At 38.6% G+C, this 72089-nt stretch overlaps 1 protein-coding gene across 1 annotated transcript; it reads right to left on the bottom strand.

Moving 5' to 3' along the window:
• Nucleotides 1–15976: 15976 nt before the first annotated feature.
• Nucleotides 15977–68703, bottom strand: KIF14 (kinesin family member 14; the record flags this gene model as incomplete). The annotated part of the gene is made up of 30 exons (XM_080824806.1): nucleotides 68384–68703; nucleotides 65024–66286; nucleotides 62764–63018; nucleotides 62038–62125; nucleotides 60587–60685; nucleotides 59084–59136; nucleotides 58035–58065; nucleotides 57488–57595; nucleotides 56430–56546; nucleotides 55841–55956; nucleotides 54253–54425; nucleotides 52959–53106; nucleotides 52631–52694; nucleotides 50220–50404; nucleotides 46261–46363; nucleotides 45163–45323; nucleotides 42069–42216; nucleotides 41414–41566; nucleotides 39710–39836; nucleotides 36516–36609; nucleotides 35790–35922; nucleotides 33849–33946; nucleotides 28477–28571; nucleotides 26549–26773; nucleotides 26189–26373; nucleotides 22248–22406; nucleotides 21393–21515; nucleotides 17786–17860; nucleotides 16715–16853; nucleotides 15977–16356 (listed from the first exon to the last, which is right to left on the bottom strand). Exons 2-30 carry the CDS (start codon nucleotides 66172–66174, stop codon nucleotides 15977–15979), a joined length of 4986 nt encoding a protein of 1661 aa, XP_080680932.1. The 5' UTR covers nucleotides 66175–66286; nucleotides 68384–68703.
• Between the last annotated feature and the right edge of the window lie 3386 nt (nucleotides 68704–72089).

The raw sequence follows: 72089 nt of genomic DNA, 5'->3' as shown, positions 1-72089 counted from the left end.
CCATAAAAAAGAATGAGGACTTCCCATTTGCAACACCGTGAATGGACTGTTGGTTCCCCAATGTTGGGTCCCCCAATAACGGGTCCGTGATTAAAGGAGTGAGACTGATACAAAGCAAAGTTCAAGCAAAGCTTTATTTCATGCCAAGCATCGAGAATCAAACTGACCGGCCAGGGCCACACCTCTTACAGAGAGTGCGACCCCTCCCTGCCTCACAGACTAACTTTTATAGAGCAAAGGCCTTGTGGTTGAGCCTGGCCACACACAGGTGGCCAATGAGATTGCAATACACAGAGAGAGCTGCACAGTCATGCTAGGTCACACACGGGTGGTCAATTGAACTACAATTCACCCCATAGTAGCTATTTGAACTAGCCTATCACCTTAGTCAGAATGGGCGCCCAAAAGGTACCCCAAGGGCAGGGCCCATACTCCGTGGTAGCTAGGAGACAGTATGCGCTCCCACTGATTGAATGTCTCCACCTGACCTGACCCACCCTTGTATTTGGGCTTTGTTACCTGGGACTGGTTTCCCAGACTTGCTTTTAAGTAAGTTCCCCTGGGGTGGGGGGCAGGGTCAATTTAAGTTTTACTGCAGAAAACAACAAAATGGCAGTTCAACCAGGGTGGGGCCGCTCTGGCTGAATATACGCTTACAGGACCTAAAAGATATTATGCTGAGTGAAATAAGTCAGACAGCGAAAGACAAATTCCATATGATTTTACTTACATATGAAATCTAAAAAACAAACCAAATGAACAAATGAAACAAAACAGAAACAGACTCTTAAATACAGAGAACAAAATGGTGGTTCCCAGAAGGGAGGCTGGTGGGGCAAATGGGTGAATGAGGTGAAAGAGATTAAGAGGTACAAACTTCCAGTTATAAAATATATAAACCACGGGGATGTAAAGCATGGCATAGTGAATACAGCCAATAATACTATAATAAATTGTGTAACGACAGATGGTAGCTACACTTACCATGTTAAGCATTTCATAATGTATAGAATTGTTGAATCAGTATATCGTACACCTGAGACCAATATAATATTGTATGTCAACTATCCTACAGTTAAAAATATATTTGAATGAATGTAAAACATAGATATATATTATTCAAAAAATTTTGCGAATTTGTATCTGTGTCCTGCCCTCATTAAATAGAAAACCCTTGGAAGAATGACTGTTTCCTAATTTTCACTGCAAATGCCAAATGGATGTGCTAATGTCCTGGTCTTGTGCCATTTTCCATTTGGCCTGCAGTGCCGATGCCAGCCCTCGGCCAGTGAGGATGAGAACAGAGACAGCATTAAGAGCCCCTGCACAGGGCCTGGCAGGCCCACCAGAGGGAAGGAGCCCCCACACAAACAGCCCACGATGCTGTCTCAGCTGCGTGAAAGGACAGAACACAGGCTCTGTTTGCTGTGACCGGAATCAAGTATGAAAGACATCTCAGTTGGAACAAAATGCTCATTGCCTTTGAGACAAGGAGTAATTTTTAAAATCTTTCTGTGCCGATTCACAGACCTGTACCCCTGGGGCTAATAATACATTATATGTTAACAAAAAATTAAAAATTTAAAAAAAATCTTTCTAAAAATTGATGCTAGGTGTAAAAGTAAACCTTTTCTACTTTAAAAAGGGGCTGGGCTTGTGAGTTCTAGAAGGCACTGTGTGGTCGCTGGCTTGTTGACGTCTTCACAGAGGCAATACGTGCCCTTCGGCGAGAAACTCTGCACTTGTCTTCTTTGCCCGAAGGTGTCGTCATTGAGGCAATGAGCAGCCCACTCCTCCGGTGGTCCCCTGGAACCCAAGATTCTCTAAATGCTTTGCTCCTCTGCTGCTAATTGGAAAGTGACTTCTGCGGCTTTTTGGTGCAGTCGCATTAAAACATCATAATGAAAATAAGTACCATTTATTGAAAGGGACTGAGTTAGTGATTCTCATCTTTGCCTGCACAAGAGAAAATATCTAGGAAGCATTAAAATGTATTTACGGACCAGTTCGCCTCACACCAATTAAAACAAAGTCTGGGAGCCAGGGGTCAGGTATTGATATTTTTAAAGCCCTCCCCAGGTGATGCTTATGTGCAGCCAGGTTTGAGGTTCTTTTCTCCTGATGACCAAGAGCAAAATGACTAGACCCAGATACTTGTACTCATCCCATCTTCAGCATTTACCAGCTGTGTGATCTTGGGCAAGTCACTCAACCTTCCTGTGGTTCACTTTTCTCAACTTTAAAATAGAGATAATAAGGGCACCTGGGTGGCTCAGTCGGTTAAGCGTCTACCTTCCGCTCAGGTCATGATCCGAGGCGGTAGGATTGAGCCCTGCATCTGGCTCCCTGCTCAGCGGGGAGTCTGCTTCTCCCTCTACCCCTACCCCCTGCTCCTGATATCTTTCTCTCTCAAATAAATAAATAAAATCTTAAAAAGAGAGAGAGAGAGAGGTAATAAAAGTACCTAACTCATAAAGCTGTTGTGAGGGTTAAGTGAAATAATGGATAAGTATCAAATAAGTATTGCCTATCATTGTTTTTATATTTAATAAAGTAGTAGACAAGTCTTGAGAGTCACCAGAAAATTTTGTCCATGTCTAGTCAGAAGCTGTCAGGTATGTCCATGGGACAGAACAACACCTTTTATTTCCTGAACAACAAAGATAGGTATGTGTTCCCCGATTTGGGTCCTAATCGATTTGAACCCCATATTGGCATCTGGTCATCGTACCTGTTGTACCCCAACTCCTCTGCCTAATCACTATAGTTTTTCTTATCACCAAAGTGATAAGAAACAACAACGGTTGTTGTTAACAACGTCTGCATTGCAACCTCGGCTTTGTTATCTAAACATCAGGTCAAGGGCAAGACCTCTGAGAATCCAGCTCCAACCAACGAAAACAGATGGCAACTGAACCTTGCAGCGGCCACACTCACCTCATATTTATTTACCTGGCAGGCAGCAGAACTAGCCCGTTTTGCTTTATGTGCAAAACTTTCCTCCCAGGCCAGTTTTCTCGTGCCCCTGACGACATATCGCAAAATGAAATAATAGTATCAAGAACAGTAATTTATTCCCAAAATAGATCTTCCAAGAGCTACAGATATCTACCATGTCGACCTCTCTTAGCCTGGACCTCAGCTGTCACCCACATTAAATTACTTTCTAAATCAGAGGTAAAGTTTATGTCATAAAATACCATTCATAGCTGCATCTATCCAACCTGAAATCTGCATTAGTCTCCTGACCTGAACTTCTAGGTACCCACAATTCACAGATCGACCAGCTTGGCTCTATCAATATGCCTCACCCCATGCTGGATTACACTAATAGATTCCTGGAGCTGGGGCTCGCTGTGCTGATGGATACGAGCAATCCGTTAAGAAGTCCCCCGCTCACTTGGGTGATGTATCGTTGAAACAGTCGTCCGGGAGAAGTGTGCTGGTGATGGATGGCCCCGACAAGGGCACCAACTGGGAGAGAACAAGTTCAAAGTGGGTTTGGTTTAGCTTGCGGAGGCATAGAGGAGAGCCGTTTGGATGCCACCGGGCCATGTTCTGGCTGGCCCTACAAGGGCTCCCGTTTATAGGAAGGTAAGCGGCTGCACGCCCAGCTAAAGAGCCAGTTCTTGGCTACGTTGGTCTCAAAACTATTTGTTTGTTTGCCATTAAAATTAATCTCTCTAGAGGCTTGAATGAACACAAGGGCAGATAGGTGTTACTTTTCCTTTTGGGGTAGATACTTTGTAATATAATGGTTAAAGGAAATTGCATGAGGACCTTCCTTCTATGAATTTTTTATAAAATTTTGAGCCATCTGGGAAACAGTAGATGTGTGCCCCTAAAAGACATTTTCAAGAATGCTCATGTCAACTTCACTGTAGTAACAGAAAACAGAATAAAGCAAAGGTACATCAACTAGACACGGCATGATGTGGCGGAAGAGAGTGTCGCTTGACCATGGACACAATCTCCCCGGCAGACAGCAGCTGCATTTTCATAGCTTATGACTCTATGGCGGCTGATCCAGGCTGGGCTCTGAGAGACAGGAGGGGAGGCCTCCTTCACGTGTCCCTAATTCTCCTCCTAGGACCAGCCTGCACGTGCTGGTCCCATGGCAATAGCTGAGATACAAGAGCTAACAAGCCCAGTCTTCAAAGCATTTTTTCAAGACAGTTTGCATCACTTCTGCTAAGATCTTCTTAGGCAAAGCGAGTCATGTGGCCAAAGCCACAGCAGGGACTTACGCCTGGCTCACCGGCAAGTCTCTGGCAAACAACGTGACTGACGTATATGGATACAGGGAGGGTGGGCAATATGCAAATTGTCCACAGGTGGATAAACAAATTGTAATATAGTAATTGCCATACAAGGAAACACTATGTAGCAATGGTGAATGACCTACACACATCATGAATCTCGCAAAGAGAACACTGAGCAAAAGAAGTTAGACCCCAAAAATAATTCCCAGATACAATCCTACTTACACAAAAGCTCAAAAACAGGCACAGCTAATCATGCTGTTAGAAGTCCGCGTGGAGGTCACCTGTTGGGGCCAATGACTAGGAGCGGGCGTGGGGAGGGCTTCTGAGCATTGGTACCCTTGTTTCCTTATCTCTGTAGCAGCTATCTTGATGCATTCGCTTGGTGAAAATTCTTGCAGGACATAGGATTTGTGCATTTTAAGTATGTGTTTCACGTCACTTGAAAAGCTCATTTAAAGAAAACTGAGCATGCTAGGTAGTATGGCATGCCTAGGGCAGATTAAAAAAAAAAAAAGACATTTAGGAATAAGAAGACACTTAAAACATGAATGCCTTCCAGTTCATGATTTCATGATGCCACACAGAATGACAAGACAGCTCTTCAGAGAAGCAAAGCAAGAAAGGGACTTCCCATAGGGAGCTGGTGTGCTCCTGCCCATGTACAGTCTTAAAAACTGCTTGCTGGCTAATTATGGACTCAGGTGAAACCAGGGAGGTTCTGAGTCCGGGAGCGGCATTTGCATTTGTACAGTAGTGCACTAATTAGCAGAGGCTCAAAATCTCAAACAGAGCTGGGTTCTAATATGGACTCCACCCACCCATTTCCTAACCCTAGAGCCCTAGAATGACTCACCACCCCAAGCGCCCCCCACCAAGCCTCCGTCTCTTCAGCTAGGTTTGTAAGGATAAGAGTATCACCACCTTCATGGAATTGATAATTAAACTCACAGTTGCATGAACTCTACATAGTTGGAGAATTGCCCCCATAGGAAGTGCTCACAAAGGGGGATCTTGGCATTATCCATCTTTTCTCCGACCCATTCATCCAGACATACAGACAGACAGACATCCCTCTAACCTCCCATCCTCCCACCTACACACCTGTTCACCCACCCTTTTCCCCCCATTTATCACCCAACCCTACCCCCCCACCACCAAGATTCACCAAAAAGTGTGATATTAGGAGTTTATAAACCTGTATTTGAGGCCTAATTCTAATTATTTCTCCTTGTGTGATCTTGGCCAAAGAGTGTAAATTTTCTAAATTTTTTGTTTGTTCTTCCATAAAATAGGAGAAAGCGTTTATTCTTATGTTAGTAAGCTACTGTAAGAACGAAATGATTTATTAAACTCCCCTCGGGCAACATATCTAGGTATTGGAGTGACAACATCTACACAAAAAAGGGAAAGATATACCACAGTATGAAAATATAGAAGATTATAAACCAGCACCCTCTCCCACTTCAGGCTCATATTTTCAACTTTCTACTGGATATTGTACATTGAGTGTGCCAAGATCCCTCAAGCCAACAGATCAACAACTGAGCTGATTGTGTCTCCTGTTATGGGTTGAATTGGGTCCTCCCTCTTCACCCAACCACCCCCACCAAATTCAGATATTGACGTCCTAACCTCCAGAACCTCAGAATGCGACCTTATTTGGAGATAGAGTCTCTGCAGAGGTAATCAAATTAAAATGAGATCAAGGCCGACTGAAATCCAGGATGACAACTAGCCTTATAAAAGAGAGCGGTCTGGATACAGACAGGCTCAGAGGGGAAAACCATAGGATGAGACAAGCCATTCTCTTCTCAGTGCCTCAGGGTCGGGCCTGCCACAGCACCCCATTCAATTAATATTTGAGTGAGAGATTTTCATGGAGGAGGTAGAATTCCAGGGATGGCTAGGACTCGATGAGGTGACAGAAAGAGAAAGGGTATGTTTCATGTCAGCCAGAACTTGGGGCCGGAAGGCACAAGGTTCACCTGGGAGACACTGAGTAGTTCAGAGTTTGGAAGGGTATCGTTGTAGGAGGAGGAAAGTACCAAGCTCTGTATTTCAGTATCAACCTGTGAACAGAAGCAAACATTGAAAGTTCTTGAGTGGAAGGAGATGAGAAAATAAATCCAGAGATTTTTTTTAATTTTTTTTAAGATTTTATTTATTTATTTGATAGACAAAGATCACAAGTAGGCAGAGAGACAAGCAGAGAGAGAGGAGGAAGCAGGCTCCCCGCTGAGCAGAGAGCCCGATGTGGGGCTCGATCCCAGGACCCTGGGATCACCACCCAAGCCAAAGGCAGAGGCTTTAACCCACTGAGCCACCCAGGCGCCCCTAAATCCAGAGATTTAAGAAGACTATCTTGGTAATGGCAGGCAGGGGAGGAGGGAACTGGAGAATATAAAAATAAGGTCAGTCACTGGTAACCTTTGGGCACAAGCTAAGAGAGACCTAGAATTTTATCAGTGGGAATGGAAAGAAAGGGGCAGGGGCACTTGGCTGGCTTAGTCAGTAGAGCATGCGACTTTTGATGCCAGGTTGTGAGCTCAAGCTCCACACTGGGCACGGAGACTACTTAATTAAAAAAAATTTTTTTTTAATTTTAAAAGAAAGAAAGGGGCAGATGAGACACTTTGTTGAGAAAGAGTCAGTAGAATGGTATCGAGTTGGGTGATGGGAGACATGGGGAGACAGTGAAGACTACGATTCAGGGACTGTGAGACAGTGATAAGCAGAAGGTCAGGTGCAAAGGAAGTTTGTGGAAGAAAAAAATGTGTTTGAGGAGACAGGTGGGGATGAAAAGTTGGAATGTGGGAGCCTGTTGGGCTGAGACATATGGAAAACCCACAAAGGAAAGTGCTTGAGATCCAGAAGGAAAGGTGTGGAGGCAGGAGAGAGAAAGAGAGAGAGAGAGAAGCCAAGCCCTGAACTTTGGGGACCACAAGAGAAAGAGTGACAGAGTCCACATGGGGCAGAAGCAGGAAGGGACTGGAACAGTGTTCAGGGAATGGAAGCCACCGGGGCCTTCTTGGTGGGCGGCAGGGGAGGGGAAAGCATTGAATGCTGAAGAAAGATCAAGGAGCATCAGAAGGCACAGAGCTTACTCGCTTTTCTTGAAAAGACCTTACTAAAAGCACCACCCTGTGAACAACTGAAACTGCTCGCAGATTTGCATGTGGGTTATTCAGAGCTTGGGTTGCTCTGCTGCAAATTTCCCTTGGTGTCTAGTACATTTCGTTTTACTTCAGGCGGAATTTCCCCAAATCTAAGCTGTGTGGATGAGACCCGAGTGCTTAAGCTCTTGACAAGTTTCATGTCCCATATTCCAGACCTAAGCGAACTCGGTGACGAGGATGCGTTCTTTCCACTTCTCCATCCCCTAGCCTGATGCTAACTGGGGATGTGATGTCCTAAGTGCTTAGGGAGGATACAGAAACCGAGGGAAATGAAGAGACAGAGATCTCTACATCTGCAAAAACTTCAAACTAGTACTCAACTCTCGTGTTATTTTAGAATGCTGCAGAAGTATACCTTGCCCTGGAAAATGTAACTGGTGTAGCAGTAATGGAGTAGGGGTCAGACCTGGACAGGAGCACGAACGGCCCTCCGCAGCAGCAGCCATAGCTGCAAGGAAAACAGGCTTTGGTGATCAGCAAGCCAGAATTCCAGTCCTCGTGCCGCCTCCAGCTGTGTGATCTTGTCCTGGTTCCTGAACATCTCTGAACCTTCAATTTGTTATCTGTGAAGTGGCGGCAATAACAGTCTATTAATTGTTGTTGTGAACATGAACTAAGGTCATGCTTGTGCAGCACCGAGGGCAATGTCTGTGCTCACCGAGGTTAGACGGCAAGTTCACAGGAGGTGTTAGCTGTGATTCTGTTTGTCCGAATCCGATCGATGGCCAGGGGGTCCACATCTAACATGCTGGTCCAGGAACTTCGAAGAAGAGGAAACAGTGACTGTTGCACACTGCAGACAAAGCCAGACAATCTGTCGCTGTGAGGAGGCAACAGCCATGAGCCTAACAGTTCATCCCCGTCGTGGCGGTGGGAATTGTGTAGATAACACATAAGTTTTGAAGATTTTATTTATTTATTTATTTAAGAGAGAGAAAGAGAGACAGAGGGAAGGGCAGAGGCAGAGGGACAGAGAATCCCAAGCCGACTCCCTGCTCAGTGTGGAGCCCGATGTGACATCACGACCCTGAGATCATGATCTGAGCCGAAATCAAGAGACAGACGCTTAACCTACTGAGTTCCCCCGCTTGCTGAAACCCGTGTGCCACTGAAGGCACACAGTCTAGCAATTCAACGGAACTCACAGTGGCCCCCCGAGGGTGTGGGATTGTCTCTGGGGGTGCTGAGGAAGCCGAGGCACAGGGAGGCTGTGACTGGCCGGGAGTCACACGCGAAGGGCAGGGCAGGAACTCAAGCCCGGATCTGGCAAGCCTGAAGTTCCCTGTGCTCGCTGCTCGCAGCTCTCTCCCCAGCCCTGTCCCTGGGGGTTTTATGACTGGGGTGTTTTTTTTACCCTTCGCCTCTTTTCTGGGTTTCCTCCAAGCTGTTTGGGCAGCCCGGGCCCTAGCACTGTGTTCTGCTCCAACTTCTTGTGGGTTTTTTTTTTAGCTTCTCCCCAAACTTGTATGGTCACTATTTTTTTTTTTTTTTTTTAAGATTTTATGTATTTGACAGACAGAGATCATAAGTAGGCAGAGAGGCAGGCGGGGGAGGGGGTGCAAGCCAGCTCCCTGCTGAGCAGAGAGCCCATGCGGGGCCCGATCCCAGGACCCTGAGATCATGAACTGAGCTGAAGGCAGAGACTTAATCCACTGAGCCACTCAGGCGCCCCGTATGTTCACCTTTTAAAGAGTGAAGACAGGGACTGCTGGGTGGCTCAGTTGCTTAAGCATTTGATTTCTGCTCAGGTCATGATCTCGGGGTCATGAAATCGAGCCCTGCGATGGGCTCTGCACTCAGTGCAGGGTCTGCTTGTCCCTCTCCCTCTGCTCCTCACCCTTCTCTCTCTCAAATAAACTATTTTAAAAAATAAAGAGTGAAGACAAGGAAGTACTAAAAGAATGTTAAATGCTTAAATCTATGAAAAGTGACTTATGTTAAGTTCAAATTTACCTAAATTATCACCTAGAATCCTCTCAGGATGGCATAGCGACATCTCATATTGATCATAAGCACGTGCCAGAGTTTGATTTCAGAGTTGCTGCCTGGGCACCTGGGTGGCTCCGTCGTTAGGCATCTGCTTTGGGCTCAGGTCATGATCCCAGAGCCCTGGGATCGAGTCTCACATTGGCATGGTGGGGGGTAGGGGAGGAGGTCCCTGCTCAGCAGGGAGTCTACGTCTCCCTCTACCCCCTGCTTGTGATCTCTCTCTCTCTCAAATAAATAAAATCTTAAAAAGAAAAAAAAAAAAAAACACCAAAGTTGTTGCCAGGAAAGAGGCCTTTGTGTGCAAGTCAGTTCCAAGAGACCTTTTTGGTGAAGAGATTTTATAGGAAAGAGAATAAAGAATCACTGGATTAAAAAAAAAAAGAAAGTCTAGTTAAAAAGTATTTGGTTAGTCAGTCAGCTGGGTGAGTAACCCTGGCTTCCCAGAAGTTCTTATCTCATTTTGTTCTCGCAGAACATTCCTTAAGCATTTTATCAGGAATGCTAATTCCTTCCCGGAAAGAGGTTGTGAATTACGTCACAGAAAAAAGCCATGCCCTGGACAGGGTTTGAGATAGTTTTCTTCTTCCATCCTTCAGTGACTTCACGGTGCACGTCCACCAACATGTGTCCTCGATGATGTGCTGGGGAGGAGGCTTGGTTTCAGAGAAGTAGGGAAAAAATATGAACTCAAGTCTAGGAGCTCGCAGAAGTCTTTCTTCCTTTTCTGTTCTTGAGTAGTAAATAGGTGAGGTTTCTCTAAGAGCCCTAAGGGTTTGCCGGCTGGGGAGGTGGCCTGGAAGTTCCAGAGGGTATGCTCTGGATGCTCACGGGAGCAAGCCAGGGGGCCTAGGAGTGGCGGAGAAAGAAGGGGATATGCGCAGAAAGGAGTAGAAGACATCGCAGGGCTCCTGGGGAGCCTGGATCCTGCTGATCCAGGAGGCCTAATGGAGACATTGACAGAAATGACTTAAAATCTGGAAGGAAAAAACGCAAGAAGAGCCCCTCCCAATCCTAAAAGTAGAGCTTGAGCAAAGTCCCACACTGAAATACAGAAAAACATGGGATCCATGTGGGCAAACGATCACACTGGAAAGAGGTCCCGTGTCCAGCAACAGGTGAAGGGCTCAACCCTTCGGGGTGAGGACATGGAATGCTCGCTGCTCTGAGCAGTAGTGAGGGCCGGAGTGCTGACGCACACACTGGTCGCGAGGACCCGCAAAACGTTGAGTGAAAGAAACCAGACACATGCTAATACGCTGTATGATTGGGTTTATATGAAGTCTAAGGACAGGGAAAACTAATCCGTTGGGATAGAAATCAGCTTCTCCTTTCTCAAATGATAATAACGGTACCTACCTGATGGAGTCATGGCTGCGGGGGTGAACGGACAACACAGCTACAGGCCTTAGCCTGGAAAACCTGGTGTATGAGGACTCAAGGAAAGTCAGCCATGATTACCCATCAATTTCACCCACCTGAGCAGTTTTAACCACCAGGCATGAGCGGATGCTCCCAGATTGACATTTCCTTCTCCTGAGCACTCTCTCTCTCTTTTTTTTAAAGGTTTTATTTATTTCAGAGAGAGAAAGTGAGAGAGAGCACAAGCAGGGGGAGAGAAACAGAGGGAGAGGGAGAAACAGACTCCCCTGCTGAGCAGGGAGCTCAACGTGGGACTCGATTACAGAACCCTGGCATCGTGACCCGAACCCAAAGCAGATGCTTGACTGACTAAGCTACCCAGGCGCCCCTCTCTTGAACACTCTTATACTCAGCTTGTGTACCTGGTGGTACTGTAGCCACCTTAAATTGAAATGTATCTAAAAAATTATCCCAGGGGCACCTGGGTGGTTCAGTGCGTTAAGTCTCTGCCTTCAGCTCAGGTCATGATCTCAGGGTCCTGGGATCGAGCCCCGCATCTGGCTCTCTGCTGAGCAGGGAGCCTGCTTCCCCCTCTCTCTGCCTGCCTCTCTGTCTACTTGTGATCTCTCTCTGTCTGTCAAATAAATAAATAAAATCTTTTAATAAATAAATAAATAAATAATTACCCCATTCCCCACACTCCTTAAATCCAGCTCTTCCTGTGTTCGTCATCATTGTTGGATATGTCACCATCCACTATGTCACCTAGCATGTCTTAAGCTCATGTGTACTTTCTACTTCTGGTAAGGAAGCTGCCCGGGCAGGGGGGAGTGATTGGCAGAGCCTCTAGAACCTGCATCTTCAACAGCTACACTATTCAGCCGTCCTTAGGGAGAGCAAGGAGACTTCAGAGGGGGGGGGTCACTGGGCACAGAATCCAAGGAACACTAGTATTTAAAAGACTAGGTAGAGGATGAGAAACACGTGGAGTTGAAAAAAATGAAAAACCAATGAGGGAGGTAGAAGAAGCCAGAATTTTCTGTTATGGGGGACACAGGAGGAAAGAATGTAATTATTTAATTATTTATTTTAGATTTTTATTTATTTATTTGGAGGAGAGGGACAAAGGGAGAGAGAGAATCTCAAGCAGACTCCATTCTAACCATGGAGCCTGAGGCAAGATAGGATCTCACAACCCTGAGATCATGACCTGAGCGGAAGCCAAGAGTCCAACACTTAACCAACTGAGCCACCCAGGCACCCCTGCTCCGGGGAGAATTTCTAAAGAGAGGAAGCAATCAAGTAAGAAGACTGAAAAATTGGATTTTGCAGTTGGAAGATTGCCAACAACCTTATTGAGAGCAGTTTCAGGAGAGTCATGGGGCAGGGGGTGTGGGGGCAGGGCACAGCCAGTGATGGAGCTGCTGGAAGAGAAGGAAAGTCAACGGAGACTTCACAGTACAGCATCCAAAACGGGATGGGGTGGGAGGCCTTGAAAGCCAGAAGAGCAGAAGGGCCATAAGAAGTGATATCCGTTTCCCAAATGTCAGAGATTCCCCATCTTTGTAGTGGATAGCTCAACCTGTTCATCTTGAAAATGAGGGTCCCTGAAAGGTAAATGCTTGATGATGTAGACAAATTCAGATGTTTACACCAAAATGAGCCAGAGAAACAAAAGCATGATGCCTTCTCAGAAAAGACTGTGGATGTCCTCTTAAACTCTTAAAAATCTATGAGCCTCTGAACTCCTGGCCATTTGGCAATGGGAAATGGGAAGAGCCATGTGCTTAATCAAAATGGTGTCCTCCTCAATTCTCTCTTGAGTCAATCAGTGACGCTCTGGCAGTTCTCATGGGGTTCAACTCCAGGGTGGTCAGAGGTCTTCTGCACTGAGAAGGTACAGTGTTATGAACAACTGGGGATCCAACAAATTGGGTCTTTCCCAAGTCCAGGATTTGAGGCAATCTAAGCTTTTTTTTTTTTTTTTTTTTTTCCATGTTTCTAGGTCATTGCACTAGAAGTATGTCTGGCATTAAATAAATAATTATTGGAATAAGAAGAATGAACCTAGCTATCAGATGTTATTAAGCTAAATGCCCATGTTCCACATCTAAAAAGCCCATAAGCCAATAATGGTTAAATAAGAAAGATGAAAAAATTCAGTCTTGATTATATCATGCTGTGACTGTAACTTGCTAAATCCAGAGCACAAGCTTCCCTGATGAATCATGCACAAGAAGCTGAACAGATCAAACTTCTTTTAACCCCAAGAAACTGACACCTTCCCCCTCCTCTGTGATAAATGAACTTTTACTTTCCATATTTAGATAAAACCTCAAAATCGTTACTGGCAAATAGTTTGGCACTGCAAATTTAGAAATGCTAATTAGTTAACTAAATAATATTTTGCCAAAAATCTCAGAGGGACCTCATGAAGGACACTCCTACATCACACCGAACCTTCCTTAAGGCAGGTGGGATACCGTTTACTTCCTTTTATTATCGTGGAACCTGAGGGTAGCAGATATATCTTCAAGTATGCCGTGTTTGCAGGGTTGCAATACAACTTGTCTTCTGGCGGACTGTCATTCACAGCGCAGGCTTACACCACGTGTGACCCTCTACATATGACGATGAGGGTTTAGTTGCCAGTAATGGGAAAGGACAGACACTAACATTTACTAACAATGCACTACTTGGCCAGGACCTAGTCCTACATTTTCCCCATTTAATGCCCCAATTAATACCCATGAGATGGGTATTACTTTTCTTTCTGCAGATGAGGAAATGGGGAGGAAGACAGCAAGCAAGTTGTCTACAGCCGCTCTTTCCACTACAGCACGTGCGGATAAAGCTATCCCAGACAACTAGCTGCAAAGAGGCAGAGCAATGTTGAACGAAAAAATCTAAGTAGTTGCCATAATAATATTATTATTGTTTAGTATTACCTAATGATTTGTTTGGTTTGCAATACCAGCATAACTGTTATTATAGTTTTATATATCTATATATAAAACAATTATAGTTATACGTAACTATGATGAACACAACATAGTTATGTGTAACTATGATGTAACCAGTATAACTATTATCAAAGCAGAGCTATTATGGCAATTTTGAGTCAGAAATAAAATAATGAAGAAAACCAATAAAACAGGGGCGCCTGGGTGGCTCAGTGGGTTAAGCCTCTGCCTTCGGCTCAGGTCATGATCTCAGGGTCCTGGGATCGCGCCCCGCATCGGGCTCTCTGCTCAGTGGGGAGCCTGCTTCCCCCGCCCCCCTCTGCCTCTCTGCCTACTTGTGATCTCTCTCTGTCAAATAAATAAATAAAAGCTTTTAATAAAAAAAAAAAGAAAAAAGAAAATCAATAAAACAAAAAAACCCTGAGACCAAGAGAGAATTCTGAAGCCAGTAACATTTATTAAAGGAATTCTGTTTATAACATTTCTCATCAGTGCACATGATTCTAAGAGCAAATATATTTTCATCATTTGTTTGAATACTATATAACAATTTACTTAAAAGTATAAATATATATATATACAAAATTTTACAAAGACACTAATAATAGGTTTTTGACCAATGAAGTCATGAATTTCAAAAACAGGAAGTAAAGACTAAGTACCAAACATTAACATGTTTAAACTCTTTAAACTACTTTAAATTACTGTATTGATACTTTAGAAAGTTCCTCAAAGAAGTACAACCTGCAGGCAAAGTTCTCCTATGTACGTTGACACTTCATGAAACTTGATAGCAAAAGTGCCACTTGGCAGAGCATTGACTATTAAAAATACGTTTGAACTTCAGAAAGAATACAAGCTCAAATGCCAGAAAGAAGAGAAAAAAAAAAAAAGAAAATTAAAGCAAATTTGCTGCACTGCACCATTTTAAAGCACCTGGCAATACAGCACATGGTTTATTAACATTGTTCTGGCTGCAGTAACCAGTAGTATTTACAATCTCTTCTCAAAAAGGAAATTACTGAACTTACTCATGGTACTAATATCCAATTTTCACTTCTCAGGCTAAAGTGATATCTGCAAGTAAAAAGGGCACATGAAAGGATCAGTTTATTTAAAAGAATTATTCTCCAGGAACTGCTCAGTATCGCTCAAGCAGAATCATTAAGTATCTTTCCAGATTCCACATATGCTTGTGGTCAAAATGTCAAACTATTTCCTTAATGAAGGGTCCCAAAAGGAGAATATTATCTTTATTACCTGATTGCAAATCAACTGTGAGATATAATAAGGATCTTTAACCTTTACCAAATCATGTACAAACTCTTTCATTACACCTTTAACAAAACAAGCATTATCAAGAAAAGGTCCAGCCTCTGATTTCTTAACCCCATTCAAAAGATGATTCTGGCACTATTTAATTGGTTTTAAACTATATTCATACAGCTCCCATTATGGAACATAGATAATATAGTGAACTAGTATACCAGCAAGCCATTTTATTAATATATATTCAAGTAACTATTTCTATTTGGAAAGAAAAGGAAACTGCCCTTGAACACACTATTCAAAAAGGCAATCAGTTAACCTTTCAAGAAAACAGTTTTAGATCTAACAATGCAAGTTAAGCTGCCTTAGTAAAACCTACATTGGCAATTTCACCATAAACCTCATTGTAGCTATTTGCAGAGGAGAGAAGGCACAGGCATAAAGGTAACTAATTATTCATATGTTTCCACTCATGAGAAAATAACTTAATAGTAACTATAATAACCATTTACAAACAAGCTGAAGAACTAACCAGAGATAGTATATCAATGTGAAAAATAAACATTTAAAATAGTGTATCAATGTGAAAAATAAACATTTAAAATAGTATATCAATGTGAAAAATAAACATTTAAAATTCAAGGCAGTGAGAAACTGGAGAAATGACCATTCACTTGTTTTCGAACGCCTAATTTCATTATCTTGCCACCGTGTTCCAATACGGTGAATGCCTATTTAAAATTATCTGCCAAGAAACTCCTGAATGCACATTCTGAAATCAGGATTCCATAATGCTTATACTCTCCATTCCCAATGGAAGGCCGTCAAACAGATGTGGACTTCTTTGAAACATTTATGCTGACTTCCTGCTTTTTATATTCTCCTACATAAGGAAAATTGCCTGCTCAGTGTTCTCTCTTTCATGGATGGTCATAAAGTGCCTACATATCAGAATTCACACCCACTGAATCCTACCGGGTGTGCTGTCCTCTGAGGTCACTGCTGGGGATGAGCCATGGAGTTCAAAGACACGCTTTGGTACACCTTTATTCCTAACGGAGTCGGTCCTGCTTGATTTAGATCGCTGTCCTTCTTCTCTGGTATTTTGGTTAAAAGTTTCCCAGGGATTCAACAAATCAGCTCTTTCCTCTGATTCAAAACATAAGAGGAGTGACTTGGCTAGAGATTCTAGTCCCCCATGGCCAACTCGAGGTAGTCTCTTCTCACAGTTGTCAAGAGAAGTACAGCGCATGCTCAAATCATCATGAAAATCCTTGGCCAAGTTGCAAAGACTTTCAACGCAATTCTTGAGAAGATTTTTGTCAGTGTGGCATCCTACGCAAGGAGAAGAAAAAGTTCATTAACCTTTTCATTTTTCATGAGGTATTTATTACTCTTATATGACTCTACATATCTTTTAGGTCAAAGTAATCCTGTCAAGATAAATCTAAATGACTTAAGATTACTCAGCTTATCTGCTAATTAAACACCTGGGTTTTTAGGATCTAATTATTTAGGCAAAGTACTTACATACATTAAGTGAGAATATGACCACACAAGTTTCTATAATTAGTGTCAAAGAAGTAGCATTAATTAGACTTTAGTTAATGAATTAGACTAGAAATGAAAAGATGTCTGAGAGTTCTTAAACTATAAAATTTTGATTAATTACAAATCTGTCTGGAGTATATACCTCTCAGTGCAGAAATAATAATTTGAATAGTTTGCTCCAAGCAATGTTTTAACTTCAGGAATTCCTGTGCAAGATTAACCATCTTCTTCAAATCTTGGTATCCAGGACTTTCTTGTTGTAGTTCAGTTCTGAAACTTTTCTGTAAATAAAGTTAATATTTTTAAAGATACATAATAGGCCACATGACAGTAAGGCTTAGTCAATATAATTTTAATCACCAGAGTCTTATCTTAAGGGAAGAGAATGAGTTTACTTTCCTCACCAGTGCTTAGTTCTGTTTCCACAAGCAAGACTAACATACAATATTAGTAATTACTGTTTTTAAAAGAAATAAGAAGTTTAAATTAATTTTATTTTTTAAATTAAAAGAATTTTTTTTAACTAAGCTTTGTGCACAATATGGGCTTGAACTCACAACCCTGAGCTCAAGAGTTGCATTCCTTTCTAACTGAGCCAGCCAGGTGCCCCAAGAATTTTAAATTAATTTTAAATCAAAGTAAAATCATCATATTACATGGGAATGAAATAAAACAACAGTACCCTTTATTATCCAATATCATAAAAGATAAATTTAATTTTTTAGAGTTCAACTTTATATATCTCCCATTTATTTTTATTTAAATAAAAATTTTCAAGCCATAGCTATTTCTCTCCTATTTGACACATTGATTATATACTTAATTTATATTTTGTTATTTACTTGTGATTTGAAAATAATTTGTCTAATTCACCTATATTTTAAAATCTTCAAGCATATTGATTATTAAACACAATTTTTTAGCCAGTGACTATCCCTGGAAAAGCTGATAGTTACTAAACTAGTAGCAGTAAGAAATAGATAAAATACTATTAATCAATTTCTATACATTATCTTATCTCTTTCTTAAACAAATAAGTTGTGACGTCCAAGAGGAAGTAGCTAGAAAACTATGACACATGCTGCAACTAACCAGGCACAAAGGAATGATCCGACTAAGGATGAAAACTGAAATAAACATATCATATCTATACTTCAGCCTAACGAAATGCTAAAATACACCAAACCAAAGTAAACATTAAAGCTTCTCTTACTGTTTTCCACTCAGCAAACATGTTTTCAAGACATCCAATCAATCCCATGGCTTTACCTTTCATCTTTTTGGTAACCTATATGGAATATGAACATATTTTACTATATAAATAATTATTTAGAGGTTTAAAAATCCTAGAACTCTATGGGATGAGACAGGCAAGAATTTTAGTCTAAGAAATCAAAAGACTTGAGTTCTATTATTGGGACTGCAATTAAACAGCTGGCGTACCTAAATCACGTAGACAGAATTTCTTTCAAAATAAATTGCATGTTGATTTTATATTAACTATAGATACACTCTGATGTTTGTGATAATAACAGCATTTTGTTTTACATTTAAATATTTATAGGAATGAACTTTTCAAGCCTTCCCCTGAAGAGGGTGACGTAACTAATTTATCAAGCAGATATTATGCTCAAAGAACTACATATACATTTTCACAGAGATACAGTTGACATATAACGCTGTATTAGTTTAAAACTGTACAACATAATGATTTCATATACTGCAAAACCACCGCCACAAGAAGTTTAGTTAGCATCCATTACCTCACAGTTACAATTTTTTCTCTTGCAATGAGAACTTTTAAGTTCTACTCTCTTAGCAACTTTGAAATATACGACATAGTAGGTTATCATCAACTACTGTCAGTATTTGCCTTCCTATATCTGAGTGATTTCCCTTACATGTTTTATTATCTGCTTCTCAATTATAATTCTATGCTGCATATGCAACTGTCTTCATTTACAAATAAGAAAACAGATTCCAAGCTCCTAAGACTCAGAACCAGGGTGTGAAGCCCAGTCTCAGTTTGAAGCCTTTGCTTTTGTACTGCTCAATGCTGCCCCCCTGAGGTACCTTTTCACTTAATTTCTGCAGGGGACGGTGTGAGAAGAATTTAATTGGCTTCACCCACACAGCTCTTCCCAAGGTCTAACTTAAAGTTTTTTATGTGGTTTAAAAAAAAAAAAAAAAAAGGAGGCATACACAAATTCTTTTTTCCCTGGCTCCAGCTTCACAGTTATAAATCCAATGCCTTATGTTTGAACCCATTTTCCAGTTCTTCGGATTCTTTGTTTTCCTTCCAGAGGTTCTTGAGTTTTAACTTAAGAGAATATGACGAGCTAAAATCCCACCATGACTATACAGCGGGGGCATAGGGACTATGAGAGAAAGAAAATAAGAGGAAGGGAGGGAAGGGCGCCTGCGTGGCTCAGTGGGTTGGGCTTCTGCCTTGGCACAGGTCATGATCTCAGTGTCCTGGGATCGAGCCCCGCAACGGGCTCCGCGCTTGGCGGGGAGCCTGCTTCCCCCTCTCTATCTCTGCCTGCCTCTCTGCCTACTTGTGATCTCTGTCTGTCAAATAAATAAATAAAATCTTAAAAAAAAAAAAAAAGAGGAAGGGAGAGAGATGTTTGCCTGAAAATGCTGATAATATGAATTGTATGCAAAATGGGCCGGACCCTTTTGCTATGCTTTTCCTGCAAACCGCAGCCAAGCTGACGTCTGCGCCCCCACTACTACTCCAAGCACATTCACGTGCGCTATTTCGCTTCTACTTTTCATTAACTGACTCTAGGCCCTTTGCACTTACTGCCGGTGGAAACTGTACCTTGCAAACAAGGACAGAGAAAGTGTTTTGGGGATAAACGGTGCTGGTGCTGCGGCGGGGCACGCCCAAGCTGGAGATGTGGGCAGTACGAGTCCACTGTCTTCAAAGTTGCATTACAGAGCTGAAACCAGCCTCATGTCTCCTAGGACTAGACCCATGTATTTTGATATAGCGACAAAATGAGATCCTTTTGAATGTGTTTGTATTTTAAGGGCAAAATAACACAAAATGGGAAAGGCAAACATATGGTGAGAACAAGCCCGAGCGAGCTGAGACAGCTAAGACCTGCCGGGCCCTGGGTTTAGCACTTCTCTGTCCACTGTTCAGATTGGCACAAAATCCTCAGAACAATCTTAGGGAGTTCGTATGCTCATCCTCACTTTTTTTTTTTATTTTTTTTTATTTTTTTAGATTTTATTTATTTATTTGACAGACAGAGATCACAAGTAGGCAGAGAGGCAGGCAGAGAGAGAGGGAGAAGCAGGCTCCCTGCTAAGCAGAGAGCCCAATGCAGGGCTCAATCCCATCCTGAGCCAAAGGCAGAGGCTTTAACCCATTGAGCCACCCAGGCGCCCCTCATCCTCACTTTTCAAATGCAACAGGAGAGGCCCAGGTGAGCAGCTCAAGGCTACACAGGAAGCAGGAGAGCAATTTAATGTTCAGTGTTTCTTCCAGTTCTGAGCCGGTTTGGGCAGAGATGATAGCCCTTTAGAACCCATGTAGCCTTTTAGTCTGAGGAGCATTGGAGAGCCCCTCTAGCTTATATGGAAAATTTCTCTCCTGATAAGGAAGCTAGACTGCATTCATGAAAAGGTTTTTCTAAAAGGAAAAAAAAAAAAATCTAACTTACTCGATGCCTTCCTGGAAATGAGTCACAGGGGTGGACACTAAGGGTCCTCTACCTGATTGTCTTTCCTAGATCAAACAGTATGTATGTAAATGAGTACTGTCCTTGTGGGGGTGAGCTCAGCAAACACAACATCCCCAGGCAGCTCCATCCCAGCAGATGGACTCCAGAAAAAGAAAGGGAATGGGCAGAGGTGGTTTTAACAAGAAGTTGTTACAAGATTCTAGAACTGACAGGACTCCGAGATTTTACTGCTGTAAAGGTTAGAACTTATCTCCTGAGTCCCCACATCACTAATAATAACTCCCAATAACGAAAATTAACGTGCGTGAACAATGATTTACAAACCTTAGTTTTGTAGCCTGCGGAGTTTCAGAGTCCCGTAGGTAGAATATAAAACCCTGGCTCGGACGACTGGACGAGGTCCTCCAGCTCCGTAAAACACATGGGAACCCAAGTAATTCCTCCCTTGCAAAGTGGGGAGGTTCACCCCTATTCTAAGTAGAACACCTAGTCCCATACTTGCACTGGGAAATTATTTAGTAAATAAATGACTCACAATCTAGAACATAAGTATTATTACAGTCAACAGGTGAAGATACAGAGTCAGAGTGTGGACTTGATAAATGATTGCTGAAAACTGAGAGATCGGTTTTAAACAGTGCCACCTCTAAGACAGCTACTGGGTTCATGCTTAATGTCAGTTAGCTAGAGGAGGTGCCGGGGAAGCATATTTTTGGAAGTCACTCAAATCTTCATTGATTCTGTATCTTGATATGAAATAACAGATATGAATGCCTTTGGCAAAATATTTAGTTTAAAATATGGCATCAGTAAGTGGTAGTTTCTATTCTTAGGTGGAAAAGTAGAGACCTAAACAAAGATCAGGAAGAAACAGACCAGCAGAAAGTGAACACTAGATGTCACTGCCAGACTCCGTTCTGCTCTGGAGTTCATCCACAGACGGTTCACTGACAATAACTGACATAATGATCACATCAGCCTTTTCAATTAAAAAAAAAAATTCAACACTAATTAAAATACATAAATTTATAAGAATCCAATTTAGTTGAATTAAACTATTTTCTAAAAATCAACTTTATTGGCCATCTGGTACTATATAGAATGTTCTTTTATTCCTCTTACCTCATTTTGGGTACACTGACTTAAGAGTTCATGCTGAAGTTCTTTTGCTTTTTCTAGTCCAGAATCTAATAGAATCTTCATTCCTAAGCCTACACCATCACAAAGAGCATCCATGAAATCCTCCTAGAAAAAGTTTTTAAGCATTAAGTAGAAAATTCGGTGTTTTTTTAAAATTATAAAATAATTATTTTAGGACTACAGTAAATTCCTAGTTTATTAAATTCAACTAAAGCTGGGATAAAAACAGTCTGTAAGAAAATCTATCATTTAATATTCCACATATAATATGTAATAAATTTAGCAAATCTGTAATTTAACATTCCACATATAACAGTTAATAAGGAATATCTGTCTGAGGGAGGTGGGTAGAGCATGGGTTAGATGGGTGATGGGTATTAAGTGATGAACCACTGAGTTCTACTCCAGAAACCAATACTGCACTATATGTTAACTAAGTAAAATTTAAGTTAAAAAAAAAAAAAAAGTCATCTTAGAACTGTGTTGCTAGAACACAGTAACATTCTAATATAACACTGTTCTTAATGGCATGAATACTTAGAGCAAGCAAATACAAATTTTCTAGAATTATGGAGTTCTGTATGTGTTGATTGGCTGTGCAAACCCTCCAGAGTAAGTACACATCATCAAAGCAAAGATCCAAAAGGCAAAGTGAGGATTCCAGAATTATCCAGTACATTTAACCAATTTAGATTGAAACAGCTTTAAATATTGCCAAACTATTAAAAGTATGACCTATTTTAAAATAAAAACAACTTATCCTGTTTAGTTGATACTATTATCAGAAGACTACTGTTCCTCAGATGAAGTCTTCCAAAACTAATATTACCAAATTACCTGAACACTGGCAGCCTTATTGCTACTATTTTCCAGAAAATGCAGCTTGCTCCCTTTAAGAACTGCTAACTGTCCCACATACTTTACAGCTTGTTGTACAATTTGGATTATTTTTGTTTGAGCCTCTTTTACCACTGATGAGATATCTGAACAACATCCCTATAAAACAAAAACGGATCAGTATATCAGATACATGAGATTATAAACAGAGGTAAAGAAAAGACAAGAAAAGCAATTTGAAGAAAATAAATTCTGCATTCATTCATATTGTGACTATGCTTCATAAAAGTCTCACTCAGAATCAAAAAACATGCAACCCTATAGCTACTAACGATGATAAAATCATTTGTATACAGCCTCCACGCCCAAAGACCCTACATGCTAATAGGAGAGAGAAGACAAGTATGCAGTTAACTAAATAGAAGACAGAAGTGATGAGTGAGTGCTCCCCGCACCAGAAAAGGGAACAAAATGTGGCTCTTTTTTGCCTTTGAACTTTTCCTCTCCCATCAGCGATCTGACAGATGGTTAATAAAGATACTTTCTCTTATCAGGGGAGAAGGAAGAGGAGAGGGAAGCGAAAGGGGGAAAAACAACCCTTCAAACAAAAGGCTTCTACACCTGAGTACACATGCCCAAGAGGAATGAAGCGTGCCTCCCCTGCCCTGCACCGAGATTTATTTTCTTTCTTTCTTTCTTTCTTTCTTTCTTTCTTTCTTTCTTTCTTTTTTTAAGATTCTATTTATTTATTTCATAGAGAGAGACAAAGCGAGAGAGGGAACACAAACAGGGGGAGTGGGAGAGGGAGAAGCTGGATTCCCACTGAGTAGGGAGCCGGATGCCGGGCTCGATCCCAGGACCCTGGGATCATGACTTGAGCAGTAGGCAGTCACTTAACAGCTGAGGCACCCAGGCGCCCCTGAGATTTTCTTTCTTTTACCTGCCAACTACAGAGATTCTTCAGAATACTCCTCTTGGCTTGCTTTCTAGGCCATGCTTATAATACTGCTACAAGGTAAGAATTCTCAAACCACACTTAGGTAGGAAGTGTAGTCACTAAATTCAGTTTTGCCAATTTAACATAAGTCTTTCCTGAGCTTGGTCTAATCTCCCCTTCAGGTCACCTGTTCTCTCCATCCTTGATTCTTTACATAAAACCTTTCCCATAGGGCTATAGGTCACAACTCCTAAGTTAAGTTCAAAGTGTTCTTCCTAGAGAATGAAAAGAAGGAAAGAAACTACACACCAGTTACTCTAACAGACACTTTCTTATAACACCCATCCATCTGATCCTCATAGCAACCTTGTCAGATAGGCACTGTTATTTTTATTTTCCCAAAGAGGAAATGGGGAGCTTAAAAAGTTAAGCAATTTGCCAAAGGACATAGAACTAATTTAGCATGGGTTCAAACACTGGGTTTCCAAATGCCAATGATGAGTTTTGGGGTTTTTTCCTGTTCCTGAACTGCCTCTGAAATCTAAGAGCCAACTAAGTATATCTCACACTCTCTTCCCACCACAACCGCTCAACTAGCTTCCTTCTCCAGGCTCAAGCACAAGTCGGACTCTCAGGCTTTGGCTCCCCAATGTTGCTCTCTGGCCAGCCTTCATCATCATGGCTCTGTGCTATCAGAACACTTCCTTCATCTATTACTTCACCCATACCGGTTTGAGGCCCACCTCTCTGTCCTAGGGTCATTCTGTTTCCTCACTGCTTATATCCAAAGTGATCCTTCATCCAGTGTGAATTTATAGTTAATGCAATAATAAGTATCCAACTGAGCATATTTCATATGAGGAGTCCTTGTGGAAAAAAAAGACACCTAAGCCGCTCTAACTGCCCAAAGCTTACTGCCCAGTGAGGTGTGTGGGCTTATAGAGATGTTATACTAAAAGGCATAACAGGGGTGCCTGGGTGGCTCAGTGGGTTAAAGCCTCTGCCTTCGGCTCAGGTCATGATCCCAGGGTCCTGGGATCGAGCCCTGCATCAGGTTCTCTGCTCAGCAGGGAGCCTGCTTCCTCCTCTTTCTCTCTCTGCCTCTCTGTCTACTTGTGATCTCTGTCTGTCAAATAAATAAATAAAATCTTTAAAAAAAAAAAGGCATAACAGGTGAAGTATAAGGTTATCTGAAAAACAAATAAGAGAAATGCCTAACTGAGTTGTGGGGAGACCCAGAAAGACCTCCTAGGGAAGAATAATGGGCAATTAAAAATAAACCTTTGGGGTGCCTGGGTGGCTCAGTTGGTTAAGTGACTGCCTTCAGCTCAGGTCATGATCCTGGAGTCCCGGGATCAAGTCCCACATTGGTCTCCCAGCTCCATGGGGAGTGTGCTTCTCCCTCTGACCTTCTCCCCTCTCACACTCTCTCTCACTCTCTCTCAAATAAATAAATAAAATCTTAAAAAAAAAATTAAAAAATAAACGTTTGATTTCAATTTGACCAGTGAGATTACTCAATCAAACAAACACTTCCAAATCCCATCAAGTAAATAACCCACTTGGAAGTATTTGATACAACTAACTTCTACCACAATAATAGAATGTGGAAAGTCTCTTGGTGGGCACAATAACGTAAGCTTTGTTCAACATTCTAGAACATTTTGTTATGAATCTAAGTCACCCATTTAAAAAACTGAAACCTATCCCTTTTGATATTTTCATATCTGTTCCCCTCATATATTCAAGGAATTCTTTTTTTTTTTTTAAGATTTTATTTATTTAGAGAGAAAGAGCACATGCATATATGCACAAGCAGGGGAAGGGCAGGGGGAGGGAGAGAGAGAGAGAAAATCCCAAGCAGACTCTACACTAAACACAGAGCCTGACACAAGGCTTGATCTGATGACCTTGAGATCATAAAATGAGCTAAAATTGAGAGTTGGATGTTTAACTGACTCAGCCACCCAGGCACCCCTATTCAAAGAATTCTTACAGAGGAGTTCACTGAAATGGTGGGTGACTAGGTATTATCCAATATCAAATTCCCCACTTCTTCTGTAGTAATAGAATTCTTGATTTTTTTCACTAGGTACATACCTGTCCAGAATAAAAAGTTCATTTCCCAATAATACTTGTAGCTAGATATGGTCATGTAATGAAATCTGGCCAAAGATACATAAAGAGAAGTGTCATAGGGAAATTTCCAGAAACTTCCTTTAAAAGAAGTTTGGCCTTTCTCTTCTTTGTCACTTCTTTCATCCGCTGCACTGAACTCAGACAGAGCTCCACCACTCTGGTGGACAATGAAATAAAGGGCCATGATTTAGGCTTGGCAGAAAGGTGTGTTGGAAGGAGCTTGGATCTCAAAGAGTGGAGCAGAGCCACCATGCCTCCTTCCAGATTTTATATGACAGAGAGTAAGCTTTTAGCTTACTTCTTCAGAGCCAAGTCTAATCTCACTTGATATAAGGTAAAAAATTATTTTCCTTGCCTATGCATCACCGGGCTCGTGACTAATTCAGCATAAGCTGAAATCTAACAAACAACCAGAGCAAGACTTTGCCTTTTTCCCCATAGCCATTATGGAGGATTAGCATAGTAGAATATGGATGGTAAAGAGCATGAACTCTGGGCCCAAGCCTGCCCGGGTTCAGATCCTAACTCTATCACTTACCGGCTATGCCTGTAACACTGGACAACCTACATACCCTGTACCTCCATTTCTTCATTTATAAAATGGTGATTAATAATGGTACCCACTTCTGAAGTTGTTAAGAGATTTAAATGAGTTAATATTTGTAAATCCCTGAGAACTCTCAGTGCCTGGCACAGAAGCCATAAATAATAAACAATTATAGATAACCACAGCTTCAGAATTACAAAACAAAAATCACTTCTGAAAATTCTACAGATCTAATTTTGGGGAAGATGCAGACAGTAGGTCAATAAATACTTGCTGAATAAACGAATTCTTCAAATGATAATCAGCAATGCAATTTACCTGTAAAAATAACTGTAAGTAGCCTCCTAGTTTTTTGATCTCTTGTCTCAATTCGTCTTCAAGCCTTGCTGCACTGGTGCAAGGCAGAATTTCATTCAGCCAGTGTTTGATTAGCACCACAAGCTGCTCGAAAGCACATGTGACCTGGATTGTAAGTGACTGGGTTGCTCGATCAGAAGAGAACACTTTGAAAAAAGAAGGAAAATTACTGGAAGAAATAATCTCCAGATAAAAGAACTCATATATGATCAACATTAAAGTCAGAAAATGGATGCAAAATGTGACAGTCATTCAAAAGAAAATGTAATGTGCAGAAAATAATCATTCATGTAAGTTAATAAAAGCTGTAAGTTTGCTTACAGTTTTCTTGACTTTCTTCATCTTGTTCTTCATGAGCTTTGGCAATGGCAAATAGCCCGTGATAAATTTTAAGAAAATTATCCATCACACTGTCTGCCATGGTTTTTTCTTCATCATAACTCTGTCCAAGAAAACTTAAGGATGACCCAATCAATTCTTTGCAAATTCCAGGAAGAAAAGATTCTGCCGAACTTGAGTAAATAGGGCTCGGTTTCTCCAGTAATCCTGTTATCGGTAGAAAATAGCCATCTTAAGCCTACTTTTCAGGCACAATACTTTCAAATAAATGTATTAACACAGCATATTATAGACTCATTTGTCAGTAAATTCAAAGTAGACTGTTCTTATCTCAATGCATTTTTACTTCAATAAGCCTAAGTGAAAACACAATTTTATAAAGGAGTCAAGTAATCTGTCAGTGGAGTCAATCCATAGGTTAGTAGTTTCTCAACCACAATACAAATAATAGACAATGCAAATAAACTAAGCAACCACTGGTTTACTCTCCTTCCTTATTGACTTTTGGGGAACACCTAAGAAACTCTGAAATTAGTGAAAACAATGGTAGTTACACAAAAAATAATATAAACAGAATAAATATAAATATCATAATATAAAGTAATTAAATTAATTCATAAGCTGAAAGTATAGGCAATACTAAAGCAAACTATTAAAAGGAATGTCTCATTAGCTCTACTTTATATCAGTTCCTTATCTAGGCATACTATAATTAAAATAGGCTAAAGCCAATTATTATGTACAGTTAATATATCACATCTCTGGGAGACAGGCTTTCAGACTAATTTTCTAAGCACTGTCCAAACCAGAAGTAAATGGAAACAGTTTAACGAGCTAATTTGGAGCCTCTGGTAATAACTTTATACTGGAATGCTAACTCATGAGTATAATGATTCTCATTTAATAAACAAGGTTATTTTTTTGGTCCAGGTTCATAGATGACGAAACACCAAACTAAAAGGAAGGTAGAATAAAGACAAAGGGTGGGGACTATTAAGAGTCTAGGACAGGGAAACATGGCTGGCTCAGTCATTAGGGCATGTGACTCTTGATCTTGGGGCCGTGAGTTTGAGCCCCATGTTTGGGGTACAGTTTACTTAAAAAACAAAACAAAATAAAAAGCATTTTTTAAAGAGAGTAGGCCAAAGATAAGAATTTGATTTGGGAAGAGAAAAAAGAAAAGCTACAAAATGCAAAGCTCTACCACTGTAGGATAATAGTGATTGATTATATTCTAGTCATCATGAATGTTAACAATATATTCTTTGTTCAGTAAGATAATAATGTTAATGCATTCTAAAATCCAACCTCAACACTTTACAAAGCATTGCAAAACTCTGGTTTAAAAATACAGCACTTAAGGTGAGAAGTTAGGACACTTGCTCAACTTCCCAGAGCTGCACACGGCACCGTCCCCAGCCCCATGGCTGCCTGGGCAGGTCCATACTAAAGGCACCCATGGTTTGTTTCCCTCTTTGAAAACTGCAAATGAGCAAAGAGCTCTTGTATTTTCTTTAATTTTTAAATATGGCCCTTAAAAAGACAGCTTTAATTTACCTGGAAAAATCACTTTTTAAATTTTAAGACTTTATTTATTTATCTGTCAGAGAGAGCGCATAAGCAGGTAAAGTGGCAGGCGGAGGCAGAGAGAGAAGCAGGCTCCCTGTTGAGCAAGGTGCCCGACGTGGAACTTGATCCCAGGACCCTAGGATCATGACCTGAGTTGAAGGCAGCTGCCTAATCAACTGAGCCACCCAGGCGTCCTGAAAATTACTTTTGTAAAACATCTTACTCTCAAATAATACTGAATAAACAAGTTGATACCATAGATATACGACCTTTTATTGTGCTGGTAAACAATAAGCCTTGAGACTTTTCTCAGTATACAAGAAAATGTGATGAAAAAATACCTGATGAATGGGAAGAATGCAAATCCTGAATTGGGTGGGCTTGTATATCATGTAAACAACCAGAAATTCTTCTATTCTTCATCAAGCTCCTGCTCCTAAAAAAAGATAAACCATAAGATCAGTGGTTATATACTACATGGAATAACAATATTAAGAATATTCTTGGAGCACCTGGGTGGCTCAATCAGTTAAGTGGCAGCCTTCAGCTCAGGTCATGATCCCAGGGTCCTGGGATGGAGTCCCAAACAGGGCTCCTTGGTCAGTGAAGAGTCTATTTCTCCTTCCCCTTCTGCCCCCCACCCCTCAACTCATGTGCATGCTCTCTCTCTTTCTCTCAAACAAATAAATAAATAAATCTTTAAAAAAAATATTCTTGGGGCACCTGGGTGGCTCAATCAGTTAAGCATCTGCCTTCAGCTCAGGTCATCATCCCAGGGTCCTGGGTTCGAGTCCCGCACTGTGTTCCCTGCTCAGCAGGGAGCCTGCTTCTCTTTCTCCCTTTGCCCCTCCCCCTGACTTGTGTTTTCTCTCTCTCCTGCTCTCTCTTAAATTAATAAATAAAATCTCAAACAAAATATTCTTAATTCTCTAAAGAAAATGGGTATGCAGGTGTGTGTTTCCTGTGGAAACATTTTCATCAATAAATAGTTAAATTCATTTGGTTTACTAAGCAAGAACTTTACTATTTATAGGTATTGTTCTAAGCATATAATTAAGTTAATTAAATGGAATACATATTTATAGAGTACTCCTGTTTACAGGTTCTAAGTACTGTGTTTAAACACAGGAAACATGGTTTCTGGGCTCATGAACAATTAAGGTCCATAGGAAAAGAGAGAAATTAGGCAAATAATTACAATACAGTGATGTGCCATGAGAGCAGAGCATGCTCTGCTGGAGAAGAACTTGACCTGGCCCAAGGAGTCAGGGGGGAGGAGGGAGGGGGTTCCTGGGACAATGACCCTGAAGGATGCAGGGAGGGGGTTCCTGGGACAATGACCCTGAAGGATGCACAGGAGTTAGCCCAACACGGAGGCAGTCTTGGGAAGGAGGAACAGTGTTCAACACAGGCACCAGGATGTGGGAAGCCCGGTGATCAGAGAAAAGTATGGTGCATTCAAGGACAGAGTGAGATTCAGAAGGACTACAGTAGGACAGCAGAGAGGAGCAAGGGGGGATGCTAGGGGGTACGAAGATGCCAGCCTGAGGCTGACCCTAATGTCAATTACAGAAGCTTGGATTTTATGCTGAGATTCTCCTGGCAAGGATTCTAAACAAGGAGATGATTTACATAAAAAAAACATTCAAGTAAGCACTTGCTACACAGTGTGAAAAGCAGAACGCCTGTGAAGTGTAGCAGTAACACAAACGGAGGGAATGACTCTATCTTCACTCTCTCTTTCCGCTGCCTCTTTCCCCTCAGCCTATAAAACCACTCAGATCTCTGCCTGGAGTGTGACTGGCTGTCTAGCTGTTACTCATTTTTCTTAACTGCTACTGGAAAAAGCAGCCTACTTCCACATTGCCATTCATCTGTCAATTTTCTAAACGCCAACTCCAGCCCTCATTTTATCAGTGAAGCTCCTCGAGCTGTGACCTGGATCTAAATCTAGGGGATCCTTTGAAGTCTCAGTTTTCCTAACTCTCTACCACTGTCGGCCAAAGAAAAATACTATTTGTTGAAAAGATCATTAAACAAAAACATATTCCATCTGGAGTCATCTAAACGTTTCAAATATATTTTTCCCCATGAATTCCTACAAGAAAAACACAGAAATATGACTCATAACAGGGAAAGGAAATATCAACCCTCAATATGACTGATAATAGGAAGAAGAAATATCAATACTCAAAGGTAACAGTTTTTGGTACTTAGGGATGAAAGGGAAGGGTACATTACAGTAAGTCTAAACCAGGGAAATTTATTCTTCTAACACTATCATAGTTAAACAATGTTTAAACTCAAACAAAATGCCTGTCACATTCCTTTCAAAGAATTTTTACTTAACCTCAGGAAAACTTTTACTTTTAACTGTCCACAGAATGAATCACAATTTATAGGCATCCAAACCACTATTGCAGAGTGGCTATGGCGTATCGCTGCCCGATAACGGTTCCATAATTAAGAATCTGTCAGTGTTTCCATTACCCGCAGGCATTCTCAGAGTTTGCAATTCTCTCATAAACATTCTTACAAGGCTGAAACTTCATATACAAGGTCTCTGACAAGAGCAATTCATTTTTTTAAAAAAATATGATAGTTTTAAATTATAGAAGTTCTCAAGAAAACATCTCTACCACATGAAAACACCTAATTTCAAAATATCAAAAGAAGTTTTAGTTTTCTGGTAATAATTTAAACTTTTGTTGGTTCCCTAGTTATTAACCTAGAGGTTAGCAGAAAATAAGATGTAGATCACCAACTTTCAATAAGCTAAAATTTTTATGTTCATTATATATTTTTAATTAATTTCAAAAATTCAAGTATAATTAACATGTAGTGTGTTACATTAGTTTCAAGTGTACAATATAGTGAAATACAGTGATTCAATAATTCTATACATTGCTCGGTGGTCGCCACAATAAGTGTACCCTTAATCCCCTTCACCTATTTCACTCATCTCGTTGCTCACTAATGTTCATTAATCATACCGTGATCCATAATTCTAAGTACACCAAGTTTGTATCTGTTTATAATAAAATACAGTAAGAAACCAATATTATAAAATCTAAAGGGATTTATGAATCACCCTCTGATGAATTTGTAGTTCTGGTCTGAATTTGGGGGAGGCTTATGTTACTTTAGGTTAGCTTACGTACCCCAAGCCCTTCTGCCCAATTTCCCCCACAGGCCATCTTTAGCTCATTTTGGAGAACCCAACACTGTTCTGAAATCTTCAAGATAAATCACCTGAAGATACCATGTAAAGATATCACTGGTATTAAATCAGAAATAAGATCATCGGGGCACCTGGGTGGCTAAGTGGGTTAAAGCCTCTGCCTTCAGCTTGGGTCATGGTCCCAGGGCCCTGGGATCGAGCCCCAAATCTGGCTCTCTGCTCAGCGGGGAGCCTGCTTCCTCCTCTCTCTCTCTGCCTGCCTCTCTGCCTACTTGTGATCTCTCTCTCTGTCAAATAAATAAATAAAATCTTAAAAAAAAAAGAAATAAGATCATCTCTGTATTCCAAGATTTAATCTTATTTAGCACATATAAACACCCAATAATAAGAACTGCTATTTATTCAACACCTATCCACTGCGGTGGAAGTTCTACATACTTTATCTCGAATCCTTACAACTACTTCACGACATCATCATCAGTCCCACTGTGGTCATAGCAGAAGTAGCAGAAGACACAATTGTTTTTATATATGACCTCACTTAAACTTAGCAATAGGCGCTGTAGAAACGTATTACTGTCTCCATCTTAGAGATGAGAAAACTGAAGCCTAAAGATATAATGTCACTTGCCCTTGGGTACATTCGGCATAAATCACTCTATTACACACCTGAAACTAATATGATACTGTATGCTAACTATACTGGAATTGAAATTTAAAACTTAATGAAAAAAAGTTAGAACACAGGACGCTGACATGAGCCTGTGACTTTTTTATTATAGTACATTATAAGGAATACAGATATATATCCTGTGCTCAAGAAACTCAGAATCTGTTTAAAGGACATGCTTTGATTTCTTTCAGCTTGAAACACACAGCTGGTATGTATATAACACATAAGATAACATGTATCGATTATTGTTTCTTGGCTATTTCCTACTGTAGCTTAGCAGTTACCATATAGCAAATAGAACAGAAGTAATAGGAGGAAGAAATCTCTCTAAAGTAGTTCCATCTTTTTGAAATTTTTAAAATTTTAAAATAAATTTTAAAGTTTAAAATAATCATAGTCAAAAACAAGAAAGGCCTGAAAGGGTCTGGAAACCCAAATGGATTCTGAGCTGCAGCTGAAGGTGATGAAGTGGGCAGGGAAAAAAAAAATTAACCAGAAAGATTCTGTTCTTTCATATGCAACAGAGAGGCGATGTGGCATAGTGGTCGAGAGAAATCAGGATCTCTAGAGTCACTCAAACGTGGATTTGAGGGCCGGCTCTTCCATTATCAGCTCTGTGAGTTTGGACAACTTATAGCCTCTTTAAATCTTCAGCCTCTTCATCTGTAAAAAGTGGGTAATGACAGCACTGATCTCATAGTTTTGTGTAAACTACCTGAGATAATACTCAGCAAGCACTAAGTAAATGTTTTTGATAATGATGGTGCTTCTGTTGGATGGAGAATGCCATGGACTCTTACATACTGAAAATTCTCAAATCCTTCCTTCTGTGTTCTAGACCTGAATGTATACACTTGGATGCTCCCTGGGAATCTCAAACTCATTGTGTTCAAAAATAAGTTCATCTGACCCTCCATGTCTGGGAACACCACCTTCCTTTAGCCAGTTACCCCTGTTAGACCGGGATTCATCTCCTAGCCCTTTATCACCCTCAACCCCACAGCTAGCCAAGTCCTTATTCAATCTTCCTCTTGAATATGTATAAAACCACACTTTCCTCTCCAGTCCTTCTGCCTGACCTGATTTTGGGTCTTTATCAACTGTTCTTCTAGTCTCTTCAATTCCTGGTCTTTGGGGACAGAGAGTATTTTTTATTCATCTTTGTATTCTCAAGACATAGCAGACAGTAGTCTTGTTTAAATACCAAACGAAGAAGTATTTGTTTAAAAAGAAGTCTCTGTTTAAAAACCAAACTAAGCAGCTCAATTGGTTCTAAGACCAAGGCCTTTCTATTATACCATTTTGCTTCTCTGTAATCTAAGCATCTGAGATCTAAACAGAACTAGTTTTTCCTTGAAAAACATCTATTCACTGTGGAAGTCTTTTATGGTTTTAGTTAATAAGCAGCATTTGTCACATATAGAAGTTCTCTATCACCATATTTATTCTTTTGTGGTGCTCATACTAACTTGACAGCATTTAAAGTTCTATAACTTACAATAAAATATCATAGAATATGCCAAGTTCTTGAAAAAGGGTAATTTAAAAGTAATAAACACTATTCATTTTTATAGGAAATTAGATTTATGCTATTCTAAGTCACTCTTAAGACTTACATGGTGAGATGCTGACCATTTTTTCCCCATTCTTACTGACTGATAAACAATTTAATGCCCCAAGTGCTGTAATTTGATCACTAACATACTATTTCTCTTATATTACTCTGTTCTCTGCACAGACATATCCATTATGACAGTAGATAGTTCCTTTAAAATAAGGAAATATCTTTCTATGTATCTACATATATATACCTAGAACAACAACAATAACAACAAAAAACAGTAACAAAATGTCTTTACCTCCGTCTAGAAAAGGAAGAAACTGGTGCATTTGTAATGTCAGGTTCCCATTCATCTTCAGGATCACAAAAGACATCATCACTCTTATTATTATTACTCTAAGAAAAATAAAATATATGGTTTCTATTAGTTTACGTTAAAAAATATTTAGCAACTAGGGCATCTGGGTGGCTCATGGGGTTAAGCATCTGCCTTCAGCTCAGGTCATGATCCCAGGATCCTGGGATCAAGCCTTACATTGGGCTCCCCGCTCAGCGGAGAGTCTGCTTCTCCCTTTCCCTCTGCCCTTTCACCTGCTCATGTTCTCTTCTCTAATAAATAAATAAAATCTTTTAAAACATTTTTAGCAACTAAAAGAAAACAAAAACTTAAATTTGTTATATTTAAAATTAAAAAATTAGCAAAATTACAGGTTATCTGACAGAAGTCTAAAAATATCACATTCCTAGGGCCCCTCGGTGGCTCAGTCAGTTAAGCATCCAACTCTTCATTTCAGCTCAGGTAATGATCTCAGAGGCCTGGTACTGAGCCCCATATTGGGCTCTGTGTTCAGCAGGAAGTCTGCTTGAGGATTCTTTCACTTCCTCTCCCTGCGCCCCTCTCCCACTCACACTCTCTCAAATAAATAAAATCTTAAAAATATCACATTCTTAACAAAACAAAAAATCAAGCACATGATGCTAGAAATTATATTGAAAGAGTGCTATCACAGAAAAAGCACAGAAATCATTAAATGATTCAAAAATATAACTTGGGATTTAGAAGACAGTAAAAACAAAAAAATAAATCCTTAAAAATACCACATTCTTAATAGAACAAAAAGCAAGCACATGATGCTAGAAATTATATTGAAAGAGTGCTACTACAGAAAAAGCCCAGAAATCATTAAATGATTCAAAAACATAAACTTGGGATTTAGAAGACAGTAAAAACAAAAAAGATAAATCCTCAGTAGAAAAATAAAAGAACACTCTGACAACATTAAGATTCCATCACTCCCCAGTTGAATATATTAATCATGATAATAACCTGAATTTTAAGTATTAGAGTAATATTAATTAAAGTTCAAGCAAAATACTATACATATAGAACTTGATTCAGAAATAGTATAGTTATACAGAAAAATAGTCAAAGAATATTTCAACAGTTGAAAGTAGGAGGTAGGATAATAACAGAGGTAATTCATCTACCATATTTTAATGTATATGACAAGGCAAGAATGATCAAATGACTTCAGTACAGTGTTTTTGTAAGATATTAAAACCAATATGTGCAGGGATATTTTTAGTCCTATTAAAATAGAAAACAACTGGTAATACCAAAAGGCACAGCAATGGGAGAATATAATTATGTAAAAATACACATTATAGGCATTGAAGATAATGACAAATGATGCAAAGTGCTTTATGTCTATCAAATTTTTTCTTTTCTTTAAGCTTAAATGCAAAATTTTGAAAACACACAAGTGTAACTGTGGACAGATTCAGCACTAAATTTCTCTATTACAGGTATACCTATATTAAAATAAATTAATAAAACCCCATCTATTACAGGCAAAAGTAAAGTAAATTTACATAATTGTTACTATTGGTTGGTTTGGGTAATGTAAATTTCCTTTTCCTTTATTTGCCAAAGTTTCTTTACTAAGAACACGTCACTTGTATATATATATATACACATATTTTTTAAAGATTTTATTCATTTATTTGACAGACAGAGATCACAAGTAGGCAGAGAGAGAGGCAGAGAGAGAGAGAGAGAGAGAGAGAGAGAGGAGGAAGCAGACTCCCGGCTGAGCAGAGAGCCCAATGTGGGGCTCAACCCCAGGACCCTGAGATCACAACCTGAGCCTAAGGCAGAGGCTTAACCCACTGAGCCACCCAGGCGCCCCAATATTTTTTATTTCAAAAACTTTACAAAGGTTTTAATAATATTCCAAACCTCATAAAGTTCTTTCATTGCTGCAAGCTTAGATTCAAACTTTTCCAGACTCCAGAAAGTTGAGATCCCTAGTTGTAGGTTACGAACCCGAACATAAGTGTCAGAACTACTTCCTTTATCTGATACATCATGTCTGAAAGAAAGACCAAAGAAAAATGCTTATCCTAAAACATACATACCCATTTATAAGAGTTTTCTGAATTAAAACAACTTCCATAAAAATTCAGTCCACTGATTAAATCTTTCCATTGTTAAGCATTTTTATTATAGTAAAAAAAACATGTCTAGTATATACTATATAAAAATAACTTCTTATATAAGAATTTAAAAAATCATATTCTAATTAGGTATATTTCTTTCCAAACATGTAATATTTGTAAGTTTGCAACTCAAAAGAAAATTAGTAAATTCCTAAAACACCTAAAATTATTGTTTATAAAATACACTTATATTAACAAATAAGTATATTTTAATAAAATAAGTATATTTTATAAACATACTTAGTGTATTTAGTATGGTATGCTAGTTATTGAAAGTCTTTTACTCCCGAGTGAGCTCTGAAAGGGGAGTCCAAATGTGTCACTGGGAATTCTGATACTGTTCTCTCCTAGAAAGGTCATGTAGATTCTATGTCTTTGCAGAAACTAAATTTAGAAAGCAATCATATGAACATCAGTTAGTTTAAAACAAAGAACTACTTTATAATTAGGCTAAGAAATTTCTCACCTGCCAAAAACATAACATTTTTTAAATTTGTGGCTGATGGCATTGGCTTCCTGAATCATCATTGAGAGTTTCATGGAGCTCCAATTTGTCTGAACTAGTAGAAAACACACAGAGATGATCAAAAAACACATATGAGGCCTGACTTATATCACTAGGCAGAATTCCTGAAAAAAAAATTGATTTTAAATAAACGGTTGTAACTATTGCAGAAAGTAAGGGAAATATTTGAGTGACTTTTACTCAAGCCTGAACTAAAGTAATCATAGAAAATGATGTCTTTCACCTGTGGAGACACAGAAAAACACTGAAAGTGATGTAGAAAGTTGATACAGAGGGACACCTGGGTGGCTCAGTTGGTTGAGCTGCTGCCTTCGGCTCAGGTCATGATCCCAGGGTCTTGGGATCCAGTCCCGCATCGGGCTCCTTGCTCAGCGGGAAGCCTGCTTCTCTCGCTGCTTCTGCCTGCCTCTCTGCCTGCTTGTGTGTTCTCTCTCTCTCTCTCTCTGGCAAATAAATAAAAATCTTAAAAAAAAAAAAAAAAGAAAGTTGATACAGAAAGGACTTTATAAGAGAGGAAATGCCAAAGACAATGCTTTGTCTTCTATCTTTGAAGAATTTTTTCTGATTTATTTATTTTTTTAGAAGGAGTCATCTATCATTCAACCCAATGTGTACATTAAGATACTAGTTCTCAAATTTTTTTTAATTTTTTAAAAAGATTATTTATTTATTTGGCAGAGGGAGAGATCACAAGTAGGCAGAGAGGCAGGTTGGGGTGGGGGGAAGCAGGCTCCCCGATGAGCAGAGAGCCTGATGCGGGGCTGGATCCCAGGACCCAAGATCATGACCTGAGCCGAAGGCAGAGGCTTAACCCACTGAGCCACCCAGGCGCCCCTCTGATTTATTTTTTGTAATTTCTAATTTGTTTAAAGTACTGGGTAAGGCATACTACAGCCTTACTTATATAGAACCACAATCCTTTTTTATTTTGCCTAAAAATTTAAACAAACATATATTTCAGGATATCAAAACAAAAAAGGGAAATAATGTAGGCCACAATTCCATTTTCCTAATTGAAAATAAAGATTTTATCATAGATATTTTCTTTATCACCCAAACTTATCACCAATCTTCCATTAGAACACTTTTTTGAAAGGATAAAATTCATTATATACATGGTAAAAAAGTCAAGTATTCATTGCAAGGTCTTGTTTTTAGGCTCTAAGAAGAACAAAAAGATGTATTAGTCAATGTTTTTATTTACCTCTCACAACAGATATAACAAGCACTAATAGTTTCAAATGTATTGAAAAATAGAAGGTATAGAAAGTATACAATACAACTACCAGGAAATTCTTGCTAAAAAATTGAATCTGAATCTGACAGGCCTGAAGAAATAGCCACCATTGTATAGGGAATATAGGAGTAGAGGAACCTGTTAAGCAACACCATGGAGATACAAGAGCAAGATCCAGAACGTAGGAAACTATAGGATAAATAACCTGATTTTTTCAAAAAGCAAATTACAAGAAGAAAGAGACAAAAGAAGCAAATTTATGAATTAAGAGACTTAAAAAGGGGCACCTGGGTGGCTCAGCCCATTAAGCATCCCACTCTCGGTTTTGGCTCAGGTCATGATCTCATGGGTCATGGATCTGTCGCTTTGGGCTCTCCACTCAGCAGGAAGTCTGCTTGGGCATTCTGTCCCTCTGTCCCTCCCCCTACTCACATGTGCTCTTGCTCTCTCTTTAAAATAAATAAATAAATAGATCTTTTTTTTAAATGGGGGTGCCTGGCTGGCTCGGTAGGTAGAGCATGTGACTCTTGATCTCAGGGTTGTGAGTTCAAGCCCCACTTTGGACGTGGAGACTACTTAATACAAATGAAAAATAAATGTAAATAAAAGAGACTTAGGGGCACCGGGGTGACTCAGTTGGTTAAGCATGTCTGACTCTTGATTTTGGCTCAGGTTGTGATCTCAGAGGCCTGAGATTGAGCCATGAGTCAAGCTCTGGTTCAGCTCAGAGTCTGCTTGAGATTCTCTCTCCCTCTGCCCTACCCCCAACTCCAGCTCACACATTCTCCCTCTCTCTCTCAAAAAAAATAAATAAACCCTAAAAAATAATAAAAATAAAATAAACCTTACAAGGTGTATCTACCAAACACAATGTGTGGGGATCATGTCTGTATCTTGATTCAAACAAACAAGATATAAAAAAAAAAAAAAATTATGACACAATCCAGGAAATTTGAATGTAGACTAGAAATCTAATGAGTAGAAGAAATTATTATTAATATTTTTAGGTTTGTTAACAATATTATGGTTATGCTTAAAGAGTGACAAAGAAAGAGAGAAGAAAGTCCTTATCTAATGCAGAGATATATAGTGAAGTATTTACAGATCAAATGGAATGATGTCTTGGAGTTGCTTCACAACAGTCCAGGAAGGCAGGGGGGCTGAGTACAGCCAGAACAAGACCAAACGTGTTAGAAATTGCCGAAGTTGGATGATAAATATATGAGTCTGTTGTAGCAATCTCTCTACTTTTATAGTTTGTTTAAAATTTTCCATAATGAGAAAAAGTCATTGAAAACATGCCATGTTCCATACAGCAATGCAGAAGTATACACAAAAAATAAGATTCAAGTGAAAAAGAAGAAGAAGTACCCAATGCCCGGTCTAGATGTAAGACCTAAAATATTAGAATAAGAGATTGCATTTTTAGGGGCGCCTGGGTGGCTCAGTCTTTAAGCGCATGCCTTTGGCTCAGGTTATGATCCCCGGGTCTTGGGATCGAGCCCCACATTGGGCTCCCTGCTCAGCGGGAAGCCTGCTTCTCCCTCTCCCACTCCCTCTGCTTGTGTTCCCTCTCTCACTGTGTCTGTCAAATAAATAAAATCTTAAAAAAAAAGAAAAACTTAAAAAAAAAGAGATTGCACTTTTAAAGACATGTTACACATTAAAGTATCACTTGAAATTTTATTTACTATTTGCTTATGTAACTAAATATTCTAAAAACTAAATATTCTGAAACAATCATGCATACAAATTTATTTAGATCCAAAAAAAACATCCAAAATAAATCATTTTTAATATACAAAGGCAACCAACTCTAACATTTTAGTAATTATATCATATGAAATAACATACACAAAACTTTAGAAAATGCCTGCTAAAATCATCATATACTCACTTAAAAAAGTTTTATCTCTATTACTTTGATTTTGCTGCAGTATTTGTACTTCTTTAGCAATTTTTTGCTTCTCAGTTTCTAAAGCTTCCAGAATTCTTGCATGGCGGATGCTATGATCTTCTAAAGCCTAATTGATAGTCATTCACATAGACCCATACATGAAAATACACAAAGAGAGAAATTATAATTGATAACATAACACAGCATAATTAAATTTCATTTTACAGTATGTTTTATTAAGTATACATGTTTTATAGGTTTTATTAAGCATAAAAGTCCTTTAAAAAGTGATTTATAAAATATCTGTATAAAATTTGACTCCATAACAAAATCATTAGAATTTTTTATGACATAAATTAATCTTATTCTTCCCATTGATAGGAAGTAAAAAAACCTTTTGGGGAAAAAAAAAGAGAAAAGACTGCTCAGAAGAATCAACATTCAAGAACATTTGTTGACCAAATAAAGTTAAATTTAAAAGATACCACAAAAACCTTATTTGCCACAAATACTTTATAATAGCCCATTAATAATTACTGTTTTCAAGATTTAAACAGTTGTTTTTTCTTCTAAAATTCTCAGGTGGTTCACTAGCTACTTTGTGTCCTAGAATTGACTAGTCACATGTTATCACTGTATTATAGGATCAGAACTTTTGGGTTACTAGAGACATTTTCTTCTACCAACACTCTCACTATATAACTTGGAAAAAAGAAAAAGAAAACTTCTATTCAAGGACAAATTTTGAGGTTAAGATGTAAGGAATCAAAGCAGAGATGGAAAACCATGCTGCTCAAACTTTAGTATTTGTCAAAATTTCATGCAAAATTTGTTAGAACAGATCTGGGCCTCACCTCCAGAGTTTCTAATTTTAGGAGTTCTGGGGCCTAAGACCGCATTTCCAACAGTAATGCTGATGTTGCTGGACTAAAGACCATATTTTAACAACCACTAACATAAGGAGAAAGAATACTCCAAATGGTTGATAAAAAGGGAACTCAAGATATTAAAATACTGACAGTCTGGTTTTATACTTCAGTCTTCAGAACTTGATTAATATGAGTTAGCCCTGAAGATGTCTCTGCCCTCACTGAGATGATAAAAGCTTCAGGGCCTGAGCTCATATGACTGGGGTAATGAATGCCCTCCTGTGAGTTCTCTTAGAAGTCACTCAGGCAAGTAGACTGCTGGTCACACTTTCCATGGATGGATAATGCTTCATTCTGACATGAGGATACAATCCAGTATAAGAGCTGTGCCTTTCTTCCTTCTACACATTGAACCCTAGCACTATTTCGTTCATTTACATTATTTGGGCTGATGGATCACAGGATAACTGTGGAGGCATAAAAAGGGAAAGCTGTAATGGAACCAGCTCAAAATAAGAGATCTGTCTCTTTCAAAATGTTTGTGTGATGATGTATGAGCAGAGCTGTGAGCATTACCAGGTTGTAAGCTTTCAGGCAAGAAGAGCCCTTTTCATTAAAAAAAAAAAAAAAAAAAAATCAAATCAGACAAAATGATCTCAACCCCCCCCACCCCCCAAAAAAAGAAAAAAAAAGAAGAAAAGGTAGAGCCCTTCTCATCAGAAGACCCAGATTCAGCCATCTCCTATTAGGTACCGTGAGTTCATTTAAAGGGGAAAAAAAAAAAAATTCCAGCTGTTGCTCAGAACAGAGCCAACTACTTACAAAATGAAATTACCTGTTTTGCAGCCAAAGTCTCCATTTCTAATCGCTTTTTGTTGACATAGATTTCCTGCTCAAGTTGCTGTTTTGCCTTTTCTAATTCCTCAATTTTGTCATTAGCCTTTTGGTTATTTATTTCCTGCATTTTCTTCCTTTGAGCCTCTTCCTTCTTTAAAGAACAATAAGAAAAAGTAATGGGCAAAAACACATAATATTTTTTCAAAAACAATATAAAAAATGTACAAGAGTCCATTTCTTTAATCAATGTATAAGAAATTGACTCATCAATAGAAAAGCTGCCCTGTAGTTTTTCTATCTCATTCAGCTTGATTAATCTAACTTAAAATAAGTATCACCAGTCAAACCTTCTAGAGCACTCTCCTCTAAAATGGGTTGTGGGAATGCAAGATGACCAAGAAACCAGAGAGAGAGCCATGGGCTCAAGTAGGTAGAAGATAGAAGCTTCTTTATTTTTCTTCTTCCAACAGCTATTTGTCTACGACTAACTTGCTTCCTGAAGTAAAATTAAAGAAGGCTGAGACTCACTTGGCTTTGACTCTCTAGTCTTTGATAGTCCCTCAGTTTCCTTCTAGGGATATACTCAATTTTATAGGCAATATATCACTTAGGGTGCACAAGCAGAGAAAGAAAAAACCAGTTCTGCCTTTTACCAGTTCTGCTTCCAATGCTTTTATTTTGCTTTCGTATGCAGCTTTTTGAGAAGAAAGCTCTTGTTGAGCCATTTTTTTTGCAATTTGGATTCCTTGCATCATTTCTTCCTTTGCTCTCAATTGTGCCTCTTTTATTTCTGCTTCAAGTCTATAAAGTAGCAAAACAGTCACAGGACACATAGTCAAGAATCCTTTATATACCATAGTGGTTCTTAATCATATTAAAATGTTTTCTTTAAACAAAAATGTCAAACTCATCATTTAAATTTCTGACACTCTGTCAACAGTGTTCTTAAATTTTTTTTGCTTTTAGAATGTCTTATGCAAAACAATATAAAAGGATGAAAATTTATTTCTTAGTTACCATAGCAGATACCTGATATTTAAGTAAATATATTTTTCTTTTTTATTTTTTTAAGATTTTATTTATTATTTATTTGACAGACAGAGATCACAAGTAGGCAGAGAGGCAGGCAGAGAGAGAGGGAGAGGGGGATAAGCAGGCTCCCCGCCGAGCAGAGAGCCCGATGTGGGACTCGATCCCAGGACTCTGGGATCATGACCTGAGCCGAAGGCAGCGGCCCAAACCACTGAGCCACCCAGGCGCCCGTAAATATATTTTTCTAATCTTTTTTTTATTTTTTTAAGATTTTATCCATCTGAGATAGAGTGAGAGAAAGAACGCAAGCATGGCAGAAGGGCAGAGAGAGAGGGAGAAGCAGGCTCCCCAAGGAGCAGGGAGCCCAACGAGGGGCTTGATCCCAGGATCCAGAGACCATGAACTGAGCCAAAGGCAGACACTTAACCTAATGAGTCACCCAGGTGTGTCTATATTTTTCTAATCTTAAAGAAAATAAGTTATATAAAAATATGATGTCATAGTGAACATTATAGTAAACATTATAGTTGACATTAGTAAACATATAGTTGACATTATAGAAAAAACAAAATAAGGGTTTTTTTTTTTGTTTTGTTTTGTTTTTGAGAGCGAGCGAGAGAGCACACGCATGCATGTGCACAGTGCAGTAGGGGCTGAGGGAGAGGATGAGAGAAAATGTCAAGCGGACTCCAGCTGAGCCAGAGCCCAATACGGGGCTCAGTCTCATAACCCTGAGATCATAACCTGAGCTAAAATCAAGAGTTGGATGCTTAACCAATTAAGCCACTCAGGTACCCCCAAATAAGGGTATTTTATGATTAACAATAATAAGAGCAAAAATTATATTTCATATATCGATAACTTTAAATTCATGTTTAGGTCACAGGTTAGGGAAAACATTGAAATAACTCTAAAAATGTTATGAGAGCTGATAAAATATGTTGTATATTTTCAACCATCTGTAATAATTTGACATTTGGTAAGTTAAAACATTAAATTAGCTTTGTCATCTTTCAATATACAAGGGAAAAGCATCAAGGAGTATAAAAACTGAAAGCTTCTTTCTTCTCAATAAAATCAATGCTCTAGAGGCACCTGAGTGGCTCAGTCAGTTAAGCATTGCTTTGGCTCAGGTCATGATCCCAGGGTCCTGGGATCGAGCCCCAAGCCAGGCTCCCTGCTCAGTGCGGAGCCTGCTTCTCCTTCTTGCTTGTTTTCTCTCTTGCTGTCTCTGTCGTTCTCTCTCAAATAAAGAAATAAAATCCTTTAAAAAAAAAAAATCAATGCTTTAGCAACTACATTGTATAGAAATTTCCATTCTCAATTTCACTGAAAAAAGAATTATCAAAAGAAGGAAGGCCAACGGTAACCAGGGCCTGGGGGGTAGGACAACAAGAAGAGGGATTATGGGGGGGTCACAGTTGAATGGCAACAGAGTTTCAGCTTGGGAAGATAAAAAAGTTCTGGAGATGAATAGTTTGATGGTTGTACACACTGTCAATATACTTAATATCCTTGAGATGTATATTTTATTTTTTTTTTAAGATTTTATTTATTTATTTGACAGAGAGAGATCACAAGTAGGCAGAGAGGCAAGCAGAGAGAGAGAGAGAGAGAAAGAGAGAGAGAGAGAGAGAAGCAGGCTCCCTGCTGAGCAGAGAGCCCGATGCGGGACTCGATCCCAGGACCCTGAGATCATGACCTGAGCCGAAGGCAGCGGCTTAACCCACTGAGCCACCCAGGCCCCCCAAGATGTATATTTTAAAATGGGTAAAATAGTGGATTCTATGTTACATATATTGTACCACAATTTTTTAAAAAAACACCAGAAACAAGTTCAGAATTTTTAAAAGATAAAATAGGATTAGCCCAGTCCATACTAGTTATTCTGATTCCTCATCCCTTCATCCTTTTTCATCATCAAGTGTGGTTGATTCTTTCTCCATAATACTCTCTCCGACCCAACCATGCTGTACTTCTACTTCAACAATCTCTGAACGGTATTTGCAAGCTATACTGGCTCCGCCTCTCTTCTGTTCTCCGGACTTGGGTCATGGTGAGCTCTAAAACTATGATTCTGTCAGGTCTCTCTCTTGTCTGCCTAAAATTTTTAATGATTCTGTATCCTTTAAGATAAAGTCCTAACTCTTTACATATACTTTACTAATTAATTGGTAAAGGATATCGCTTAAATCAGAAATCCCACAATATTGCATGAGCTAAAAATGGGACAAAGAAAACAAAAAGTTTACACACCCCTGTTCTGCTGGCTAACTGCTAACAGCCTCTTGGGACTCCATTCCAGGGGATGTCTTCTTGTCCCCTAGAAAACTTTGCTGATTCCTGGTCAGGACTAGGAGTCACACCTCACTCCATAAACCGCACATAGTGCAGGACTCTGTCATGGCAGTCTGGCACAACTATGTGTCAGCCCCACAAGATGATAAATTCCTCCAGTATAGTAGCTAAATTTCAGTTACTCTTTGTATTTCTAGTATAGTGACAGATACATAATATCTGATCAAATTAATGTCTGCTGAATAAATGAATGTGCCAAGAGAAAAGATCATGTCACTAGACACTAGCACCCAAAGAATTAACTGGCGGAGACTAGCACGATATGATTAACTCTTTCTTATAGACCTCTCTCATATTCTTCTTTTTTTTTTTTCCTCTCTCATATTCTTACTATTTCATATCAACAAGAATACTTACTGTGATCTCTGTGCAATGAGCAACTCATTTTTTGCAAATTCAAAGTCTTTTGGACCTTCACTTATTAGAGTATCTCTACCGGATGGTCTTTTTCCTTTCTGGACTTCTACTGGATGATTAAATCTAAAATAATGATCTCCACCAAGAATCACCCGATCACCCTAAAGCACACAAAAAATGTACTACTTGAGGTGAGTCTGAATCAAAAACTTACATGGGACAAATAATTAATCTCAGCAATTCAATACAGGCTAATATTAGTAATAATAAACATTAAAAATCATAGCAACTAACATTTATTAAATATTTTCTATATGCCAATCACTGTGTTAAACACTATATATACATGATCTCATTTATATCTCACAACAACCCAGTGAGATAAGATTATTATCTAGATTTTAGGAATGAGGAAGTTAAAGAGCACAGAGCTTAATAATAAAAATAGGCATTCACTGAACTTACAATTTGCAGACATTGTGTTAAGAACTATAGACAGATTATTTTATTTAATCCTCCCCTCCCCCGAAAGGTAGGATATGTATGAAGTGGCCAACAGTCTTGGTTTGCCTGCAACAGACTCATTTTTGCCTGTTCTCCCAATGTAATTTTTTTTAAGTTTTATTTATTTAAGTAATCTTTACACCCAGCATGGGGCTCAAACTCAAGACCCCAAGATCAAGAGTTGCATGCTTTTCCAACTGAGCCAGCCAGGTGCCCTTCTCCCAATATAATTATTACAAATGCTCTCAACAGTATTCTGACTTCAGTGATATACAATCACCCTAATTAAATAACTTTTTTCAAAAGTCACAAAGCAAATAACGAGGGTTTACTTCCAAAGCTCAGCTCTTTACTGGACACATAATGGTGCTGTCAGTGGTCAGCTCTTCAGGTACTGGTTTACAGTGATTTAACTTTTGTCTTTGCATAAATGAAGGTAATTAATAAATTAATAGAAAAGAGAATTTTACAACTGTAAAGTCTTTAATCTAGTTCACTACCTTATCTTACAGAGGAGAAAACTGAGACTCACATAAATTAAACAACTTGCCCAAAGTCAAACAATTTGTTAGATTTTAGCGCTGGCTAACTTACATGATGTAATACTGTGGATTCCAAAATGTGTTTTCCATTTATATATGTCTTTGCTTCTCCAACTGGGATGATACTCACTATTCCATCAAAATTTTTTATAGTACTGTTAAGATAAGAAGTACATTGTTATAATTACAGCATAGATGAAAAAGAAAAAGCCAATACAAGATAATCCAGCTGGGATTATTCCTTTGCTGTTAAGATTCATATCAATTTGTGACAAAAATAACTTAAAATTCTTATATTTTCCTCCAACTACATTTTGAAGTTTTGGCGAAAAAAGCCTGAGCAATTCCATCCCATCGGTGGTGGGAAGGATTTTCACTGTATGTATTTTAACTATAACTACTTTAAAAAAAAAAAAATACCAACCTTCTCCTCAAAAATAAAATGAAATGAAATGAATTCAAGGAAAAAACATTAGAATATTGACAATGGTTACCTATGAATGAAACACTTTTAAGTGTTTTATTTTTTAATTTCTGGTTTTATGTATGAGTTTTAAAGATGAAGAGAAAAACGAACATTTTCCTCTCATGAAAAGTAGGGTAATACAGAAGAAGGAAAAGCATGGAGATAAAAACACACTCCTTAGTCATCTAATTAGCTAGACCCTGACACTATGAAAATCAGCTATAAATGCTACATATTCCTTAAAGTCTTTTTATTTCAAGAATAGGAAAGACACTCCAAAGTCCAATTCATCTTTAGATTAACTTAACAGAGAGAGAAAAAGCTACAGAAAAAGCTGAGTCCCAACCCAAAACCTCTAGCTGTTGACTAGGCTCCAAGATCTATAATTAAAGAGTAACGGTTCAGTTGTAGCACCCAGAGAAAACAATCTGGAAAGAATAGCTCACCCCTTGCCAGTATGTCCCTCCCACCAGTCTAGTGTTTTAACCAGGTAAAGGTTTCAACAGGATCTACTTGTTGCGATACCTTCTCTCTCCTAGCTCTATCAAAACTCCTTGGCCTGGCATTCTGAAACCTCCACAATCTGGCTTCACCACCAACATTCTTTACCATGACTATTTCCTCGTGAGAACATCTTACTCTTAATTGTCCATATCAGTACCTTGAATTTGCCTTGATATCAGCTTCTCTCTTTTGAGTCCGTTCTCCAACATAGGAAGAATGTTATCTCTCTCATCCTTCAATGCCCAACTTAAATGCTGGAAGCTTATCTTTTTGGCTCAAACTAGAGGTGAATTTTACTTCTAAGCATTAAGAATGCAAGTCCTGTGGCTCTGGGTGGCTCAGTAGTTAAGTGTCTGCCTTCTGCTCAGGTCATGGTCCCAGGGTCCTGGGATCAAGCCCAAAGTCAGGCTCCCTGCTCAGCGGGGGAGCCTACTTCTCCCTCTGCCTGCTGCTTGCCCTAGTTGTGCTCTCTCTCTCTTTCTGTCAAATAAATAAATAAAATCTTTAAAAAAAAAAAAGAAATAATGAATAAAATCTTTAAAAAAAATAGAATGCCAAGCCCCATGTAACATTAATGTACATTGATAGGTACTGAAGTGCTTTTCTTCATTAAGCCCCCATGTGCCAGATAGGTCCCGGCAACGAAGAGAGACATGAAACCAATGCTCATGAAGTTCATGGTGTAGTGAGTAAGACAACAGTGATGAGTGTACTAAAAGGGGAAATACAGAGTGCCAGGCAAGCAGGGGACTTCCTACTCCCCTACTGGACTCCTAACACTTTGGGATTATGTCACGTATCTTTGCCACTGGTGTAAATAATACTACAAATTTGTTATAGAAAACTGTTAACTAATAGAAAAGGACCTGAAGAAGAAGGAGATATACATACCAGATATAAAGACATTATAAAGCTCAAATAATTAAGACCATAGAGTACTAGTGAGAAGAAAAAGACTGTTTTGGGAAATTTTTTGTATGAACACTTCAGATCACAAAAGAAGCTATTTAATACATGATACTAGCAGAATTAACTTATTCACATGAGAAATAAATGAATTCAGACCCCTATTTCACACCAAACAAAAAATTCCAGACTACTTAAGGGCTCAAATATGAAAACAAAATTTAAAACATCTAGAAGAAAAGTTTAAAGAACATCTCTATGACCTCAGTGCGGAAAGGATTTCTTAAAAAAGACAACAAGTGTTATAATGGAAAAGGACTGATGCTATGTACTACAATAAAACAAAGAGCTTTGATCCATCATAAGGCACTAAAAGAGAGTGAAAAGATAAGCCACACCTTGGAAAAAAGATACTTACAACACATAAAACAAAGAGCTGGCAATCAGAATATATAGAGATTTCTTATACATTACTAAGAAAAGCCAAACAATCCAACAATCGTGTAAAATACATGAACAGTCAAGTCCTAGAAGAGCAAACTAAAATAACCAATAAATATATGAAGAGATTATTCATCAAAGAAATGCAAAATGAATCCACAATGAGATACCATATCATGTTCTCTAGACTGGCATAAATTAAAGTCTGCCAGTACCAAGTTTTGACAAGGATATGGAGTAATAGATACTCTCAATGCCAGTGGAAGTAAAAATTCATAATCATTTTGGAAAACAATGTGAAATTACCAAGTAAAGTTGAATAAGAACATATCCTACAATCTAATATCTAAGGTAGTTTTATATATAATTTAAGAGTGTTTCCCAGGGGCACCTGGGTGGCTCAGTGGGTTAAGCCTCTGCCTTCGGCTCAGGTCATGATATCAGGGTCCCGGGATTGAGCCCCACATGGGGCTCTCTGCTCAGCAGGGAGCCTGCTTCCTCCTCTCTCTCTGTCTGCCTCTCTGCCTACTTATGTTCTCTCTCTGTCAAATAAATAAATAAAATCTTTAAAAAATAAAAATTAAAAAAAAAGTGTTTCCCAAACTTTAAAAAGTATTATTGTTATATATATTGTTAATAATAAATATATTGTTATAGCATAATTAGAAAATCATAATATTTATACAGCAGATTGGGATAAATAGAAAGGCTATGTCTTTCTAGTCTGGTAGGTTAGGCCTCCTAAGTTCCTATGGCTAAAACTTAAGGACTCATATCTCAGTTTATCATCTAGGAAACTCACTCCAGAGAAACTCTTCATATTTGTACCAAGAGATATGTATAAGAATATGCATAGCAATATTATGATACCAAAAAATTAAAAACAACCCACATATCTATCAACAAAAGAGACAGATAGTAATAATATAAAAGGTAGATAAATGTACACAATAAAATACTTCACAGCAGGGGTGCCTGGGTGGCTCAGTGGGTTAAGCCTCTGCCTTCGGCTCAGGTCATGATCCCAGGGTCTTGGGATCGAGCCCCCGCTTCGGGCTCTCTGCTCAGCAGGGAACCTGCTTCCTCCTCTCTCTCTTTCTGCCTGCCTCTCTGCCTACTTGTGAACTCTGTCAAATAAATAAATAAAATCTTTTTTTTTTTAAGATTTTATTTATTTATTTGACAGTCAGAGATCACAAGTAGGCAGAGAGGCAGGCAGAGAGAGAGAGAGGAGGAAGCAGGCTCCCTGCTGAGCAGAGAGCCCGATGCGGGGCTTGATCCCAAGACCCTGGGATCATGACCTGAGCCGAAGGCAGAGGCCTTAACCCACTGAGCCACCCAGGCGCCCCATAAATAAAATCTTAAAAAAAAAAAAATTCTAGAGTATTTTCCAAAAAAGGTGTGACATTTAAAAAATAAAATAAAATAAAATAAATGATTCCTCAACCAACAGATCACATACACCAAAACAGAAATACCATTACACTATACTTCATATTGATAGTAATTAACCTATCTTCCTTACAAGACACTCAGAATGTCTGCTTTTCCTGGCTACAAGATGCATTTGAAAGATTATACCAAAGAATCAGTACAAATGAATGCCTCATGTGAAGGAAGCCATACACATCAAGATATGGAAGCCTACTAAAAAAATGAACAGGAGCCTTTTTATTTCTAGAAGAATAACATACCAATGATCATCAGCAATCAGCACCCCAGATAACTGAATATCATGGCTTGAGTTTGGTTTATACTTTCCCACTGTTGTCATTCCTTCTTTTATCATATATAACAGCATCTCTGATAGTTGAGGATCTTCATTGAGATTGACGAGGTTTGGCAAGTGGTTGTCCATTTGAAATGTAATTCCTGCTTTCTAGTGGAAGTCAGAAAATAAATTAACCTTAACAAAAAGCAGCAAATTACTAAATCCACCTAAAATAAGTGGCCTACATTAAACATTAAAATTGCTGTATGTGAGGTCTCAGTAAAGGTTTCTTAGAATCTCTCTTTCATGGTTCCCCCGTGACTGTCACCATCACACATCTTAGACTTTCAGAGTTATGTTGGCCTTTCTTTGACCTTCACCATCCTGAGCCCTCTCATGCATCAATCTGTCACCCTCAAACTGTGCCTTTTCTTACTGACTGATTGTCTTTAGAATGGATCAGTTCCTTTTGTTGCCTCTTTGCTGTCCTCACCTTAGTTCAGACCCTTATTACCTCATACTTGAACTACTGCAGCAGCTGCCTGATTGCCCTGTCAACAATTTCTCTTGTTTTCAGTTCATCTTACATCCTATGCTAAATCAATTCTCCTGAAAGGGTATTCTCAAAACGTCAAAACCCCAGTCAAACATTCTCAATCACTTCCCACTTCCTACAAGATAAAACTCAAATTACTTAGCCTGAAAATCAATAAACTAACCATAACATATCCTGCCCATTTTATCTCCTTATGACCACATACAAACTGCTGCTCCAATAAAACTGATCCACACACCTTCTTCTGAGCACACCTTCAACTTTTGTACCTTTACTCTCACACAATTTTCCTTTCCTAGAATGCAAATCTTCCTTTTTTCTACCTAACAAAATCTTACCCAGGCTTCAAAGCCAGATTTTCAAAATTCAAATCTCACCTTCTCTGTGAAGCTGGACTCACCACTCCCAAGGAATATTCTCCCCTTCCTCCCAATTCTTACAGTTCTCTGCCTACCAGTCATTTGAAATATTTTCTTTACTGCCAATACCTTTGTCCTTGACCCACGCTCTCCAATCTCTTTTAGAACCTAATTCCATTAAGGAGTTTTGATTCCTATAAAAAAGTGCAAGTGTCTTCCCTCCTTTAAAGAAACAAAACCAAAATGAACAAACAAAACTTCTCCAGGATCTCACAGCCCCTTTCCGACTTCTCACTCAAGGTTTTCAGTGTTTACTTGTATGGCCCTATCTCCTTAGTCACTCCTCAACCCGTTGTGATCTGGCTTCTTTCACCACTACAATGACTTCATGATTTTACAGTGCAGTGCACCCATCTCAGAAACCTGGGCATCATTCTTGACTTTCCCGTTTTTTTAACATACACACACATCCAAAAACACACTCTGAGTCTATGAATTGTACCTCCTTTCTATCTTTTGAACCCAGCTCCTCCACTAGCCATTCCCACTGCCACTGCCTTACTCAAGCTCTCACCACCTCTTACCTTCACCGTGGTAACAGCCTCCTAGATGAATAACCTTCCCAGCCAGCATGAGTCTTTCCTCCCTCAAATCCACCATTACCAGAAGACCCTATTTAAAACAGAAGTCTGCTCAGTCACTTCCTTTCCATTTAAAACACTTCAGTGGCTCCCAGTCACCTAAATTCAAGTTCCTCACTATGTCATGATCTGATCTTGCTTTCCTCTCCACTCCAATCTCTGTCACCAGCATTAATATACAAGTTCTGAGTTCTGTGGACATCCAAGCTATTTGTCCTTCCATGCTTCTGAACATGGGATTCCTTGCTTAGAAATCTTGACTTTGGTAGCCTAACAAAATCTTGCTTAGCTGTCCTTTTCTCTTTGAAGTCCTCCTTAACAACCACCCTCATCAAAGTTAATTACTCCCTCCTGTCTCCTGCTTCTCTTCCTTTTACATGCTTTTCATTGCCTTAGCTTGAACCGTACGACACTGCCACTGTTCATTTCTTACCTAAAAAATGGCAGTATCATATGGTTCAACCTAGTCAGGTCACACTGCCTTCCAGTCATCTATTTACATTGTAAACCTCCCTTTAGATTACATGCTCTTTGAGGGCCAAAACTACATTTTATTCACCTTGGCCTCCCCCAGGCCTGGCACAGAAAAAAACATTTAATATTTGTTGAACCAAAGTGAACAGAATTACATGGTTTGTTTATATTTTAATTTTCCAACATAGCTATGGGCTCTGAGTATATCAGAGTCTTGATCTCAACACTTTTTTATACTATTTCTCTTCATGGTATTCCTTGCTATATAGAGTCAGTATGCAATGAATATTTGAGAAATTACATTTCCATATTTACTGTCATCTTCATTTAATTTTCAAATCAGTTTAGAAAGTTGAAATGATACCTGTAACTCCTTTGTTTCTTGAAGTTTTCTTCTTTCAGCTTGTTCAAATTTTTCTTTCCATGCTCTTTCCAAAGACAAACAGAATAATAGAGTTAAAAATATCCAGATGCATAAGATTGAGAATTAAAGATAATAAATAAAGATTAGGAAACCACTTAGGAATATTTAAAATATGATGGTCTGGGGATGGACTCCTCTATTCATACAGAAAGTCTGAAAACACAGCCACAGATCCTTCCTAAAGTCCTCCCTCTCCACCAATCCCAGCACCACCCGTTCAATGATTTTAGGCAACACACAGACATCTAAAATATTGACTATATTCCACCTTTGCATTTCTGCCATGTCTCTCTCCTGTTGGTGCAGTTTCATTCTTAAGGATGTTATTTCTTGCCGGCATAGCCTATATCGTTCAGGGTCAATATTTCGACTGTTCCTTTGAGCAGCTTTTAGCTTTTCAATTTCTGCTTTCAATTCTAAATATGTAAAAAGGTGCATGATTAATAACATTTGATATATAATCATTACCACAGTAGACTTAATCCTCCAATTTTCTTATTTCAAGTTTTAAATATTACTAAATAAAATAGAATATTTACAGAAATCAGTTTTATTTTACTTACATTACCTATACATTTCTACTTAGCCTTAACGTAAAAAAGTGCTCCCATCTTAATGAATTTCCCCCCTCATAAGTAGTATGGGCATATAATGTATGGTCCAAAGTGGGACACTTTTGAGAAGCACATTGTTAATTACACTAATGCAGGAGACATGAACCAGGATTGTCCCAAGGCAAACCTTACTCATAAAAACATGTTGGATAAAAATCAAAGATTTTTCAAGCTGGAGTTCAGAATACTTATTTTTAATGAAAGTAGCCCTATTTGTGAAAGAGAGGGGAATCCAAAAGGGAGACGATAGACCATGGTAACAGTAAATTCGTTCTTCTCTGGCCTGGTCCTCTGAAGTAAACATTCATCCTCTGCGGCTCAAAAGGGCCAGAGGACAAAGGACTATGAAAAGATGGTAGCTCCACATAAGCAAAGAGAAAATGGCACAAACCAAGGTTCCGTGCAAGGTACTCAAGTTCATCCTAAGCAGGTGATTCCCAGGAGATACAGAAAAAGTAGTACTGAGCATAAATGAGGTTAGGCCTATGCTAGAAACTCAAGCCTTTAGATCACTATCCTTTAGATCAATGAACTAAGCAAGAGTAGAGCTGATAAACAGAATGACAATGGAGGAAAGGTCGTAGGAGGAAAAGTAATAAATCACGCTATTATTCTGCTCCACACATCTATGACTCAGTCTGTAAGATTATTCTCCTATGTTTGCTCTTTCCCCTTTACCCACTCTCTATTTTCTTTTTCTGCTTGTTTTCCCTTTCCTAATTCTATTTCCCATCGTCCTTCCACCTCTCTTCCACCATCATTTTTTAGTATATGTGCTACTGAAGCGAGCACTCTTCCACCATCATTGTAGAATGAGGTCTCGTGTCTATTACAAGTAGGTATGAAAGAAAAATCTTTAATTTTCTTAAATTGCATATTTTCATGACTGAAACTAATATTTGAGATTTAGCTGTTATAAAATAATTAAATGTTTAGAAAAATCTTCACCTCTAATTAACTTAGCATTCATATCTTCATTTACTTTGGCAATATTGACTATCATACGGGCTTGGCTGGCATATCTCAGTGTGCTTAAAGTTTCTTCAATGTTGTTGGCAGCGGGACTGACAGTAGCGATCATTGCAGTTTTTGAATTTCCACCCAGACTTTCTTTTAACAGCCTTCAAGGAAAATAAGTCATAATTAGACTTTGTTTCTACAACCTAATAGCAGTACTTACGTAGAAAGAACAAAATAAACTAATAGCATATATAATACAGTGTTATACTCTTCCCTCATATACCATTCAGGACTTTTTATTTATTTATTTTTAAAGTAACTTCTACACCCAATGTGGGGCTTGAACTTACGATCCTGAGATTAGGAGTCACATGCTCTATGGACTGAGCCCGCCATGTGCACCACCGTTCAGAACGTTTGTGGTATTTGTGGTTATTTTTGGATCTCATGAACATTATTTTCTCTTATACTTTTTATATTGTTTCATGAAACAGTAACTAGGGCAAAGATTTCAAAATATGGTTAACCATCAAATAGTTAGTAAGATACCACTTCCCACTCCCCAGACTAGACTGTGAGCTATACTTCAGGAAAGAAAGTATGCGTGTTGGCCATCTCTGTATTTCCAATGCTGCCACAACCTTTAGGAACAAGTGCTCAATAAATATTGAAAATGATGAATGGGCATATAAACAAAAATGTTGTTTTCTACTATATGCAAAAGCCTTCTTTTAGAGGAAAAAAGATAGTATGAGACTAAATCACTTTTCTCCTTTAATGCAGAATGAATTTCACTATTCTTAGTTTCCAAAAGGCACCGAAAAAAAAATCAGATTTTCCCTTAAATGTTTTCAGATGACAACTACATTCCTATAAACCAATTATAAAGACACATAGCAGTCTGGGGGCCTGGGTGGCTCAGTCGGTTAACCATCGACTCTTGATTTGGCTCCGGTCATGATCTCAGGGTCCTGAGATCAAGCCCTGCATTGGGGCTGTCAAGCAGAGAGGCAGCCCTTATCAGAGTTATATATCAATGCTTATCATAATTGGATATTAAATCTATACAGATGTAATTTGAATGTAATGTACCTCATTAATGAAAACATATTCATTAAAACATTTATTGAACACTTAAATGCTAGTCAGTGGGTGCCACACAAAATGGTTTCACTTTATACACACAGCAATATGTTTGGTGGTATCATATATGCTCAAGCATGAAGCACTAAAAACAGTGAGGGTAGTACCAGCTGCTTATACTAATACAGCACATACTATGTGTTAAGAGTTTTACAGTAATTGTTTAATCTTCACTATAACCTTAAAAGGTAGGTATTGTTATTATACTCATTTTACAGGTGGAGAAACAGACTAGAACATTAAATGATTTGCCTGAAGTCGCAGAGCTTACAGGATGCAGAATCAAGATTCAATCCACATAGTCTGGTATTAGGAGTCACACGGCTAACCACTTCTTCTCGGTCCCAAGGCTACATGAAGTCAGTCTATCGTTCTTTTTCCCAGAGTGTTCACTATGTTTTATACAATTCTTTGTACTTCCAAAGATACTTGCCATGTAAGAACAGATTCACGATAAGGAATAAAAACTCTCTTTCGGTTTGCTTGTTCAGAAAGAGCAGATATAACCTTTCCCAGCACGAGCAAGGACTTATTAATACTCCCGCCTTCCTGTGTACGAGAAAAAACATCTAATTTAAAATAACTGCTCAGCAATCCATCCATGTCACAAAATATATTCCTTCCCTCATATAATTACCAAGTCAATATCTTCTTTAAACTACCAACTTTCTTACAACTCAAAATTTACTAATTTCCTTTGAAAAGCAAACATGACCAAAAAGTAAAGATCTCTCTTTAAACCACAGCAATGTAGTCTATAAACTGCAGATAGACAGTTTTTGTTTTTATTTGTTGTTGTTAAATATATTTAGTTTGAAACCTCCTACAAATAATGCCCTGGGGAATTAAAAGTTAATTAAGTTTTATTAAAATGAGAAAAGCCTCTTAAAGATTTTTTAAAGATTTTATTTATTTGAGTATCTCCACACCCAGCACCGGTTTGAGCTCACAACCTCCAGATCAAGAGTCACATGTTCCACTGTCTGAGCCAGGCAGGTGCCCCAGAAAAGCCTTATACTTACCTTCAGTCGGTCTCCACTAGTTTGAGCTGTGGAGCAGCGCTCGCTGCCCGCCAGATCTATCAGGTTTATCCGACTCGTTATTCTGTGATCATGTTCTTCCCCTTCCACAGATTCCGTCTGTAGCAAAAAGACATTAAAATAATAGGTCGTAAGTTCGTCCATGACTTGCTATCAATGTAAGACTTGAAATGGAAGGTTAGACAAGATTACAAACCACTCATTTATTTTCGAAACTGTCCTCTCACAAAAGTGTGATCATTAATAATTTATAATAAACATTCAAGAATTCATGGAGCAATGCTTGCATTCTGCCAAAATAAATGACCTTAAAGAGATAAAAACTCACAACTACCCAATTACATTGAGGAAACAACCATAAGTAGAGCAAAAGCTTAATGTACAAAGGTGTTATTTATCACAGCATAAAAGAAGCAAGGTGTTTGTTTATTTATTTAAGTAATCTCTCCACCCAACGTGGGGCTTGAACTCATGACCCCAAGATCAAGAATCACATGCTCTTCTGACTCAGCCAGCCAGGCATCCCAAAGGAGCAAGGCACTTAAAAGCAACATAAATGTCCAACAGCAGAGGAACTGGAACCGTTCATGGAATATTATACAGCTATGAAAAATGATAGTGGATAAAGAATTTTAATGGCATAAAATTATTGAAGATTTTGTAAATTTGTTTTAGTGTGATTGTAAAACAACTAAAATATTATATATTAAAATAGTTAGAGGGGTTTTATTTGATAGTGGAACCTATGGCTGAATTTTTAAAAATCTTTGACTTTCTGATACATTTTTCCAAATACTGTACAAATACCACGTATTAGAAACATATTATCATATGCTAATATTCTTATTATATTAATATCAATGATATCATAAATTAATAATCATATATTATTGATTTTTCAAACAGTAAAGTAAAAATACTTCCATCTATACAAAAGTCATTCTGTTACTGTGTATACTAAAATCCAGTTATGTTATATATTTATATTACCACACTCTTACTTTTGATTTAAAGAATAAAATAATCAATAAAAAGAATACCTTGGTCTGGGTCATTACCAGGGTGAAAACTGAATGTGATCGGGAGCTTTTATCATTCATACCAGTAGCAGCAGTTGCCCTTTGTTTATTTCCCAATTCTAGCCAACTCTTACAAGAAAGAAGAGAGGGAGGTCAGAACTGCAAACTAAAATTTATTGGAACAAATTAAGAAACAACAAAGTTAAGTAAGCACATTTGGCAACATATACACTCTTTATAATCTGTTTATAAAATGAAATTATAAATGTTTGTAATTTAATAATTTGTATTCCCATTGTCAACTTTGCCTCCATCACAGATACTTGAATCAGGAAATTACACCTTTACAAGACTATTTCAATAACGCTAAGCTGCTATGATAGTCAATTTTTATTTTTACTTCAGAAGAGTAATTCCTCTGATTGAAGTTTAACAAACAAAATCAGCTCATAATGAATTAACAAGATTTGCTTATGCAAGTAGCAGTTAAGGAGAAATATTCTTATGAATACTTATGATTATGATCTTTCTATCTAGTGAAAAGAAGATAAAATACAATCAATCTTACCTGGATATCAGAGTAAGAACTGACAACATTCCTATTTTCAAAAAGGAAAAAGACAAAATTGTTTTTACTGATAATTACCTTCTTATTCTCATAAAATAATAATAATATTTAAATTACATAATTACTTTCTGAAGGCCACAACTGAATAATTCATATATATTATTACACTGGCTCTCACACAATCTTTCACTGTCTCCATTCTTAAAGGGTAGCAAATGTTTTAATTTTACCAAAAAGTATGGTTTTTATTAATGAAGCAGTTTAGCTCTTAATATTAGAATATTAAAGTCTAAATCATATAAAGATTTTATTTATTTATTTGACAGACAGAGATCACAAGCAGGCAGAGAGGCAGGCAGAGAGAGAGGAAGGGAAACAGTCTCCCCGCTGAGCAGAGAGCCCGATGCGGGGCTCGATCCCAGCACCCTGGGATCATGACCTGAGCCGAAGGCAGAGGCTTTAACCCACTGAGCCACCCAGGTGCCTCTCCAGTCTAAATCATGAGACCAAAACCTATACTTGGCATATGTGGTGGTAGGTATGCTAGTATGTATAGGTCACGACATAATCCCAGAATTATTGAATGGAGCTGAATCCATATCTAATCACTTTCCCTTTTCTTTAAGAAAGCAGCTGGGGTGTTGGAAGATAAAGTAAATGACTCTTAGCATGTTTCACACTCTCAACACTAAACTCATCTTAGCACCTTCTCCCCTCTTCAGCTTAAAGTAATAGATATAAAAAGTAGCTAGAGAGGGAAGGCTTAACTTAATGGGGAAAGGGATAAAGGGAGAAAAATCAAATATCTCACACACAGTATAACTACCACTCCATGCCAGGCACTTTACAGGTGCTGCAAAAGATACAAACAAACACAAAAACAAGCAGCTAGTGCTGTAGTTGGAAAGAGAGGAAAAATTAAAGGAATAATATTAAGGGTGAATGTTAAATAGTTATCCAGAGTTTCAAAGTTGGGAAGGCAAATGAGAACAACATTTGTTCTATTCATTACTTGTCTCCTCCTTGCTTTTGCTGAGCCAAGCACTTACATTGACAGAGCTTCAACATACGGTCCAGAGACAGGATGCTCCCTTACTCTCAGCTAATAGAAGCAAACATTAGCATTATTAAGGGCATAACAAATATTTCATATAAAACACAATTTTAAATGGTCTTTTCTTCTGTATGTGGAGTTTAAGGCAAAGAGATTTGCCTTTACTTGACCCAGAGATAAATATAAACACAAACACAAACACAAATCTGTAAGGCATTAAGACACTGCTTCAGTATCACAAATTTTTTACAAGATGCCACAGTTCACTGTAGTATCAAATATCTTACTAGTTCTTTATTCTTAAGACCTGCAATAGCCATTATCTCTATGCTTTTAAATATCTCTTTAAAATAAAATATGTTCATCAAATTTCAGTTAATTTTTTTTCCAGCTTTACATTATGTTTTAAACTTTGTAACTAGAAATTTAAAATACATTTAAGTCAAAGAAGAAAATCCAAGTTTAAGATTCTTGTTGTTGGGGCGCCTGGGTGGCTCAGTGGGTTAAATCCTCTGCCTTCGGCTCAGGTCATGATCCCAGGGTCCTGGGATCGAGCCCCGCATTGGGCTCTCTGCTCAGCGGGGAGCCTGCTTCCTCCTCTCTCTCTCTGCCTGCCTCTCTGCCTACTTGTGATCTCTGTCTGTCAAATAAATAAATAAAATCTTTAAAAAAAAAAAAAGATTCTTGATGTTACCAACAGTATAGCCACAATGACTTTGAATGACTTGACTTTGAAAGTCAAGTGACCTCTTTTGATTTTACTTTCTTGCTCTCCAAGGTCCTTTTCAAAATTAAAAATTTTTACATTCTTTTTAAAGAAAGGACTTTATTTATTTATTTGAGAGAAAGAGCATGCAAGCAAGGCAGGGGGTGAGGTGCAAAGGCAGAGAGACTCTCCAGCAGACTCTGCTGTGCTAAGCTCAGAGCCCAATGAAGGGCTCAATCCCAAGAGATCCCATGAGATCATGACCCGAATCAAAATCAAGAATTGGAGGCTTAATCAACTGAGCCATCCAAGTGCCCTCCAAATTTTACATTTTGATAGCAGTTTTTTAAAAAGATTATGTATTTGTGGAACTTATTATTTCACAGAAAATATTATGTACAAGATACCAATTTACTAAATAACCCAATAAGATATATATTCCATAATAACAAAACAATTTTTAAACTTCTACTGCTTTTTGGCTTTAGGGATTTAGTGTTTGATTTAAGTGGTCTAACTAAATCTTGAAACACATATTTTATCTTTAATTTTGATACAATATTTGCTTTAAAAGAGGCTAAATTTAATAATGAATTTAATTCCCATTAGCAATAATGTTTAGTTTATTTACTATTTATTTACTCATTTAGACTGTAGATCCCAAGCATTTGCTATCATGTAATAGCAATTTTAGTAAAAATGCAAGCTATATAGATCATGTTGGGAACTAGTATAACCATACACATTTATAAAAACAAATTAAAAACAGATCATAAATTGTTTTAATCTTACTGGTTGCTTTCTCTGCCCATTTTCTCCTTTACAAACCAGAAGGTCATGAATTTTTTCATTATACACTTCAAAAAAGCTCATTTCAAGGTGGTAGCTGACCTAGTAGGATGAATAGAAACACAACATGCAACTTATTTTAAAAATCCTTGCATTTTTTGCAAATTATATATCAGATAAGTTTCTAGGATTCAGGATATATAAAGGACTCTTACAACCCAACAGCAAAAAGACAAACAACCCAATTTAAAAACAGGCAAAGGACTTGAATTGACATTTCTCCAAAGAAGATAAGTTCTACTTACTAAGGTCTCTCAAATGTTCAATCCTACAGTCACTACCTTAGTCTAGCCCCTTGTCATGGCTTCCTTACTGTTTACAAGTCCCACAACCAGTCTCTTTGCATCCAGTTCTACTTCTTTTCAATCCATTCTCCACACTGCAGCCAGAGCTATTTTTTTTTTTGAAGAGCAAAGATGATCATTTGATTTCCCTGCTTAAAATCCTTCCATAGCTTTCTAGATTCTTATGTGCAGGGGTCATAAAGTCATCCACAAGCTGAGTTCTGCCTGCCTCTCTGGTTTCATCTCTTATCACCCTCCACTCTAAAATTCCATGCTTAAAGCAAAGTAAACAATTTATAGATTCCCAAAGGCTCCCTACTTTCTTGCTTTGAAAGCTTTGCACATGCTGCTCCCGCTGCCTGGAATGTCCTTCCGCCTCTTCACCAAGCTAATAACTGCTCCATTTCCTTCAAAAATAAGCTCAGTTGTCCCCCATTTAAGAAAATGTGGCTTCCTCTAATCTTAAATATTCTCAAAGCACACTGTTCTTACTCTGTTATAGTATTTGCTTTAATTTATTTAGCATTAAGTTGATGTGCTTGGCTATTTACTGACTCATTTCTCCATTATACTCTCTTAAATACAGAAACTGGGTCTTTTAACTCCATATTTCCAAACCTTGCACAGCATTTCCCCAATTTCCCTTATCATAAGAATCACTAGGTATAGTGTAGTAAGAAAACTATAAATTCCCAGCTGTAGCCTAGATCAACTAAATCAGAATCTCCTGAAGAGATTTTTTTAGCAAGTGTACACACACACACACACACACACACACACAATCAAACACACAAATGAAAATCTGTCCCTTGACACTGTCCCTGGTAATTCTTATGATGAAGCAAATTTGGGGAAGAGTGATCTAATGGACTTCTCTAGCTGAAAGAGCTAGAGAAGACAGAAGAGAGATCCTTCTATCACTGCCCATCGAGGGGAATTCATTCCAAAATTCTGAATCTCCAAGCTCTCCTCCATACCACTGTTCCAGAAGAGAATGATTTAGAACTTAAAATTGCATCTTCCATTATTTCCTTAGTGGTGATGACTCTGATTTTAATTTGATTTGACTGTTTCCTAGTCTAACATGAAGGCTTACAAAAGAGAACGCACCTCCTGAGTTTGTTTTTTGGCTATTTGAGCAAAAAGGTCTTCACAAAACCTTGGAATTATTCCTGGTTCTTCACTAAGTCCCATCATTCTGGAAAATACATAATAAATGGCAGAGGTGAAGAGGGATAAAACTAATTAGTGGTTTTTTAAAATTCTTTCTGGGGAAATGGGTTGGGGAGTGAATGGGAAACAAGCTAATTAAACCACATTATAAATATCTAATAACCTAGTCTCTGAAGTCAGATCTTCCTGAGTTCAAATCTTGATCTTACCACTTATTAGCTCTGTGAACTTAAACAAGGTACTTAACCCCAGAAAACCTCAATTTCCTCTTCTATAAAATGGAAATAAATAAGAGGTATCTAATTCAGAGAGTTGTGAGAAAGTACAAGCAGAGCCTTTAATATACATATACCATTTATTAGATGGCTACTTTTAATTCTCACAATAATATTTACAAAATAACCTCTCCAGATTTGGGTTTACACAAGACATATGTACAGTAAAATGGGCCAATGACACTTACAAAGTAAATAGTATCTCCCGCATAAGCTGAAGCTCAGAGGTTACATAACGTGCCCAAGTTTGCAGAACCAGTATATAAAATGGATGAGATTTGAGCCCAGACCTGTGTGGTTTCAAAACGACATCCTTTCTATCAACACTACACTGTTTCTTACCAAAGAGTTTGACATTTTCAGTAACCGTACTTGGAATAACACTTACGTATATGATTTTCCAGAGCCAGTCTGACCGTAAGCGAACAGACAGGTATTGTAGCCTTCAAAGGCACGTTCTAGGAGGGGTACAGCTAGCATCTCATAAACAGTTGTCTGGTTAGCATAGTTGGGATGGCATTCATCGAAAGACCAGAATGTAAGATCATAAATAAAATTATAAACTTGTTTCATGTCAGGATGTTCCACAACTATTTCTTCCCCATTCATGAAGACCACCTGGGATGCTTTTTCAACCTTCTCTCTTTATGAAGAAGCACAAAGAAAAATATTAAGTTGCTGTGATTATTTTGAGTATTATTCCATAGAATATAACAAGAACCTCAAAACTAGTTAAACACAACATACCTCCAGAGCAAGATAATTCTTTAGTTTTATGTGGAAAATGTAGACCAGCTAACATAGTGATAGTGGGTTTCCAAATACATACTTCCTACAGCTCCAGGGTCACTCCTTAGAGGGAAAATGGAGTCCCAGATCTGTTGTCTGAAAAATCACTCTACTTTTACAGGATATTCCATCTTTTTCCTTTTTCTCTTGAGCTCTCCCTTCACCCAACCCACCACTATAATCTATCTATACTCTTCAGTCCAAATCTAGGAACTTTTTAATATCTTATAGAGAAGTTTCAGAGGTGCAGATCTACATAAAGCTGATGTGAAATGCAAATATAATTTCAACAAACTCAGTTAAGTATAAGTCTCGATCATAAATCTCTTTGGGATACTGCCTATTGTTACTGTTAATACAAAGCTCCCCCTCTCTGTTAGATTATCTCCCTTAAAATCATGGATTTTCATGTGCAACCTTCTTCCATCAGACTTAAGTGGAAATCTTTTTTTTTTTTTTTTAAGATTTTATTTATTTATTTGATAGACAGAGATAGCAAGTAGGCAGAGAGGCAGGCAGAGAGAGAGGAGGAAGCAGGCTCCCCGAGAGCAGAGAGCCCAATGCGGGACTCGATCCCAGGACCCTGGGATCATGACCTGAGCCGAAGGCAGAGGCTTTAACCCACTGAGCCATCCAGGTGCCCCCTTAAGTGGATCTTTCACTTACTCTGCATCTGCAGAAAAATATTAACAGCCCTTGCCTGGCCCCAGATGTCCCTTTTTGCCCCCAACTCTGCTTTAGATCAGAATTTATCCTGGAATCAACCTGCTTCTTCAATGTGACAAGTGTCCCACCACCCCTGCTATCAGCCCAGTTTACATGGCTTGTCTGATGAGTCTGGACTCAGGCACTTGGCCCCTTACTAAGTTCTCTTTAGAACTTAGTAGTCATCCATCGTGGGTAGTCATCTATCTTGGGGTTTACTCCTACCACCTCTGTTCCTTCTGTTGCCTCTCATCCTATCATGAACCTTGAGGCCTGTCTTTGAGGTTTCCCCATTCTCTCCAGCCAACTCACTCTCAATTTTGTCACTTATCAAAAACCCCACATCTTCACTAACAGGCTTTAAAGCATCCTATAACTTGCTTTTAATCACTGACCCTTTAGGTTCGAACTAGAGGTTCCTTCCCCCACAGCAGGGATCACCATATCCTGTCACATCTTGCTTAGATATACAACAGAGTTAACAACTACCTCTGAAGGGTTTTTGCAGTCACCCCACAAAACATCCAAAAATAATTAAATGCCACATTCACATTTTGTCATGTTCATCTTTCCCAGCCCTACCTGTAATCTGTGACTATCTCATCCACAACCACTTTGGAGAGAGATTTTTTTACTATCAACCTCAAATCTAATACATCACTGCATTTATTAGATATCTATATCTGATATATAACTATCTATAACATTTATTAGATATATATATATCTGATATACAACTACTATCTATCAGAGATGACGATGGGAATGATACTCTGCTGGACAGGATTTTGGAAGGACCTCTTTGTGGAATAAGTGACCTAATAAGTGCTCTTTTTAAGGGAAACACAAAAGAGCCCGCCATACATTGCAGATTTGAAAGCAGACTGCATTAGATACTTAAGTCATTCCAATGTTTTCAAAGCAGCAGATCTAAAGAAATTTACATTTATAAAAGATGATTTCCATGTTTTAATTTTACACCCAATCATCAAAAATAATGAGGGTTCCACAACTAAACCAAAAGTTCTCTCTACATAGAAATGCCAGTGCCAAGCTTGAAGATGCATGAATGCACTCACTTTCCAAAGGCAGAGAGGAATGAGACACATTACATGTCAGAAGTTTGGCCTTAGATTTTAAAAGGTGTAACATACCTCTTGCTGAAAGGCCTCACACGTATTGCCACTGTCACTTGACTGTTCTCTACTTTTAAGGGGTCTGCTTCTATACAAGTGTTCCGACCTGCCGTTTCCTCTTCAAGAGGGAGTGTATTTTCTTGTGACCTTTCCCTTTCGTTTGCTAGAAGAGAACCTCTTGGCTTTTGTTTAACTTGGAGGCTAGGCACCCTATTTTTCGGTGTCGATGCAGCTGCGCTCATAAGCTGTGGTGTGCCACACTTTGGTGTCCATTTGTGTCCTATGATGTACTTCGTAGGTGTTCTTTTTTCTAAGCTTTCAAATTTATTTGAATTTTTTGCCATATCCTTCCCAGTACTTCGCTGATGTAAGTTTCCTGTTCCTGACACTTTGATACTCAACTTGCTCTGAAGAGGCTTTGTTGCCAAGTGTCTGGATGGAACAACTTTAGTCTGACTCTGGGAATCAGTGGGTGCTCTATTACTTAAGTATTTAAGTACAACATGTTCATTTGCCCCAAGAAGGGCAGAAAACGTTTCTTTGTGTTTTTCATCATTCATCATTTCAACGTCTTTTGGGTCTTCTGCTAAAGGTACAAAAGGTGCAACAGAAGAGTCTTTATCATTATTTACAGCTGTTACCTTTCTCCTCGCTTCCAGGGAAGCACAATCATTTTCTGTTGGGCTTCCCACATTCTGTGTTGTTTTCCACTTTTTCACACAATCTGTTTGAGCTGTTTTCCCCTTTCCCACAGAATCCGTTTGAGTTGTTCTCCACTTTTCCACACATTCTGTTTTAGCATGACGCTGTAATGTAAGACGTGTCTCTGCAGTTTTTTCGGTTGAGTCTCCCAACTCACTGCCACGTGAAGATGATTCTTTGTTCCTTGTAACTCTTCTCTGAAGTGCCAATCTACCTACAGGGTCAGGGGTAAGAGGAACCTCTCCTGTTTTTTTACAGGCTGAAATCACATAAGTACAATTTATGTCTCTGATTTTACTTGCAGATCTCAATAACGGATCATCATTTTCGCATTCTGACATATCTGAATTCAAATGCAGCTTACGTCTGCTACTATGGGTGAAGACATTCAGTGATGAACTCTTTTGGGAAGAAGGTATACCAAGGATATCCCTGTTATTTCTACTATGTGTGGTGTATACTGACATTGTGGCAGCAAGTTGTTTTAAAAAAGTGTTGGTGAAGAACAGAAGCTCTTTTTTAGATGTTCATTTGACTTCCAGCCATATCTTATGTGTGAGTTTCCAATTATCTGTTAAACTGTAAAAAAAAAAAATTAGATTGTAAGACTATAAAGAGACATTAAAAAATACGAGAACTCTCCACTGTGAAAATAATTTCCCAAAGGAATACGTTAGAATAAATCACAATCTCCTCCTCAGATACTGTTCCTAAGCAACTTCACACAAATCTCTGCCTTCAAAGAGCTTATAATCATTATGTAACAAATATTTACTGAGTTCCTATTACATGCCAGGCCCTCTGATAGATACTACCAACAAGACCCTGTTTCCATTTCCTTAGTCTAGAAGAAATACAGTTTTCCATGATATCAGGACAAAGATACCAAGTGACTTAAAAGATGTAAACAGTACATATCAAAGAAGATATTTAAATATCCAATAAGCACATAAGAAGATGTTCAACATCACTAATCATTAGGGAAAAGCAAATCAAAACTACAATGAGATACCACATCACACCCATTAGGCTGGCTACTAACAAAAAAGCAAGTATTGGTGAGGACGTGGAGAAACTGGTACCCTTGTGCGCTACTGGCGGAAATGTGAAATAGTGCAGCCACTGTGGAAAACAGCATGGAAGTTCCTCAAAAAACTAAAAATAGAATTACAATATGACCTAGGGATTCTACTTCTGGATATCTAACTGAAAGAATGAAAATCGGGGTCTTGAAGAGACATTTGTACACCCATGTTCATAGCAGTATTATTCGCTATACCTAAAATATGGAAGCAACCCAAGTGTCCATGGACGGATGAAGGGCTCACCAAAATGTGGTATTTACAGACACTGGAATATTATGCAGCCTTAGAAAGAAATTCTGCAATATGCTATAACATGGATGAACCTTGAAGACATAAAGCTAAGTGAAATAAGTCACAAAAAGACAAATATTGGAGGATTCCACTCACATGAGGTACTTTGGAGTAGTTAAAAATCATAAAGACAGAAAGTATAACAGTGGTTGCCAGGGGCTGGAGCCAGGGGAAAATGAGGGGTTATTGTTTAATAAGTACAGAGTTTCAGATTCACAAGATGACAAAGGATTAGGGGATGGATGGTAGTGACAGCTATACAACATGAATGTATTTAAGGATATACACTTTAAAATGTATACGTAAAAGAAGGTAAGATGATACATGTTATGTGCCTTTTAACACAATAAGATTTGGGGGGAGGGGGGGATGTGCATGTCAGCAAAGATTTTTAGTTAAGTACTCCCTGTTTGCAGATTAGGAGAGGGACTAACAAAAACCCTGGCACCTAAATCAAAGACTGGATAAAGCATTTCGATAACACCTGTTGAATGTATGTTAATTACAGGGATGCCTCATGGAGATTAGTTTGAGGGGGGGGTCACAAAACAGAGTATTCCCAAATAAATACCATAGACAATAACTACAACAAGTAAATTAATTGCTTCTGTTGAGAAAAATTATGAAAGATTAGCTAAGTAGACAGCTTGTCCTCTAGCAGTTAGACAACAAAGTAGACAGGTGTGTCTGTAAATATGTCAACAATATCTATGCAGCACTAATGGTTTAAAAGAAAAAGAACAGCAGTGACAGCTCAAAGGCCTGGCTTCTAGTCAACTCTGCACAGAACTGTGTACTACTGATGTAAACAAGTCTTTAAATTTGCATGCCTGTTCTAACTTGTAAAATGACACTTGCTCAAACTATTCCATAGATACGGCTATGCGGGGATAAAATAATAGAAGTTAACTTTTAAGTAAATCTTCTAAGGTTTTAAATAAGTAATAATCATTACCACTACCACCGCCGCCGCCGCCCCAAAAAGAGAAAACAAAAACAAAAACAAAACCGCAAGGATATAAGCATCTTCCTTCAACATTTTAACTAAAAGTACAGAATGTTCCTTTTTTGGAAGTAAATTTAAAGGCAAGAAAAGATTCTGGAAATTCTACCGCAGCTAAAAACTATTTGCTACTTACGCAAACAGATGGGGCTTTTTGTTTGGGACGTTTTGCCACCGGAGTTTAAAGAGGAGTGGAACAAACAGAAAGAAAGAAATTAAGTCACAACCACAAGCGAAAGATCCCCGTGGATGGGTTCTCCCCGCTAGTCACTCCGAGGGCTGCGACAGCGAGTGTACCTCTTAATGCCAACCGACTGGGTGAGACTTCAGTGGGTGAGGCCCTGGCCGAGGGGCCCTGAAGTCCGGCTTCCGGGTCCCCACAGAGGAGCCGCCCGCGCGCGTCCTTCGGGGACCCCTTGGCCGCCGACCGGGATTCCGGGGCCGGTGGGGGACCCCGCGCTAAGGCCTCCACTCGCACCTCAGCGATCACCGGTACAGAAGGCGCCCGCACGCCCCCACAGCATGGATACTTCGCTCCTCTGAAGGGTTCCCCACTCTCGAAGACCTCCCCAACGACGTCCCCACCACTCACAACCCGCACCGCCGGCTCCCTCTGCGGCCGCAATTTGAATGGGCGCCCTGCTTTCTGATTGGCTGCTGGACGTCGCGTCCGGCGCCGCGTCCTCGCCTCATCCCGCCCCCAGGAAGTGCCTGTCGTCTGGTAGCAAAGATTCTTAACTCCAGACCCGCCCCCCAACTCCTAGGCAACGGGGCCCGCCCCTCCCCGGGCTCCGCTCAGGCTTGGAGCTTGGGCACCTTTAAATACGACTTTTGAAAGGGTCTGGATCCTGAGACGCACCTGGCAGCCCTCTAAGATGAATTTTTTTTTTAATTTTTTTTAAAGATGAATTTTAAATAAGAAGAGTGACAGTGATGCTTTTGTCTATGCTCAGTATAGAAAAATCATGGTCTATCCACCTTACAATGAAGTTGTAAAAATGGCTATTTGTCCTCAAGCTAAGCATAATAATTAACACGATTCTAGGATTTCCTGTGCAAAGCGTGGAGATAGAAGGTGTGCTAAATTACTTTACGTGGAATTTTTCCATTTAATTCTAAAAATTTAACGAGGCAGATATTAATATTATCCCGTTTCCAGATGAAGCTTAAAGTTAAACCGGTGAATAAGCAACCAGCAAGTGGTATAACTAGAATTCTGAAGTCACGTCATAAGATTAATCAGTTTCAATATATATTCCAATAAGATTTTGAAACACAAAAAAAGTAGCAAAAATACATTCTGAAATATAACGAGATCAATGAGAGACTCTAATCAAACATGTTATAAGGCAACAGTATTTTTATTTTTATTTTTGTTTAATTTTTTTATTTTTTAAATTATTTTGAGCAACAGTGTTTTTTAAAGGGCAAAGTGCAGGTAATGGAAATGTGTTCAATGGTATACGAAAGGAAACCAGAAGTGGTTCCAACTATACAGAAAAACTGAATGGATGATAAAGTACTTATTCTAAAGCTCACTCTAAAAATCATTCTAAAATTAATGATGATTAAGTTATAGAGAAACCATCAGAAAAATAATATAATATTTACAGGTCTATGAAAAAAGAGCCATTCAGCTTATAAGCAAAAGATATGGCAAAGGGAAAGACTGACAATCTCAAATACACAAAAATTTTAAACGTGTAGTTGGAAGTAATAATGAAATGATAAAATATAAGCTAACAAGAAAAATATATTAAACATGACAGATGAAAACATTTCTTTCAATTTTACAAGCAAAATAAGTTTATAAGTAGAATAAGAAAAACAGAATTTAAAAATGGACAATGATATTTCACATAAAAAAGAATCAACCTACAGACAAAAATAATTTATATAAAAATAGAACATAAACACCCAATCATTAAATGCAAGTGTAAAAAGAAAAATAGGTATAAATTTTAAAAATGTCTTTTTACACTTATGTCCTGGTGATTTGGCATCAAAATTAAATGTATAGGAGCATCTGGCTGGCCCAGTTGGTAGAGCATGCAACTCCTGGTCTTGGGGTCATGAGTGTGAGCTCCACTTTGGGAACCTGGGTATAGAGATGATATTAAAAAATAATAAAATCTAAAGTTGCCTGGGTTGCTCAGTCAGTTAAGCGTCTGCCTTTGGCTCAAGTCAAGATCCCAGGGTCCTGGGATGGAGCCCAGGTCAGGGTCACTGCTCAGCAGGGAGTCTTCTCCTTCTGCCTCTCCCCCTGCTTGTGCTTTCTCCTCTCTCTCAAATAAATGAAATCTTAAAAAATAATAATAAAATCTATTTTTTTAACCTTTGACCCATGGAGAAAGATAGATGGAGAGAGAGAATGTTTAGCAGCCTCCACGCCCAGCGCAGAACCCTACTCAGGGCTCCATCTCACAACCCTGAGATCATGAACTGAGCCAAAATCATGAGTCAAGTGTTTAACCAACAGAGCCACAGAGGCACCCCAGAGATAAAAATCTTTAAAAAAAATTTAGAAGTATATATTTTTAGTCACAGAAATTGTTACACTTCTTGAAGGCAGGGACCATATTCATTCACGGTATATCCCTAGAGCTTAATATGAAGCTCGATATATCGTAGATGCTTAATAAACATGTGCAAATCACAAATCACTCTAGAAAGCAACATGATAATGTGTTGAAATAACCATAAAGATATTCATACTCTTTGACCTAGGAACTGTTCTGCAAAAATTTATTCTAAGAAAATATTTCAGGGGCACCTGGATAGCTCTGTCATTAAGCATCTGTCTTTGGCTCGGGTCATGATTCCAGGTTCCTGGGATTGAGCCCCACATCAGGCTCCCTGCTCAGAGGGCAGCCTGCTTCTCCCTCCCCCATTTCCCCCGCTTGTGTTCCCTCTCTCGCTGTGTCTCTCTCTGTCAAATAAATAAATTAAATCTTTTTAAAAAAATATTTCAGTAGATACCAAAAAGATTGCAGGAAAATTGTGTATCCATAGTGGCCCCGAGCTGGAAAAATCCCCAATGCCCAACCCTGAGAGATGCTTTAAGTGGTTAAAGATGAGAAATAAATAAATCTTATTAAAACTATTAAGTGCCAGGGAGCCTGGGTGGCTCAGTCAGTTAAGCATCCGATTCTTGATTTCATCTTATGATTTCAGGGATGTGGGATGATTTCAGGGATGTGGGATGGAGCACCATCAGGCTCCACGCTCAGCGGGGCATCTGCTTCTCTCTCTCCCTCGCCTTTTGCCCCTCCCCCCACTCATGCTTGCGCTCTCGCTCTAAAATAAATACATAAATCTTAAAAAAAAAAAAAAACAGCTAAGTGTCTATTAAGGTTATAGTTATGAGTCCAATGAGACCAGACAATGCCTGGCCTATAATCATAATCTGCCCAAGACTGTGAGCTCAAAATGGAGCAGAACCTTATCTGGCTCACTTTTGCCTCCCCAGGTGCTCAGCCTGAACTGTCAGAGGACCTTCTTATAACACTAACCATATTTCCCTCTTCTTTCTGCTTTCAGAAGCTCCCAGTTTAATTCCAACCATAGGAATAATACTCCACAGGACCAAGGGCTACCTGTGAGCCATCTCCAGGTTACCCAAGAGGAATTTGGATCTTTTATTTATTACACTGAGATACACTTCTCCAAATCCTGTCCACAACTGACCAGAAGAGAAAGTCATTTAAACTCTGATTGCCTCAGCTCCCTCATATGGAAATTGCAGATGACAATGCTACCTTCCCTAAAGAGTCCTAATGAGGATTAAATGAGATAATGTATACAAAGTGCTTAGCTTGGAGCCTACTGGAGGATTAATGCTCAATAAACGTAAGCTACTAAAATGCATAGCTTAATATAACTCTCCAAAACACGGAAAAGCCCCATTCAAGGCTAGTGATGAGAAACTGGGATCATGCATTTTAGAAGCTCTCTGTTATAATAATGACACATCTTATTTTATAAAGGATGAGGATTATGATTT

The sequence above is a fragment of the Martes martes genome (genome assembly GCF_963455335.1).
Source record: "Martes martes genome assembly, chromosome: 15".
NCBI lineage: Eukaryota > Metazoa > Chordata > Mammalia > Carnivora > Mustelidae > Martes > Martes martes.
This window is presented reverse-complemented; position numbering and strand designations above follow the sequence as displayed.